The sequence below is a fragment of the Neopsephotus bourkii genome, unplaced genomic scaffold (assembly GCF_033783945.1).
Source record: "Neopsephotus bourkii isolate Nb327-2 ecotype Australia unplaced genomic scaffold, CSIRO-AGI_Nbou_v1 NB_936, whole genome shotgun sequence".
Lineage (NCBI taxonomy): Eukaryota > Metazoa > Chordata > Aves > Psittaciformes > Psittacidae > Neopsephotus > Neopsephotus bourkii.
Window position 1 is genome coordinate 487 of NW_026901430.1, and position 72,089 is coordinate 72,575.

Below are 72,089 nucleotides of genomic sequence, written 5' to 3' on the forward strand. Positions count from 1 at the left end.
GTGAATTAAAACAATTGTTACAAGTGCATTTGTATTGTGCATGATTCCCCATGAAATGCTGGTAGTATTTAATGATGCTTCCATATCTGAAGGGGGATTTTTACTCTTACTTTCTAAACAAAATGTGCATGGTAACTCTCAGAATATTCTAGTGCCCTTTTGGGGTTGGTTTGTTTTTTTGTTTGTTTGTTTGTTTGTTGACTGTTTTTTAGATGGCAGTCCTTGTCCAAGAAATCAAACTGTGTTTAGAATTCTGAATATGAGAGTTCAAAATTACAGGTTATTACACGCTCTCTGAGCAGAATATCCTTTACTGGTTTCATTTTACAGGTGGGAAAATTGAGCTAGAGAAAACTGGTGACTGTGCAAGTCCCAAAACACAGTAGCAGCAGTGTATTGCATGTCACTTGTGTCTGGAAACTTCCCTTCATTTTGAAGAAGTATCTGTAAAGATCTTCCTTTAAAGAGAAAGCACTTGCAATGATGACAAACATCAGATGAATATTCAAAGAAAAATTCCTGTCTCTGGAATTGTTGTGGGTTCTTTTCATTTGGCTGACTGGAATGCTTGAAAATTATAGTTGGACCTAGAAAGAGTAGAATTTGAGCTTAAGTATTTGATTTTTCAATGGCTTTCTTGCATTACTTGCATTTTGTTCTAAGTGTAGTAAAGCTGACAGCTTTCATTCTTCTGGCAATGCGTTCAAGAGTTTATGTTCTATTATTAAAACCTGTGAGGTCTTAAGTTCTGTGATCACGAATTTTCCTATTGCTGAATGAGAATTTCATCTTTTGTAGTTACTGCCTGGATGACAGAAATGTGTGCTTCCTATTGGCTTGTTCTGTGGCTTCTAGATTGGAGTATGATGTCTGTATGATCTGATTAATATGTTTTCCGCTGTTCCAAACTATGAATCAGTGTACTGAGGGTAGAGGCCTCCCAGGCCCATTTACAGGTACATGAGCTGCATATGGAATGCAAAGTAATATGCAAACATCTGTGTATCTCCATCGGAATTATGTCCTTAGCTAAGCATGCTGTTTTATGCAGAGTGAAAGGTGATGTGGTGAGATGCATTAAAAACTTAACATGTTTTTCTGATTTTTAATACTCACTTGTTTTCCCTATTCTGTGTGTTTTAGAATGTGTTATTTTCTGTGTTAAGCATATTTAATTTGGAGGATTTGTGGGGAGAGAAGTGCAATGAATAGTTTCTTTGGAGATACATAAAAAATACTGACAGATTTGAAATAAAGCATACAAGTTTCCTACTGAGGTTCATACTTACTACTGTGTGATCTGCAGAATTAGCTGTAGAAAATGTACATCAAAGAAATACAAAAAGACCTTCAGCAGGTTGTTTTATTGAACTCTTAATAGATATTAAGAAATGTAACACCAGCACTTCTGCCACATTGCTGTCATTAAATAATAAATCATTGGAGTAGCTGCCTAATGGGATATATAGCAGTGCTGATGGTGGCAGAGTCTAGATTTGAGCTGAAATGGATTAATTTAAAGCACAGAGCAAGACAGGAGATAGCAGTGCTCAGCAGAACGGTTTTGGGCTAGAACCTGGTGACTAACTACAAGAAAGAAGGTAATAGAAATTAGATATAAATAAAAATGATAGCGATGTCTTTCACAGCCCTTAGATATCCTCCAACACGTAATTATGAAACTGCCATATAAGCATTAATGACCATGTTTTCAACCCTCCTGTTTGTCTGAGGTGGCCTTTTGTAAGATACAGATGGAAGGGGGGGGGGAACTATAAGACAAGTGACTTTATCCCAGAAATGATGATGACCTACATGTGCCTTTTATACCAAAGGAAGAACCACCTTAGTCAGACTGCCTCAAGTGACCCACCCTTGTGATGCCATCAGTGGTTTGGCTTGTTGTATATACATCTCATTAAGCAGAGATGTGTAGCCATCTACCAATGTAATTGTGTGCAGCATTTGTAACATGAAATGCTTTGTCAAATTATTAAAGTGTATTGAATTGTTAAAATTACTTACCAAATTATTAGAACCAACCTGTTCAAAGACAGTAGACTGCTCTGGAAACAAGAAAAAGAGACTGTAAGAAGCCCAGTAGTGAAAAGTGAAGAAAACAGAAAGTGATTGATTGCTCTATGACTTTTGTTGTTTGCTCTATGTAGGAATCTGTTGAAATGTGCAAATGTTGAATTTGTGAAACTAATTAGCACATAAGAATCCAGCTGTAATAGTAATCAAAACTTTTTGGTTAAACAGACTATGTGGTTTCTTTAGTATTAACACATCTTGCACATATGGCCCCCAGTTGAGGATCTGGAGCTGCTCATACCAGCAAGTTAGTACCAGGGGATTTAGAAGCCAGTGTTTATTGGTGATAGTTGTGGAACCAACATGTGGTCTAACTGAGTGGTGCTTCCAATGCTTTGTCAGGGGGGAAAAAGGCAAAAGTGACTAGTACTGCTCTCATTAGTCTCATGCTGTATGAAAACAAGGTACACTGTTTGAATAGATTTATTGGCTGAGATTTCTGTTGAAGAGGCCTTCTGTTGATGAATTGTGGCCTTTCTAGAAACTGTAGCTGCAGCAACAAGGAAATATTGTCAGTTTTCTGCAAGTCCCTGTTGAGATTTACATGCTCACATTTGTTTAACTGTAGTATCTTGCTAGCATTTGCTTTACGTCCTTCCTTTGTAGCAGCATCCAAGAATGAAAATTGTTTTACTTCCTTTGGAAACATGAAATGACTTTGATGTTGGCTCCCTCACAAACTGAACCAGGCTATCTTGTAAAATGTACTTCAATGAAATAACTTTAAAACATCTCTGTGATTTGCAGATCACAAATCGGTAAGTCTTACCATATAAATTCAAAATGAGAAACTTAGATGTTTCAATGGAAAGAGAAGCAGAATCTATTTGGTATTATCTTAATAAATTACCTAAAGTAGTTACTGGATTACAAGTAGGCAAGTGCCTATAACTGACTAATAAGGCACCTTCAGTAGATCATTTATCTACCAGACACAACTTCTGGTAAGAGGTTTTCCTTAATGTGAAAATAGAGCGCTTTTGGCATGATGCAGCTACCTTCGATGTCTATAAATGACTAGCAGTAAATTCTGAATGTCGGAAGCTGACCAGTAGGACATCTTAGGGAAGGCAAATGGATGCGATGTTACCTTGCAAAACCTGCAGAGCGTTAACAGGGCTCATACTTTTGTGGGAATCTCTGCAAGGCACTTGATGGTACTTAGGCTACATCTTTGTAAAAATGCATATAGTAAAGCACTCTTCAAATATGGCAGTGAAATTAGTCCTTTCACAGTGAATAAAGCAACCTAGACTGAGTGGATAATATGCTGATGCTGTATTCCCTTCTCTTCCAGTTTCACTTCAAAGTGGTAAGAATGGATTTTCTTAGTACTTTCTAAGGCAGTTAAATTCTTTTAAGCATTTTTGTTATACTTGAGTGAAATAATTCAGAAATTTTTGCTATGTTTCATCAGATGAAGATTTTCAGATTCCTTGTTTTGATAATGACTTCACTTGTGATATTTAAAGCTAAGAGCACATATTTGTATTTGAAACTGCAATGTCCTCTGTTTCCAAGGTTAGTACTTGCAAACTATTTCATGAAATATGACAACCTTATTGCAAGAAAACTGCATACATGAACAAAAATATGTTTAGTAGTGTGAGATGGAAACTACTATAGTCTTGATTTCATAGTATTATGTATTCCACATATTGTTGGTATACTTTTCTTAATACGTTGTGTTCCACACCCTTTTTTTTACTAAGCTAAATTCAGGACTTCTCCTGAATTGAGGAGTTCTCTTGCAATCTGTAAACTGAAATTCTACAAGAAACTTATTTCATAAGAAATCCTACACCATTTTAATGAAGAGTATGTGGACGATGGAAGAAATCTTTCAGTTCTGGGAATTTTGTGTGTTGATATTGGTGATGTTATTTGATTAAACCACGTACAAAAGAATAGACAAAAAATGTGCTTATAAGGCTACTGTTTCTATTTACATTTTTTCATAAATCTAATTTTCAGAATAAAACATAAGGTATACAGTCAGAATCCAAATACATTTGATTTACAGCTATTCTGCATTTTCAGTGATAAAAAAATCTGTGTTTTACTACTATTATAACTGAATCTGTAAGCATGAAGTATAAAACTGACAAAGGAGATGCTGTATTTCTCAGGATTCTTCCTTCCCCACAGCATTTAATCAAAGCCACAATGCTTAAATTTAATCACCTTGCAACAAACTAATAATTGTTATGTTCTTTCCATTTGACAGTCCTTAGATGCTTAGAAATTTGAAATTTCATTGCAGAGCTAGGATAGCTTTGCTTTAGAATATTCTGTATCTATGGTATCAGTCTACAGGAGATACAGAATATGTTTACACATAATAAGACAAGTCTTCCTTGATTTATTCTTGCAAATAGTCTAGAGGAGTGAGCTCTACACTGTTTAGTCCAATGTTAGCTGAATTTATTTTGTATATCTCTATATCCATCATAATCAAATTGCTACAGTTACAGTGTGATAAAAATATAGAATACATATACATAATGGTGAAGAACTAGTAGAACAAATCTGTGTTCTGAATCACATTCCTTGTCTTTATGCATGTAGACACCAACATCCAGCTGTAGGTGCTGTACAGTCTGAAAGAAATATCTTCCCAAATTATGTGGCCCAAGTTTATACTGAAACTGTGACTTAGGCTGAGGCTGTGATCCATCAAACTGTTTAATAAAGTGCTTAAATATATGAATAATCCCTTTGAAGATCAGTGAAACTAGTCAAGGCTTAAGACCATTCACATGCAGTCGTGTTTTGCTAGGTTTTGGCAAAACTTTCTGCAAGGATGTGATGAAACACTATAATTTTAACATACGGTACATCTCAACAGTTGATCTGATGCTTTTATCTGGTAAAAATTCAAACATGTATTTCTCATCTGTGTTTTATAACAGTATTCTTGCACTAGATGCAACTGTTCATACTTTCAGGAGGGTGAGTTTCATCTGTCAGCAGCTGTAAATAATGAGCTCTTGGCTGACTTCTAACACATGGAAGAATCAAGGAAGGTGGAAAATTATTCTGGTTGTTAAGGATAAGAACAAAACCAAAACACCAAATACTGCAAGTTGCGACAAGGAACTTTCTTATTAAACTTTGGGGGAAGAAGGCGCGGGGTGGGGGGGAACAGGAGGGGAGGGATTGAGGGATGGGTGGGTTAAGAAGACTCCACAACAGGAAACTCCACACAACTGAACAGGTTGTCCAGAGAGGTTGTGGATTCTCTTCTCTTTCAAAGGTTCCCTGGACAGCTCCAAAGTAACCCATCTTAGGCCTGTTTGAAGCAAGGTTTTCAGACTAAATAACCTTGAGAGGTTCTTTCCAACTTCATGTGTTCTGCAGTTGTAGCACAGTTACTACTGCGCTAGGAGAGGTGAAGGTGCAGAAGGGAATGCATTTAGCAAGAGGGAGCAGTAGCAATCAGAAATAATTCTGCAATTATGTCAGCAGTAAGAGAAAGACTTGAGTTTGCTATTCAAGAGAAAATTAAAGCCATCCACAGCAGTCAGCAAAAAGCCTGTAGTTCTGATGGGGGGTAGGGGGACCTTACTCCTTGCATTCAACAGTTGGCCATGCAAATACTGTTAGCAACAGACGTGGTAAAATTTCAACTACTATAAGGATGTAAAGTCTAGAGGGGAAAGAGATGTGTTAGATATTTTCTAACTAGCTGCATTTCTTAGAAATGCTATTCTAAAACTGATAGTGATTTAAATGTTTGACTAAATGCCCATGTTTAGAGTACATACTTTGTGTAAATTTTGGCACCTGTGGTATCAGATTGATACCACTGAATACGGGGCCTCTGTCACATGGGTGGGGTGCAGCCTGGCCACATACCAGTCTAAGCTTAATAGTTGGAATTTCGTAACAGAATTCAGCTCAGTGACACGCTAATGCAATTCCAGATGCTATTTTTTTTAAGGAATACTTGTCTTATTTCCACCCAAGAGGCTCTAGTAGTGTTAAGATGGAAGTGGAAGAATTTGTGAAATAATCAGTGTATAAGAAGTGTAGAGGACACTGTGGTGTGCTCGGCTGCATTTGTTCTTCCAGATACATACTTTCAGATCACCCCTCCAAAGTTTATAGTTGTCTTCTTGCTAAATGCTTCTGTAACTTACACAGTCACTTTACCCTTTGTCTTTGATTCCTTATGTTGCAAAACTCGAACAGGAGAGCCACTGCAGAAAACAAATATGATAAATGTGTAGTTTTCAGTCTGAACCTTGGTCTTGCTATTTCTTTCGTACCTTTTAACATAACAGATTTCCATTTAACACAGTTGGGTTTGCGCTTTTTTGCCTTGCCTATGGCAAAATTGAAATGTCACCCTTCTAGTATATGATTTATGTTGTTCCTCACATTGAACTTCATAATTCTCCAAGTTCGCTGTTCTTTAACCTTCAAAATGCCTGCAGGTCAACTTAAGAATGTGTGAAAACTGCTAGGATTAAAACTAGTAGAAAAAAAGAAAATCTGTATAATTCATCCTTGGCATACATCACATGCTTCATCAATTTAAATATGTAATCTCTGTCTGCATTCTTAAAAGCAAATTCTTCCCTTAGGTAAACTGCATTCTTCTGTATCAGTAGGGATTGCCTGTATGTGCCGAAGTGTGATGTGCAGTCCTTACTGTAGTAAGTCACTATAATGTCTTTTTTAAAGTACTTCCCTGAAGATGTCAAATGTTGGGTTTCTTTTTACCTCAGTTACTTGCAAAAATAAGTCATTTAAAATATTCTTCCTAATTGTTCAGCTTTCAAATGATGCAAACCCCCAAATTGCTAAATAATTCTAGTTGTATTGATCAGGAGTTGTCTAACTATATAATTTATTGTCCATATTTCTTCAAACCAGAATTCTTTGTAGGCTGATAAGAGGCATTTTTGTCAAGAATGAGATTTCTGATTTAAATGAGAGGTACAACTCTTTGAAAATGCACCCTCAAAATGTAATTGGAGTAGGAAATCCACTAAGTTGAGGTGATGGACCGAATGGCATTATAAAAGGGAGTAATGTTTTCACCTTCAATAGCAACTAGTCAATATTTGTTTATTTACAGAACTGGAGAACATGTGCAAGAGGAGTTAGTTGCATAGGAGGAATGCAGAAACTCCAGGTTCATTCCTGTGACGCGACTCAAGTGTGTGCTGTGGCTGTGTTCTATTTACTCTGGCAGCAGATTTCCAAATTTCCGCTGCTTTAAATTATGTTGGTTTTATAAATTACAGATACAGCATTTGAATTAGGGGTTTGAATTTGTTTCTCACATCAAACAAATTTCCTCATCTGTTGCCGATCTATCACTAGGTACACTGCAAGGAGGCTGGCTTAATCTGTGATTTTGGAGGGAGGATGGAAATCATTATAAAGTGGGAAAATAAATGAAATCTTGACAATTTCTTGATTTTGCAATCTGATGGGATCCATCTGTGAGAGAAGGAATGTCAGAGGGATGAGGCCCTCTGTAGACAGATAGAGCAACCTCCTGTTCACAAGCTCTGGTCCTCATGGGGGACTTCAACCACACCAGTATCAGTTGGAGGGACAGCGCATCCTGACAACGAGGAAGTCAGGCAAAAATGCTGGGAGGCTTAAGAATCCTGCCACATTTATTTGTCTTTCCCAAACTGATGTTCAGGTAATGAGATAATGCAAGTAGAAGCTTTCAGAAAAGCCATGACTACACAAGTGCCATGTTTAGCTCAGGTATCTTGATAGCTGTTGGCAAACCGATTAGTTTTCTATATCTGCTCTAATAAGGTGAATGAGGCAAATGCAGTTACCTTGAAGTTGAAGGCAGCAGTATATATGATGCATATAGCCTGTATAATTCTACTCACTGGGGCAATATCTTAAAAACAATGTATCAAGTGGGTTTTGGAGAAAAAATGGAGGACATAATATAAAAGCAACTTTTTAAGCTTGGCATAATTCAGATTGACATAATCTGTATTATTTATGGCATCTGAAACCAATGGGTTAATTTGCATCCTCCCTAGAACAAAAGTACTATAAAGAACTAGACCATGTCTCCTGGATTAATTACAGCTTTCAGTGACTGCATGTCTGAGTAATTGAACATATATCATTTACCCCCAAAATATTAAAGGGCAGGTTGTAATTTCTGTCTCAACTTTGAATTAATAATTTACTCAGGTTTTACATTACCTGATTAATCTGTATACTTAGGTAGTTACTCTTTGAATGGTAAGGAGTTCTACAGACTTATAGCTTCCAGAAATAATTTTTAGCTGAAGTACTGTTTTAGCTATTTGTTATCAATAAATAATTTTATCCCAAATCCCAGATAAAAAAAGTATGCAATAATTCCTCTTTTTGCTGAATTGTTGTTGCCTTTTGACAGAAGTAGTGAAAAATCTCCTCCTCCTTCATTGTTCAGTGAGCGTTTACTTTTCCTTTGCTGTGACTGCATAATAAGTGCCTGCTGAGACAGTGTGTGTAATGCATACTTGTATGCATCAAAACCATGGGAACTCAGACTTTAATCATAGGTCTCTGTTTACATGGAGAAGAAGAAGTTATGTGGGTGTTCCACTTCTATTGTGGAATTCTCCTTGGGAGTTGTTATGCATTTCATATAATTTAAAAATAAGATGGTTTTTTAAACTTGATTTGAATGTGTGTTGGGATGTGACTCAAGATGAACCTCAGGAAACATCTGAAAATTAAGTATCTGATTTATTAATATGAAATTACAATCCATTATTGAGGAAATTACTCATTTTCTGTTTTCTAAAAAGCACTTGTTGATTATGCTCAAGTTATTTGTATTTGCTGTTTGTCTTTATTCCTAGAGCAGAAACAAAAACCTTGAATCTGCTTGATGTTGAGCAGTTCTTCACAGGCTGCGTATGCAAGTGTTCTTTCCAGATTCTGTCCAATTGCCCTGGACTTCCACGTTCTGTAGCTGTATTCAACTATAGGTTGAAAACAGAAGATTTCAAAATCCCATTCTACCATGAAGCCTCACTTTTGCTACAAGCAGGTGATAAAGCTATTAGGAGGTTTGGGGGCTTTTCCCAATCTAGTCAGGTGCCAGTATGTCTGAAGAAGTAGCTCTTCATTAATGTATTGTCTGATGCCTAATAGCAAGGACACTATCTATGGAGCTGTAGTTTCTCAAAAGTGAGGCAGGATATTTGAGAGGCAGTAGCTTAGATGAAAGTTCAACTTTCTCTTCTTACTGACATAAATGAAACCGACAGTGGTAAGTAAAGTTTTGTTGTCTTACAATCATAGAATCAACTAATTTGGAAATGACCTTTAAGGTCATCAAATCCAACCATTAACTCAGGACTGCCAAGACCTGAGGGCCTCATCTGCTTGGTGCATCTTCAATCCTGTGTTCTTAACCACACCCAATTAGACACAATTTAATCCTCTTTTTCTTTCTAGCAAGTTTTTTACCTTATCTTTACTTTAGGTGTCAACAATATCTTAAGCAAAATGCAGTTGACAAAATTAATTTTGTTTAAAATTATGTTTAGATTTAGTTCCTTGCCTATGGTTTGCATTATAAATATCAGTAAAGGTGGAATGAAGAATCATGTCACCCATGGAAGTTAGCTTTCTAGACCCTACTGATTTCTTTGATTAACAGGACCGAAGTTTAAAGAAATTAGCAAACACAATCCACAGAGTATCCGTTCTTAGCTGCATTTCATGCACCCAAAACCACGGGTTCTGCATTGTTTCAGAGATGTTGTGCTTCTGTGAGTTATTGCTGTTCAGGGGAAACACGCTTATTCTGGAGAGCTACCCCAGTGAACACTGTCTGAAAAGCTGAGTATCTGATAATATCTGCAGGAAAATAACTCCCAGAATCAGCAAGACTGTAACAAGACTTAATTTATTTTAGCTTTTGTAAAAGCTTTTGATTACACAGCAGCTGCCAAGATCTAAACTTCCCACATGCTTCCAGGCAGTTTTTCTAGTTAAACATTTGGCAGTGTTTGTAATTTTTGTCCATTCCCTCAGGCACAGTAAAAATCACAGACAAGGCTTGTAACCTTGTCAGGGATGAAAAGGGGGGAATAGTGATATTTGAGAGATACTTCTTATAGGACAGCCTTAAAGTACTGTATGTGCAGGTAAGACAATTCCCTTTCCTTTGCATACTGTGACAGGCAACTATTTTGACCTTAATGGTGCCACCTATTTGGGAGCTGACTGCCATATAAATAGAGCAGGTACAGGGAATGTTAATGTTTTCTGAAAGAGGTGAACTGTAGATCAAACAGACACAGGACAGTCTTACCTTGAATTTTGCTTTGGCTAGAATGGAATCTAAACTTTACCGTACTTCAGGGGCTGTAACTGCAAGTTATGAACACATTAATAATGCTTCCACAGTACATAAGTTTCTGTTTTTCTGTAACAAAGGGTGAGGCAGAGCCACGACATTTTCTCATCATATCAGGGTATTCACTCAAATGGAACTTAATCAAAACCATTTTGATGATCATGTTTCGTTGTTTAGATACAAGGTGGGCTGCAAAAGCATAAGTCTAGCTCAGAGTACGAATCTGGTGCCTACTGCTGTGTAGCATTACAGTTCAGACACACTGACACTAATTCAGTTAAACCAGTGGATGTGGGCATATTCAACACTTTGTTTTAAAAAAAAAACATTTTTAATCAGTATTTTTCTCATTAATATCACTTCATTATTTTACTATTTTACAATCCATCTCAATTTTCACACCTAGATAGTTATATACTATACGGGACAAAAGATATTTCTTACCGATAGTAATCAGTTTCTAGGTAAACTGTATGGTAGGAAATGGAAACAACTATTAGGGAATTTTATTCAGACACTGAATCTTTCCTACATTTTTCTGTTAGATTTATAGAGGCTTATATATTCCATGCTTTAAAGTTTCAGAAATCAATATTAATGTAGCTGTGACAGTCAAATACCATAACTCAGTTAACATACAATGCATTATGGTGCTACTTGAAATGTTAGTGTTATACCAAGAAAGTTATTATTGGACCCCAAGTGTGTAAACATTTGCAGTAGATAACTTCAAATGTTTATCTAGCACAGGAATGCCAGGCTCTCAGCCTGCCCCTTTCAGAGCAGTCAGGTTTCATTAGTCTGTTTGATCTCACCTGCTTTTGTGTAACTGAAGTTAGAACCAAACTACAAATGCCATTGTTTTCAAGACTGTAAAGCAGGCATCCTCTCACTTCTGTGCACAGTATAAAAGCATGTATGGTCAGAGATGCACTGCTTGTGACAGAAATGTAATCTCATAGCACTGCAGTATGGTTTAAAAAAAAAAAAGAAGTTATAGCTGTAGAACATTTTGCAGATGCATTTAGCTGTGCTGTGCATTAGGGATTAAGAGGACATCATTATAATTTGTGCACAGCTTTGTGTTTGCTGTGAAAAAGCTTGCTTCATAATTTATGCACTGTGATTTTGCAAGGGGCACCCAGTAGAGTTGCAAAGTGCAAATATGGTTTGATTACTTTTTAAGGAAAAAATCTTAAAATTAATGTGACAGGATTTATTTTTTAAGCTAACACGTAAATTAATCACCTTCTGAGATGATTCTTTGAAAATTTTATGCCATTTTAATACAAGGACCTTTTCTTACCACAATGGATGAATTAACTCATTGTCAAAACTGTGTTCAGTATAATATTACATCCATTTAATGTCTTTATCATCAAATTGAGATAAAATCCAAAAGGCTAATGAATACATTCAGTACTGAAGTATATTTTCCAGGGATGACATTTTCATTTCTATGAAAAAAAAGAGAACTGCACATTAGCACTGTGCCTCCCTCTATTTCTGAAATTCCCTTCAATAAGGAAGTTAACTTGTGGAATTTGGCAGATTTTCCCTTAACTATGAAATAAAGACCATACATAAACAGTAATATCCTGTTGTACTTGGTACCAAATGAGCTGACATTTATTGCCACTAAGTAGAAATGTGTAGTCTGGCTGCTTGCAGAGTTCATGCTTGAAATTCAGAAATAACAATATTGAAGTAGACCACTTCAGAGGTGGTTATTCATCATGAGAGAACTTTTTGACTGTTTGCTGATCTTCACAACCTTCTACGTTTATAACTTCTTTGAAATCACAAGAGAGACATATGCTTTGGGAAGAATGTAGTTTTTGCTTAAAGGGCAGTTGTGTTAAGTCATCATTTCATAGCTAAGTTATGGTTATCCTTGGGCAATATGGGTTACTTTGAAAGTGGAGGGGTGATAGCTTTTGGCATATAATGTGGAAGTATTATAGTAATATTTCATATCCTTGCTGATTGATCTATGTATCTATGTATAGATCTATGATCTACCATACAGTGCTTCTTAAGTAAATACTAACTTTCTCAGAATGATACATCTAGTGTCTGTACTATTATTGTTTAAGGATATTACTTGCCACTAAATTCTCAGGAATGTCTGTGAAATAAGTCTGTAAGTTGTTGTGGTTTAACCCCAGCTGACAACTGAACCCCACACAGCTGCTTGCTCCCCAGTGCTGGGATGGGGAGAGAATCGGATCGGAAGGGTAGAAGTGAGAAAACATGTGGGTTGAGATAAAGCTAGTTTAAAAAGCTGTGCATGCAGCAAAGCCAGACAACGAATTCATTCACTTCCCATTGTCAGGCAAATGTTCAGTCATCCCCAGGACAGCAGGTCTCTGTCACACATAACAGTGACTTGGGAAGACAAACACCATCACTGCCAACGTCTCCCCTTCTTCCTTCTCTCCCAGCTTCCCATGGAGAGCACGGTGCCACATGGTCTGGGATATCCCTGGGGTCAGCTGGGGTCCGCTGTCCCATTGTGTCACCTCCCAGCTCCTGATACACCCCCAGCTTCCTTGCTTGTGGGGTCAGGTGAGGAGCAGAAAAGGCCTTGACTCTATGTAAGCACTTCTCAACAGTAACGGAACATCCATGTGTTATCAGCACTGCTCTCAGCACAGATCCAAACCATCATCCTATGCCAGCTACTGTGGAGAAAATTAATTCTACCCCAGCCCAAACCAGCACATAAGTGCTGTTAGTTTTGTAGCAATGGAAATTGAAACACAGACACGCAAATGCTGTCTCTCCTTTGGCCTTTTTAGATCATGATTCTTTTCTGTTTCTCTTCTGGATTTTTTTAACACGAAGACCAGATGTTTCTAAATTAGATTTAATCCACTGTAGTTTAAAACCTAAGTGTTGGGTATTCCTACAGAAGGGCCTTAATTGTCAAAAGCTCATAGTAAATATTAGGAGGGAGAACAGTTAATCTTTCCATTTTAAGACTTGTCTATCACTATTTCTTTATAATACTTTGCTCATGCCCTACTTGGTTAGTCTTAAGATAAACAGACACTGCCACTACAGTTTATCTGTCCTTAACTTTTTTTTAGCCTGTGGTGAGCAGCCATTCTTAATTCTGTTTGCTTTTAAAGCCTCTGTTCTCAGGACTTGAGCTTTTATAGATTTTGGTTATTAACGTGAGTTTTATTTTGCCATCTATGAATTAACTTGCATGGAAGGGCTTGTGCACCTCTGTGATACTCAGTATGAAGAATGTGAAACAGGCAAATTGTACTTTTTTTTTTTGCTGTGCATTTCAGAATGGATTCCTTATTCAGAGACCATATCTTTCTCTTTTTGAAGCATATAATAAATCTGTGCACTTCATTTGGTCTTTGAAAGCAAAGTGGTATCCTCTAGATGTGAGTAGGTTTCATAATATAGGATATGAAGGAGTCTGTATAGATGCTGGTTTTAAACTCTGTTATTTTAATGTCTCTTTAGCTTCTGTGTCCCTTTCCTCACCTGATGATGCCTTGCACTCTCCTGGGTGTTAGTAGAAATCCATGTACTTTGTTTCCAACACACCAAAATGCAAGCAAGTAATTAAAAGGTTTCTAAGAGAAAATATTCATGTTGGAGGCCTATGTACTCAAATGGTATATTCTGTTAATATCAGTGTACCTCGTTATCCCATCCTTGATCTGAGGTATTGTTGGAAAGAAAAATGAAATTGAGAAAACACAATTAAAATTGATTGTAACAAAGAACAAAATATTTTTATTTATATGAATTTATACACATATATATGTAGAACATTTAAGCAGAAAATACCTGGTTTGACAGTGAAATTGTTTACTACAAGTTTGTTCTGGAACAGTATTTTCTCACAATTTCTCTCTGCTAAAGACAGATGAGATGTGAGTGTATTTTCCTCTATCCATTAAAACTTATCTTGGTTCAATTATTCCTTAATTATTTTCTGTTTAAGTTTATTGATTTGAATAATACAGTGATAACCTGTGAAGAGTCAGATGAGGGATCTTTGTGGTTCACAATTCGGTTTTGTTTGTCCTTCATTAAGTATCTATTTGTAAGCTTATTATGAACATATATTTGTGTTAAAATACTGTCATTTTCTCCATTACTGTCCAGCTGCCACAGGCAAGTTACTGGAGACCTGATTTAGTTTCTGATATTTCTTACATATAGAGCAATAAAGGAAAAAAAAAACAAACCCACAACTAAAAATATCTGTCATGACAAAACCTAATCTTTTCATGCCTTTTATAATAACAACCACAAAAGTTGCAAGTTAGTGTTTAAAAGCCCTTTGCAACTTACAGTTAATTTATAAAAAAGCTTCCTGAATTGTCACTGTTCTCTGGAGCTTGCTGGGCAATGAACTTACCTGTTCCCCTGGTGTACTGTACCCTGCACCTTTGCCTGGGTTCCCTCCTGCTCATTCACTGCTTTATCCACCCTCAGATACCCGAAGGGCTGGAAAGATGTAAGCATCTGCTTAAGATATGTGCTACCTCTGTTTCTTTTGTTGTATGTAAAATTAGACCTAAACATAGAGAGCAGTTCTGGTTTTGTTTGCTTCTGGGTTGTACTGATAGCAGGTTCTTTGTTCTTTTCTGTGAATGACTAATCCATGAAAAATGTCCATGCTGCCATGACTCAGGCAAGCTTCAGTTGAACACTGGCAGCTGAACAAGGAAGCACCTTTTGCCAGGCCTACCTCTCTACCAGGGGACTCTGACAGGAGCACCTTGTGCCTTGTGCCTGACAGGAGCACCTTGTGCCTGACACCTGTGCACCTCGTGCCTGACAGGAGCACCTTGTGCACCCTTGTGTCTTCCCCTTAGTCTTCTCCTCTTCTTAGCTAAGCACTAATTAAGCAGGGCTTTTCCTTTTTTGTTCCTCCTTTGAAGTCTGTTGTTGGCCTCTGGGAGAAGCTGATTAGGTACCCAACAGCCCATTAGTTTCTTCCAGACTCATCTAATGGGCTGTACAAACCCTGTATTATGCCACTGCAAAATCACTGGGAGCAGAAGGACAAAAAGATTGTGGCAAATAGAGTAATAATCTCCTACCCCTTTCCAGTATTGCATATATATAGCCATCCATACACAGTCTGTCAGGCATCTACGTAATCACCCCAGCACGAGCAGAGCAGAACCTTTTCCTAGTGTTTATTAGAGCTGCTGATCACAGAAAAAAAACCCTACTGAAGTATAATTCAGAGAAGAATCTGCAGGTGAGAAATTTTGCATAAGTTTTCATTAATTTTAAGAACTGTTTAAAGTGCCATAAGTAACTTTTCATTATATCTCAGTTAATGGTATGGCCTTCTTTATGCTTCTCTCCCCTGCTTTATCTACCCCATTCAGCTTTGCTGATAACGCCAGAGCAGAATTAGTGGGAAATTTAGAGGTGAAGAAGTGTAGAATCATCTTAAACAGACACCATTGTAACATATCTAAGTAACATATATATATCGCATGGAGGATTATATATATCGCATGGAGGATTAACTCTTCTCCATACATTCCTGAGTGATTAAAATACGGGATGACAGAGCAGCCTATTCAAGGAGTCTCTGGGCTACTCAACAAAAATGGATTACCATCTTGTGTGCAGATTATTACACTGTCTTTAGGATCCTGCTAAGAACTGTGGAAAATAAACTACAGCAACTCTGTTTTGTTCAGTGCCTTGCATGCCATAGGACACTACCGAAAAAAGGTCTAGAAGTATGATCTTCCCAGCATTTATACTCAGGTTTTTTTCCCTCTTATAAAATGTCTTTTTTCAGTTAACAGCTGATTTAATGATAAATACATATGTCAGCCATTATCCCAAAATATTTTTTTTCAGTAATAAGACTTTAGGCTAAAACTTTATACACTTTTCCTACGTATGCAATGTAAAACTGCTCTAAAACTATTTAATTCCATTTACAAGCTCAGGAGTATTGCATCCCAACTAGAAGGAAGTGCAGCAGGAGGGCCAGGAGACCTCCTTGTATGGATAAGGAGCTGCTGAGGAAAATTCAAATGAAAAAAGAGTCTATAGAAAGTAGAAGCAAGGACAGGTGGCCTGGGAAGAGTACAGGGATGTTGTCCGGGAAGCTAGGGACCACGTTGGGAAAGCTAAGGCCCAGTTAGAATTAAACTTGGCTAGGGATATTAAGGATAACAGGAAGGGATTCTACAGGTACATAGCAAATAAAAAACAGAATAGGAAGAACGTATGCCCTCTCAGGAAGCTCTTGGGAGAAACAGCTACACAGGATTTGGAGAAGGCTGAGGTTCTGAATGACTTCTTTGCCTTGGTCTTCACTGGCAAAGGCTCTGACTGCACCACCCAAGTCTTGGAAGGCAGATGCAGGGACTGTGAGAATGAAGACCTTGGGCCCACCGTAGGAGAGGAACGGGTTCGAGACTGTCTTAAAAATCTGTATGTGCACAAGTCCATGGGTCCTGATGAAATCCATCCGCGGGTCCTGAAGGAGCTGGTGAATGAAGTTGCTAAGCCACTGGCCATCATATTTGAAAAATCATGCTGTCAGGTGAAGTTCCCAACAACTGGAAAAAGGGAAATATAACCCCCATTTTCAAGAAGGGGAAAATGGATGACCCGGGGAATTACAGACCAGTCAGTCTCACCTCTGTGCCTGGCAAAATCTTGGAACAGATTCTCCTGGAAGGCATGCTAAGGCACATGAAAAACAACAAGGCAGTTGGTGACAGCCAGCATGGTTTCACTAAGGGGAAATCCTGCCTGACCAATTTGGTGGCCTTCTATGATGGGGCTACAGAACTGATGGAGAGGGGTAGAGCAGTTGATGTCATCTACCTGGACTTGTGTAAATCGTTCAACACTGTCCCACAGGACATCCTTGTGTCTAAATTGGAGAGACATCAATTTGATGGATGGACCACTGGGTGGATAAAGAACTGGCTGGATGGCCGCATACAAAGAGTTGTGGTCAATGGCTCAATGTCCAGCTGAAGACTGGTAACAAGTATTGTCCCTCAGGGGTCGGTGTTGGACCGATCCTGTTCAACATCTTCGTCACTGACATGGACAGTGGGATTGAGTGCACCCTCAGTAAGTTTGCCGATGACACCAAGCTGTGTGGTCCGGTTGATACGCTGGAGGGAAGGAATGCCATCCAGAGGGACCTTGGCACGCTTGTGAGGTGGGCTGATGCCAACCTCATGAAGTTTAACCATGCCAAGTGCAAGGTCCTACACCTGGGTTGGAGCAATCCCAGGCACAGCTACAGGCTGGGCAGAGAAGAGATTCAGAGGAGCCCTGCGGAGAAAGACCTGGGGGTGCTGATCGATGAGAAAATGAACATGAGCCAGCAGTGTGCGCTTGCAGCCCAGAAAGCCAACAGTATCCTGGGCTGTATCAAAAGGAGCGTGACCAGCAGGTCGAAGGAGGTGATCCTGCCCCTTTACTCTGCTCTTGTGAGACCTCACCTGGAGTATTGTGAGCAGTTCTGGTGTCCTCAACACAAAAAGGACATGGATCTGTTGGAACAAGTCCAGAGAAGGGGACTGGAGCACCTCCCATATGAAGACAGGCTGAGAAAGCTGAGGCTGTTCAGCCTGGAGAAGAGAAGGCTGTGTGGAGACCTCATAGCAGCCTTCCAGTATCTGTAGGGGGCCTATAGGGATGCTGCAGAGGGACTCTTCATTAGGGACTGTAGTGATAGGACAAGGGGTAATGAGTTAAAACTTAAACAGGGGAAGTTTAGATTGGATATAAGGAGGAAATTCTTTCCTGTTAGGGTGGTGAGGCACTGGAATGGGTTGCCCAGGGAGGTTGTGAATGCTCCATCCCTGGCAGTGTTCAAGGCCAGGTTGGACGAGGCCTTGGGTGATATGGTTTAGTGTGAGGTGTCCCTGCCAATGGCAGGGGGGTTGGAACTTGATGATGTTAAGGTCCTTTCCAACCCTAACTATTCTATGATTCTAATAATTTCCTTGAATGCTATATAAACTGTGTGAAAATTAGACACTAGAAATGAGTCTTAAGAACCTGAAGTTGATAAGCAGTGAATACACTTAGTGCCTTATTTTGTATTTTATTCATAGGCAGCTGAGCTTTGGTAGTTTCTGCAAGTCTTTGAGCTTTATTATACTCACTGTAGTATTAACCTATGTTGATTCCACTTAAATTAGCCTAGTCCAAGTCAAAGCAGACATACTGAAGAGATAGTGCTTGAGCTGTGAAGACTTACTGTAAAGCATGGTTGTGCTAGCATCTGACTATCTGTTTACTCTTCAAGGCCATTCAGCTGGATTATATACTCCAGGTAGGAGTTTGGGATGTGTGGGGGCCTCTGACTATCTGAAGCAGTTGAACTAAAACACAGTACTGCTGTAAAGAGATTGATAACTGAAAATGCTTGACTGGTTCATATAACTTAAACCTGGCATATAATTTATACTTACAGTTCAGCATCAGTTCCAAAGCATTCATCTATATTTGATGCTAACTGGTACAGTCGTGTTTGTTGAAGTGTAGTGTCAGAACCTTAATCTTATTCTCATTCTTTGTTTCCTGGAAAGGAAAATTCAGATAAAAGGTTTTCAGTTAGTAGTGCATGCATAGTCTGAACTGATCTTTAGTCTATCCGTCTCAGGATAAATCATCACAGTGGGGAAATACAGAGGATCTTACATGAAGTACTTAGACTGAATTGCTTTTTATAATGTTAAGATGTTCAGTCTGTACAATAGAGAGATAAATGGCGTAGCCAAATGCAAGCTGGAGAGTATATTGAATATAGGGGGATAGAATTACTTGTAGCATCATTGTCATGAGACCAGTAAGAAAAAAGTGATCTCTGGAGAGCTTTGCGGGGGGTGAGCACATAGAAAAAAGAGAAGTCAGTCAAGGTGACACAGAAGTACTCTAGAGAAAGCATTACAGTATAAGCATTGGGGTTACTGTAGTGCTAAATAGAGAAAGGGAGAAACAACAGATAATGGCTGTTGAGAAGCTGTTGTTCTCTCTGTGTAGATGTGATGTGTTTTCTCTTCTAGGAGGACTATTACTTCTGCACAGAAAGGCATCTTTTTGTATGAAAGAGGAAGAAAGTGTTTTTCCTTGTTTAAGCAATCAAATGATTCATTTTAAAGCCACAAGGTAATATATGTATTTATAAAATACAAAAAGCCAAAAAATTCAAAGGGAAATAGACACTTCGTTAGAGGAACTTGCTGGGAGGAAATGCGTGGAAGTACTCTGCTGGGGGGGGGGGGAATGGTTCGGAAATGGTTCAAGTAACAAATTCTGACTGAAATTTGGTTCTAAGAAGGGTTGTGAGTCACTGTAGTTACCTGGGGCAGTCAGCAGCAGAGGATGTACATGCCAGCAGTACCATATTGTAGAGTTTCTGAGTTGTGCTACACAAGCCACTAACTGTACAGCAGGACCTTTAAAGCAATCTGCTGTACAAAGGGTTTTGCAGAGACTAGTTTGAAGTGTTGCTGCTACTGCTGCACTCATTACTCTTGAGTATAGTATGGTCAAGCAGGAAGTGCTGGCGGTAGGTTGTCTTTTCATGCCTGATTGTTGACCCGTCTCCTCAGTCTTTCATGCTTATAAGCATCTGATAAATCCAGGAGGCTGTATGGATCTGGAGGAGATATATTGGTTTCAAGGTAAGCTGTCAAGCTAGGAGTAAATGGTTTTAGGAGGGCTGAAAGAAATAGAGCTGGGTAGTAGCAAACCTGTGTCCTTTGAACAAGGTGTTCTCTCTCTACACAGATATATGCAGTCCTCATAGCTCCTAGAACCTCATGAGGATGCTACGGTATTGATGGTTAGACGAGCATCACACACTTCAATGACGCATAGAGAATCCCCTCTTCTGACTTGCCAAAACAACTGTCTTAAATCTGTGACAAGAGGAAGAACAAAGTGTTTCCACATCTCTGCCTTATTCCACAGCATGGCTCAGTGGCACCAGAGGAAACTAAATCTGGAAAGTCCAAAGTTTCAAGGAGCTCCATGAAAAAAATCCGTCTTCCTGAGTGAGGAGTGCTAACCAGGCTTCATTAAAAGGTACTATGGTTTTTATGCTACTAAAGTGAAACTAGCTCCTGAGAGAAGCAGTTTTTCTGCTTATGTGTCTGCCCACAAAGATTATTGTTGTTGTTGTTAAATAAAACAAAATATTTTTCACTTAGCTACTGGCTTTGAACTAAGCAATATTTTCCACCCGTTAAGTCCCAGAATATGCTTGTTGGAAACAAAGGCTCTGTCTTTGGTTGTGTGGGTATTGCTAGGCTTGTGAAGAACAAACTGTTTTTGTCATTCTCATGAATGGTGAACTGGGACAGTGTGCAAGCTGAATCAGGTATCAAAAAGCTGGTTTGAAAGTAAAAAACCTCAAATTGTGTACTTCAAATACACCTCTAAACTGTGATTTCCTTTCAATGAAAACAGCAATTTGAATTTTTCTGTCTTTCTACTTAACACTTCAAAAGGATGTGACATTTTTTAAAGAACTGGGAAGAGCAGACATTATAATTGAAAAAGTGGAGTGGGTAGTATTTACATAACCAGTTTATTCAACCCCTGGATGAAGATTGTCCAGTAAGATGAGCCTAATTTTTACAGAAAGGAATGTGTGCTATTTGTTGAAGGGTCTATTCTTTGCTATCAAGCTTGATGGATTAAATAAAGGAAAAGGAAGAATTTCATTAAAGGCACATTTCAAAGTTGGCATAAGGGATGCATCTCTACAAGGATTTCCACTGAACAGGAGGCAATCTGTATACCACTGAGTTGGGATCTGAATTCTATCTGTACAAAGATGCTGATTCTTTTTCCCTTGTTTTAATGCTACCATTGCCAAATGCTATTACATCCTCTCATTCAAAAAATAAACATTTATTCACTTACTCTTATTACTGGGTACAGTAATCCTAAACATTCTGAAAGCATGTTTATCATTAGCCTTGCTTTTCTTGCATGACTTTAGTAGAACTGTGTCCTTCCTTCTAATACAAAGAATTACTACTCAAGCATTTTTGTTAGGGGCTGATAGGTGGTTTACTATCATTTTTCTTTAAGATGAATGAAGATAGCTGAAATTCTTTTGTGACTGCAACCTTTCACCCACTACTGTTTCTATGCTGTTCCTCTATTGTGCCCTATATTTGCAATCTGCATTCCATCCCACTCTTTCTCAGCCATACACGATGACAGAAATAAAAGCTGTCAATCATCAGTGATATGTAGTACAGAGAAGGAAATTCAGATCTGGAAGAATGCAAACAGAGGCTGTGTTGGTAGTCTCACAGGTTTTATTCCATATTTCTACCATAACACCTTTTTGTAGCTTCAGGATATCTCTGTAATGTAACTGTGTAGTAATAACACCTTCAGTTGCTTAGTTTCCTTTTCTTTAGCAACCACCTATCAGGTTGTTAAATAGCACCATTTTTTTTACCATGTTATGTACCTGGGATTTGGGAAGGGAAAGGTATGTAAAGGCTAAACATACTGATATCAGACAGAAGAGAAGAGAAGAAGTTGAGACAGTTTTTCTCTTGCAAACTTGAATTGAAAAGAATCTAGGAGCATGTACAGAACATTTTAAGAAGAGACAGCTAAAAAACGGAGCTACACCTCTTTTTTTTCTTGTAGATATTAATGTTCCTATTCTCAGAAGGACTAAAAGGCAGCTTCTCAGTGACAAGCACAATACGCTTTTTCACACAGTTTTAGTAATGTGCCTGATCTGTGACCTGTAGCAGCTCTGTCCTGCTGAAGTGTTGAACCACCTACAGTCTTCTACCAGGAAGCTGTGCATGACCTGCAGCACTGTGGTGTTCTGTGCAGACAGAAGCTGAAAAAGCAGGCTGCAGTAAGTGACCACAATGCTGTTGTTTTTACAGAGGGGAAAAAAAGACTGCGTTTCTTTACACAGTTGAATAACATAATTAATTTCTCCAAAAATCTTACTACGGTGTACTCCTAGTCTTATATTCCTTTGTTTCAATGTGGTCCTTAAACTGCTGCTCTTTATTCTTTTTGATGTTCTTCAGTCTGAATTGCCAATTTATGTTTCTTCAACTGTCTTTTCACTTCTCCAATATAATCCATGTGTTAGTCTTTCGTTGTAAGTTTATACAACCAATGGGAAGTGCATCACTCTGCTTACTTGGTAAAGTAGCTTACCTCAAGTGCAGGGGGCTTTTCAGCTGGAAAGAACTTGTCAATGCCTCAGGCTGTTGTTTCTGTTTCTGGCTTTTTACAACTATCCTTGTAAACAAGAACTACATCTACTTGTAGAGTTACATTTTGTCAGAGGGTTTTGTCTTCCAATTACAAGAAGAGGTAGTTGGTACGTACCTCTAAATGTAGTATATAAATGCAAAGTTATAATATATGGTTCTGTGATGGAGCATTTAATTATTTTGTTTGGGATTTTTTCATAGAGATATTTTAGTACTATTTAGTACACTAAATTTCTTTTTTCTATTTTATGTTCAAATAATGTATCTACTTTTACAGTCAGTAACAGTGTATTTCAGGCTCTCTCTTTTGATAGATTATTTTCTGTGCAGGTTGTGGTATTTACTACCCTGGTGTACAAGTGACTGTGATCACAACTCTTCAGAGTGTTATAAAGGAACAACAGTGGCTCCCTGTTCACATCTCAGTTTTCTGTGAGTTGAACAAATGCATTGCTGCATCCCTGAAAAACAGGCCTCAAAACCATCTTCAGAATCCAGCTTTGCAAGAGGGAATAGAAATGCATTATCACAGTGCTTTAGGCTTTGCCAAAGCTTATGTATTCATGCACATCTGCTGCTTACAACATGATTCAGAATCAGCTGCTCTTGTGAACAGATTCATGCTGTAATCATAAAAGGACAACCAAATTATAGCTGAGTCAGCAGACACTTTTGTATTAGTGATATGAATAGGCTTCAAGCCAGCAGTGGTCATAAAAAACCCTGAATATTTGCCCATGAGTGGAACATGTGTGAGTCTGTATGGTGAAAAACATAGCAAGGAGGTCTCCTGAATGTGTATCTCTAAACAATAAAAAAGAGAAGGTTTGGGGTATGTGCAATGATAGGGTCCATTTTCTAACACTTGATATTGTACTTCATTCTTTTCATAAAAGTTCTCTGATTTTTAGAACTTTTGTAAAATATATTTTCATTGTGTGATTATAGTTGAATTACTGTATAGATCTGCCTTTAATTTTTTTCTGTTTATTCATTTGGCAGCTTCTGCAGATGAAAATATCTGTGTAGTAAGGATTATACCAGCTGTGACCAAATTCCACTGTAGTGACTTGAAGCATTTTCACTATGTTTACTTTGTCTCTGGACCCATTGAGTTAGTTCCAGATTTAGTATTAAGTCTTCCCAGTAGCTCACTCCCTGGCTAGCCTCAGATATTATCCTAAATATTTACAAGAGAGGGAACTTTCCTAAATATTGGGAGATTTGAAGGATAAGCACAAGATTTGGACATAAACACAAAATTTGGAGATAAACACAGTGTAATTCTGTGTTAAAATTTTGGGGTTTGTTTCAAAAGCAGCAACAAACATTTGAGGGAACCACAGAACTTCAGCATGTCTGAGGTGGGCCAGCACCCCTGGAGTACACAGCCCAGCCCGAGGGTAGCTACAGCAGGATGCCCAGCGCAGTGCCTTTTTGGGTTTTCAACCTCTCCAAGAGTGGTGACTACGCAGCCTCAGGCAACCTATTCCTGTGTTCAACCTCCTTTTTCTTAGCTTTAAACTTGCATTGTAATTGTGTTGGATGGAATTGTTGGAATGGTAAAATTATGGAACCTCTAACTTTTAAATCTCTTACATATAACTTGGGTTTTGTTAACATCTAAATGGGAATTGTGTTCTTAAACTACACTTAATATTCAAATTAATATGTCTGTTTATGTTGTGGCTGTTCTGTGCATAAATGCTGGCCGTTGTATCTCTTACTGAGAAATTTCTACAATGGTAATTCTTCTAATGAAAATGCACCAATTCTTAATATACTTTAAAGATTAATAAATCTTTGGCATCCTTACAAGGAATTTTAATATTAGCATTTACATACTTGTAATAAAACAATTTTTGTGCAGGCAAACTAGTGATTTCATAGCATGGTGCAGTAAGTCACCAACAGATGGGAATGCAATCCAAGAGTCTTGATCATCTCTTCCCTACCTCTAACTTGGTAATAAAATCAAAACAGAAGTTGCCAATGAACTGTACAAAGTTGTCAGATTTAGCATATGTTTCGAAGAAATGTAACGTTTGCCATCCAGAATAACAGAAAATCAAGGCATACTTTTTCTTGGCAAAAATCATCCCAAAGTAGGTTCTCAGCTCTGAAAATACAGTATTCTGTTACTCATGTGTGTAGACAACACTGCACTGTTTGTATACCTGAAAGTTTTTTATGTTGAAGTACTTACCTTGGCACTACAACATTCATCCATGCTTTGAAAGCAGGTTGCAGCTGCTACTGCTGTGTTAAGTTACCAGTACAGGTTTATATTTGGAACTTACTTGATTTCCTCTCTTCTATCTGCTATGGTATGTAATGAGGCAGGTGAGCAAAAGAATTCTGTGAGGGCAGTTTGTACTGCCACCGCTTAATGCTATTTAAAGTTCTTGCAGTTAAAGCCAAAGCCATTAGATGGTGCCATGCTGTAACCAGAATTTCCTCATCTGCTTAAAACGAGCTGTATGTTCTATCTGGAACGATTTTAAATGACTAAACCTATTCTTCCGGTGTATTAAATTGTACTGGTCACCCTTAGTCATTACGCGCAAAACCCAGACAATAAATTAAATCTGTAGAATTTTCTTATTTGTTTCAATGCGAAGACTGCACCATCCAGAAAATTCAACAAAAGAGAAAGCAATGGCAGGCCAGATTTACTGCCCCTTTTTCAGTTGAAAGCAGTGTGCAATCTAAATGATTTACTTGTTTGCTAGCCCTGCATGGTGCTGTCTCCTGGGTTATCATTCACCTAAATGGCCAATGTAGTACAATGAAAATGATAGTGCGGTTACAAATGCACAGCAATTTACTGGTTAGAATCTGAAACTGGTAAATTATTTAATTTCCATTTTTTTTACTTAGTGCTCAAGGTTGAAAACTTAGGCATAGAATGCTAAAAAACAGAACAGAATTTAGCAGGATGACCAGTTTGTAAAACTATGGTGGCAAAATGGTGGGTTTATTGTGTCTGTAGATGTAATATTCTTAGGCTTTTGTACAGCATTTGACTTACTACTGTGGGACATGTTTATTCTGATAAAAAAATAACACTATAATATCAACAAGGCCCATCTTAAATGAATTAAGTGCTACTTAACTGGCAGATTTCAAAAAGTAGTTGTTATTTGGGGAAATCATCATTTAGGTTTTAACCCTGTTTGTATGGGAGAGGTACGAGGCCTGATTCCCTGCATTTTCACATGTGAATGATGAATATAAAATCATTGCTAGTATCTAAGGATGATGTAAAAATTGTTAGGGTCATGACCTGGTCAGGGCACCCATGAAGAGGAGTTTGATTTGCTCTGTGACCTCAGCTCGTGCAAACAAAACTACCTATTCATTTTAGCTAGTACAGACAAGTGTGGGGTTATAAAGCTGGGTAGTTAGGAACAAGCAGTGCAATCTATATGAAAATGACAGCTGTATTGTGAGAAGTAAAAATGGAAAATAATCTATAGGTGAATTTTAATGATGATGCCAATGTAAATCCTTGTTTTTGAAGGAAGATTCTCCCCTGCCATTTCCGTTGGTGCACGGCCATGTGGTCACCCAAGTAAGGGCTAAGTATTTTCTTTGGTAGGTCAGTGTTAAGCTGGATCGGTTCCCTTATCTGGCTGAATATGTGGCCTCAGAAGCTCTTGTGCTTGGCATGGTTGGGAGCTGGGGAATAATTGGATTGCTTTTTTCAGTGGAATTCATAATTGGTTATGAAAGCAAACCTTGTTACCACACAATTCAGCAGCAGCTCCCATTAAGAAGCCTTGGATAACACTGCAGGATAATGTGAAGAACCTAGGGAAAGGATTTTATATATCTATACATTTGTAATTTTACAAGAATTTTGTGTCAAGAGTGATTCAATGATTGGAGAAAACCTTTGGAGGGGAAAGGCTTCAACATCAGTACCTGAAGGATATCAAAGAAGGACTTTTTTACAATGTATAGGGCAGCCCAACCAGTAACAAAGTTAATCACTGTCTGGTATGACTACCCTGAATCACGATAACATTTAGCAGTATGCTGACTACATGTCCACCAGGGCATAAATAATGAAAGCCCAGCTGCAGCAGTATGTATTCATAGCATCTGGTCACTGGGCAGGTACCTTCTGTAGGTATCTGATCAAAATCCAGGTCTTGTCAATCAGAAACTCCTATGGATGTCAGAACATTTGCATCAAGGTCAGACTTAAGCTTTCTTTGCGTTTTCTTTAGACTTGCATTGACACAGTATGATAGACATTTAGCCTTTTCTATATTGATATTCCGTATCCTAGGAAGAAGCGAATAAATTCAAGGTATCTGTTTTAGGAAATGAGGAGAAAATAAATTCAAGATGCTTTTTGTTAGGCTTTATTTCCTTTAAAATTCTAAGATAGAAAGACTTTGAGAGACCCATCTCAATTACTTTTTTTTCTGTTTGGGTACTGAACATTTTATAAACTAGAATTCCTCAGATAAATGAGCATAAATAACTCTTAAGAGAAGCAAAAGGAAGAAAAGAATAGGTCAAGTCTTGGAATGAGTATATTAATTCATAATGTTCTACTTCTGGAGACCATGCTTCAGAAGCAGTTCAGGACAAGTGAAATGAGCTTGGTCCACTCAAGACAACATTTTTCCAAGTAACAAAACCAAGCCAGAGCCTGGCCCACTTTTCCATAACTGACTGGTTCTGCTCAGGGGATGTTCAGTAGCTGGTCAGAGGGGTTTGGGGATACGGGAGGTCAGGACTAAGCTGCATCAGAAGCACTCCAGGGCGGGATTCACTGAGTTACAGATGAAGCCGGCATGTTGGCCTCTTCCGTTGTCTCAGCCAAAGCTGCTGAAAAGTGCTGAGAGTTGTGACAGCTTTTTCAAAAAGTTTGACTTTTATTTTGTTATGTATCCACAAAATAGTGGTGATAAACTGAATCCCACTATCGAAAATACTCTCTTTTAAGCTTTGAAACTAAAGGTACTTGAATAAATAGGAGTCTTTATAAATTTGAGGGGCCTGTTTCCATATGTGTTTCAACTGCTCTAATTGCATTTCATTATAGAATCATTATTCAAATGTATCTTGATTTTTTCACTCCATAGCTCTAACAGATTACATTACCTATGTAAAAGCAAAAGAGGAGGATTATATCACAAAGTTCTTGTACTCCTTATAGTTCACAACATCTTAGAAATGCAGAATGAGGAAGTGCATTGAATACTCACATTACATGATTATTCTAACAAACATTTGTTTGTGAGGTGCTTGTCTTTACTGCTTGGATTCCGCTTGCTTGAAACAATAGCCAAGCATCTGCTAGTCACTGCAAAATCCTATAAAATAAAGACTAAAATTTTACCTCAACTGACACCAATCAGTGAAGCAGATGCTGCAGAAGCACTGAAGAGAATTTTAACATCGCTTTAATTGCATGTTGAAAGTTAAATAGTGTTCATCTCAGTGGGGCAGTGAGTTAAAGGCAAGGGGAAAGAAAGGATTTTTTTGGTCAGTTATTTTTTTTTATTATTTCTCAAATTGTTCAAGTGTTTTCTGTATTGCAGACTCTGTTAGTTTGTTTGGTATTATTTCAGGTGATTTGAGAATTCACTTTAATGCTGACAGACTGTTGTGACCAATGTGAGCACAGCAGCTTTTCAGTCTGAAGTACAATTACTTAGTATAAACATTTACTTTTTTGGATTTGAAAGTTTGTTAAACAATGTTACAGTTGCTGCAGACTTTTTCTAAATGGGATTATTATATATATGTATATATATAAAAATATATAAATGGCATATATATATTTTATATATATATACATATATATATATATAGTGGTTGTATTTTAGAACTGGTATCAGTGTTGTTCTCAGGCTAAAATAGAAAACACAGCACTGCACCAGCTACTAAGAAGGAGAAAAATGACTGCTACTGCCGAACCCAGGACACCCAGTAACTGAAATTCTAAAGCTGGCTTTAATACTTAAGGAGACTTAAATTTTAAGGTGAGTTTTGTATCAGAGCAAGTAATTTTTGTGCATGTGATGTTTATGTGAGATGTGAACTCTGATAAGTATTATGAACTCCTGAAGCTGAAACTGATGAAACCACCAAATATTGACTGTGGCAATGATACAGATTGATAGAGATACAATTAGAGGAAACAGAAAAATACATTACTGAAGTGAAAACAGCAGTTTTCTATATTCCACTCCAGCCACTTCCTCTTTTTGGTGATCTCTCCAGCTGAACACAGTAGCTACTTAAAAGGAATCCACATGGTTTTCAGATGAATAATGCTTACATCATCAGGAACATCACACTTATTCTGCTCCTTCAGATGCTGGATTTTCCCAGATAGTTTGTCAAGATGTTTCTGCTGTGGCCAGAAAAGAAAGAAAAAAGCAGAGTTTCTTAATAACCAGTAAGAGTTCTGTTACTACATTCACTTAGTCTTTAGGGTGAGACCATATTCGTTGTTTCCAGTGCTTACAGTTTCTGTGTCAGTGTGGCACTTCCAATGAGGTTGTCTTTACTGCTGCAGTTGTGTACTTAGAATCACAGAATCATAGAATAGTTAGTGTTGGAAAGAACCTTAAGATCACCTAGTTCCAACCCCCCTGCCATGGTCAGGGACACCACATACTACACCATGTCACCCAAGACTCCGTCCAGCCTGGTGTTGAACACTGTCAGGAATGGAGCATTCACGTGTAAACCCATTTACAAGAAGTTTATTCATTTGCTTTTCACCGAGGAATTTACTGGCAGGTACCCAACACAGACTCAAGCCTGTGGGTCAAAGCCCAAGCATCACAATTCCATAATGTTTACTGTAGAATGTATTTCACATGAGCAATGTGTATTGGGAAATCCCTGAAGCCAAAAAAGATATGGTGCACTTTTCATAAACTTTTTGCAATTATGCGCTCTATTACAAGATGTATGCAGGAGAAGACCCATGTTCTTACCAAGCCTCTTCTGACTCTCTGAATAGAGTGCATGATCTGATTCATTTCCATCTACAATTCAGGTGTCTTTCAGTGGCAATTCGCAATGCTCATTTATAAAACCACATTTGGGTTATTTTACCACCAGAATACATGGTGCCAGAAAAGTAAACAGAAGCATTTGCAGAATCTGCTTAAAATAGTACAACCTAATGGAAACTTCTCTGCGGTTTTCCCCAAGGGTAATAATGTTGTGAAGAATGAACTTTTTCTCAGTACAGAAGGAATTTGGACAAAGGCAGTTGGTGTAAACATCATCAGTGTTTCTGGATCATGGAAATACTTAAGTGCTATATGCGTAAAAAACGCAGGTGGTTTGGAACCATTCTATACATGCTGAAGACAAAAACATAATACAAAAATCTTGAGTATTTATGTGGTACAGCTGATTATTCACAATGAGTTGGGAACATGTAAGCTGCAGCATCTGTCCCATTGTTGTTCTTGAGAACACATCAGCCATTACCCTATGCCTTTAATTCATGAATGTTTATTGCTTGATAATGGAAAAAGTTAGCATGTTGGCTGACTAAAGGACTTTCTGCACGTGTTTGTGTAGAACCCATTCTCCAGGTGGAAACACAGAACACCCCTACAAGAGAATCGCTGCCAACCCCAAACAGTGTACATAGACACTGCTCCAATTGATAGTGATCCTCGCTGGCAGGATTTCAGTCTGAACAGAAGACTCCTTTGAAAGATATTCCTCTTCTACGGAATACTGCAAATGCCCTGTACATAAAATCCCATGAGCCCTGTTTTTATTTTGGACAGCAGTAAAAAAGAGAGGATTTTGAGGGTTGTGGGTTTGGTTTTTTTTTTGTTTTTTTTTTTGGGGGGGGAGGGGGTGGTTTTTTTATTTTTCCCCAGAAAGTGTAGATCTCTTATCTAGGAGGCAGATGGCCACAGTGGTCATACTCCCTGCTCTGTAACTGGCACTTGGTTTTGGCGTGATAATGATTTCTTGTTCCCAAAAATAGCTTTAGAGACAGGGTCAATTATATTTTTGGATTGTACAGCGTGTGGAGCAATTAGTTGCACAAGGCAGTTGGTTTATAATGCAGTGCACTACTTTATAATTGGCACCTTTTGGAGGTCCCATTTATAACAAAGGGGTCTATCTTTTCCAATAGTTCCTTGTATTAGCATGCAAATACACTGTCTCCCCCCAGATAGTTTTACACACAGAGTCAATTATATTTTTGCATTGCAGGATGTGTGGACTAATTAGCTATAGAGAAATGGGGCACTTGGTCTTCAGATTTCAAGATCTTACTGCAGTAAGTGATTTTGAGACACTTTCAAGGGCAGACTGGTAAATAAAATAGTAGAAGGAGATTGCACTGGCTCATCTCTCAGTCTTTGAATACAAAATGAAACATTTTATAGTTCTCTTGTTTCATTATCCTTCACTGTCTAGATCACTGTGGTCAGGTGCCACACACAGTACTCTGCAGATCTGGCTGAAAAGTATGCACATGGGTTGGCCAGGTGGGAAACATCCTAGAACCAGTGTGGTTAATAGTGTACTTTAGATTCAGGTAGTAGCACAGATTTTAATATGCATGGTATTAGTAACTGCTCATGATTCATCAACTGTTTTGATATCAACAACCACATCACTTGATACAGGTTAAAGCTTTCATTTTGAATATAAAAATATCTGGACTACTCCCTCAGGAGAGCAGATAAATGAGGCAGGAAAAGTTTTCATACATGGTATTTAAGACAAGAGTTGTCCTTAAAGTATGCAAATCAAGCTGTAGCTCTGCTAAAAAAGTGGTGCTAAATCTAGAGATTAATTTAGGCTGATGTTTTATACAATTATTCTTCTTGCATGTAACAAGACTACAAATGAAGAAACAGGGAAAATAGTGAATTTGCTTTCTGTCTGTAGTTGTTATGAGGAAATGGTCATTTATAAAACATTGGTCAGAGGTACAGTATAGTTACTACAAATACTTCTCATTCGTAGTATGCTGAAAAACCCTGTTGTATTGGCCGTTAGCAAGTGGTTGCCAAAATACTGGGGGCTATGATGTTTAATTTTGGGGTTTAGTTAATATGTTTTTAAAGGGAGTAATGTTCCATTCATCTGTCTATTTATGTATTTTCTTTTTGTTACGGGGGGAGCAGAGAAGAGATAAGAAATAACAATGCCAGCAGGGAATGAATGAAAATGATAGATTTGAAGCTACCCCAACAGAAAGGTTCCAACTGTAGCCTGTATTATAGGTGTGGAGACTAAGTGATTGTATGTTCTTTTCACACCAAGGAAGAAAATCACACTTGTTCTTAATACCTAATAATGATACCACACAGTATGCACAGTCTGAAATCAAGCAGAGAAAAAAGATAGGTTTCCTGCTGCCTGAGGGAACTGATGGGATTTATACACATTTCTGAAGGATCTTCAAGAACAGATTCAAATGCTGGAATAATTTTAGAATACAGCAGAAGCTCCTGTAGATGTTTCCTTAGCATCAGCCAGTACTGACACTGCGATATGGCAGTTCTTGCTGAAAGTATGGTTACTTGTAAACTACAGCCCCAAGTGTTTGCGGAATTTTATGTTATTAAGAAAGTGACGTAACAGCCTGTGACGAGGAGACGAATTTTAATAGAAATGGTTTTAAGAAAAGCTTTTATTTCTTTTTATCCCTTTTATTTCTTGATAACATATATGTACTACATGCTAAACTTTTATGCAATATATACATTCTATATATACATAGGTATTATATGAGTTACTGCTCCTATGTGAGAGAAAAAGGACTGGTGACAAATAGCATGTTATCATGTGCTTGGCCAGGAAAATAAATTCTCCTGTGGACTACTCCCTTGGTTAAAGTGGGGAAAAAAGATGAGTAAAAAAATCTGGTGTGCTCTTTTTCACTCAGGTAAAATTCTCTCAGCAGTGCAGGTGTTTGGCAGATACCTAACTAAGCTAGTTCAATAGTTTGCAGATAAATTTTTTTACCTAATGTCTTTGCAGGCCCCTGTTTTGTAAAGTTAAAAGTTTAAAAGTTAAATGTTTACAAAACACTATAAAATTGAATTTATTGCATGTCAGAATTGTCAGAATATGAATATATTTTTTCTAAACTTCAGTGAAATATGTAATTAGCTTGTTAGTTTTAACAAAACCCTGACAAACTAGAAATAATGTTTTATGCCATTCTGGGTTTTGCTGGAATGTTCCTAAAACCAACACTGGAGTTAAAAACTTACACAGGAGTGGTTTTCTTAGACCAATGAATTTTTTCATGACTTTGCATGAGAAAAATAACAAGAGATCATCTGAAAACTAGAAGTTTTATGTTGTTTCAAATCATATTTGGAAATGTTTTTTGTTCTGTTAAAAGCAATGCCTTGTGCTTTAGTCAAGAGAAAAGGTTAGCCTAGGATATAGCTTGTTCCTGAGTTTGTCAGAAATACATTTTCTCCCCCATACCTCTCAACATGTGGCATAAGTGTTCCTCTGAAGAGAGGCTGCTGCTTCGGATGTCACATAAGATCACTGTAACTTCTTACCTCAAGATGTGCATCTTATCTTTATCTTTCGTGAGCATCACTCACTCTTAAGAAATTTCTACTCTGTGAATATAGACCTTTAATAGAATAAGAAAACAGATGACCACGTATATTATGCCATATGATGTTTCCACTGTAGTCAAAATTAAGTGCTATAATCATTAAAGTTATTTCAAATTAACAAACTTTTACTCTTTCACTGATCATAATCTTAAGCCAGTTCCAAACAATGGCATCCACATCCTGGGGAATTATTGGGAGTGATTACTATTTAATTAGTATTTATATAAGATTCTCACAGTCATACATGCTGGTCTTACATATTGGTGAGCAACTGTGAATAGAAACTGGATTCAGATTGACTAATTTTGGTGGAATTCAATTAACTCAGGGTTTTGGTTGAAAATGTATCTCTGCTTTTTAATTGCATTACATCCTTTAAAATATTCCTGGTAGGACTGAACTAACAGCACAACAAGCTAATGATAAACATATCAAATGCATTGACTCCAAAGTTACTTGCAATTTGGAGGAGATGACATTCCTAATTTATTAAAGGAATAGGTGCACACTACTTTTGTCTCAAATTCTGGTATCTCAGCTGCTTTCTTTTCCATGTGACATTAAATTGATATGAATGTATCATACACAAGATTCGTTAGAAAAGCACCAGTCTCATGTAGGTGTAGGATGGCAGATGGTCATGTCTTTGTATCAATAGTACAAATGAATGTGCTGTTCATTTTTAGTGATGTAAATTCAAAAAAGCATAACCAGCTTCTCAAAATATAAACCTGAAGGGTACTGGGAAATCCATTTTTATTAAATCTGTTTATTTTTTAGAGGTCTTGTGATAAGTTATTTCTGAATAAAATCCATGAGATTAATATTATTCTGGAGCATCAATATGATTCTGGAGCCAAATATAAAATACTCTGTTATACATCCCACAGCAGAAAGCCAACACTTCCATGAATGAGCACATAACTCTCTGCTTTTCACGTTAATTACATATATATATATATATGCATTAACCTATAGTGGTAGCTGTATCAATGCCTGATGCAAAGCAGCTATCTGTCAAGGGTTAGTCCTACAGAAGGGCAATAGATTCTTGAGGCTTGGGCTATTACAAATTAAAACCAACTCTGGAGCTTTATTGCTTACTGAAGTTTATGATGCTATTTTATTCCCTGGTGCCTAACATACTCATTAATTCTCTCTGTTCAATGTTTCCCCCTGTTGTGAAAAGCAGTGTGCTCTTTATGTACCCCAGCACCTGCCCGTTTCTCCAGAAATTAGTATCCACGTTGCCCATTTTCAGCTCCCCAAAGCATAAAGCTCTCAGATTAACTCACTTTTCTTTCTTTGGAAAGATCCCCCCCCCACACACACACTATTTAGTACACTACTTCTGCTACTGTATGTTCTTAAGACATTGCATTACACATGATGAGCATTCTGGATACGAATGATTGCTCTCAACTCTAAAGATCTGTCCTCCAAAAGCTGAACACTGAATCATACCATGCTGTAACAGTGTGCGATACAAATATTAACACATAGTAAGAAACAGAGTCATTCAGCTGTGAATCAAACTTGATTTTGACTCCCTGACTAGAAAATGTGAGGACGTATGTTAATTTGTGTTCAGATAAGCAGATATCACAGTGCTGCAGCTACAAAGGAGAGCTTCAGATATTTTTTTTCTGCTTGCTTTTATACTATGCCTATGCATAGCATAAAAGTTACTGTACTTTCTTATTAAAATGTCATTAAAATTGGGTTAATAAAAGCCAAATATTAATGTAGGAGCAAAGCATGTTCTTTGTTTGCATCACTATGATTTGCAGCAGAATTTTACCCATCATGTTATATTCAGCTAAATGAAAAACATATGGCAGGCTGCACTTAAAGAAAAATCAATACAAACAAAAGCAAGGATATTAGCAGTGGCTCAGCTGAAGGATCACAAAGACAGATCTAGTATAATTACACAGCACCACACTACAGCCAGATTCTTTTAAAGTATGTATCTACTTCTCAGGCTCCAAATACAATTAATTATTATGAGCAATAACTTCCACAGGAGTGGAAGGAAAAAAATTGGAAACAGTTGGGTGTAAACTTGAGAGAAAGGTCACAGGTTAATAGAGTTCGTAAATACAACAGCAAGGGAATCTCGACTTTAATTACTATAATGTAAATTACTTTAGAGAGCCCAAATTAGTGATCACTTAGCCTAGCCATTCCTCCTTCCCAGTAGGTTCTGCTCACTTTAGGAGTTTAACCCAAATTCCCTAAATTCCATCCCAACTGCTGAGATCATGAACAGTTTGCATAGTTGCAGCTTCTTCTTCAAGAATTTCGGGATGCTTTTTGCCTTCCAAATCCCTTTCTGCTTGTTTAGTGCAACTGTTTATACAGATAGATTGCTGAAGTATCATTATTTGCTAACTTCTGTCTTACCATGCATAAAGAAGATGATAAAATCAACTATATTAACTTATTAAAGGGAGAAATGCTGACATACAGATAAGAAGAATATCTGGGCTGGGTGGTATGGCATTGCAGTTCACATTCCCAAGCAGTAATTGTTTTGTGGATTTTGTTTACTTTTAATGATACGCTCAAATACATTAAAATTTACAAATAAATGTATTTAACAATTTGTATATTAAAAAAGAATTTCAACACATTCCAGATTTTCAGTTCAATGATAAAGTGGAAGTTGGAACATCCATTTTCAATGATCACTTTGAATAGCAACATAAAAATTTCGTGTTCACACCATCATGGCTGTGAATAGTCTGGCTGAATAAACACAGTATGGGAAAAGCTGGGATATAAAGGAAGAAGCTTTATGGTTGTATTTATTTTTCTACTTATGATTTTAATAATTGCCTGAGTTTCAAACATGGTAAGCCCTTTTGCCAGGATTTGGCATTACAGAGGAGGAATGTGGCCTCTTTCTTTTTATCACTATTTTCTGTGTAGATTAATCTTCTGTAGGAGGTAACTGTGAAGTGATTTACAATTTATGGTTAATCACGTTGGGTGGCAAACAACAATAACTATGTTTGTAATCAAGATGTCTTCAGAGGTTTGGTGACCTGGCTATATAATACTGATTCCTAGTCTGAGTTGTCCTATAAGACCTGCAAAAGGATGCTGCAGAGAAACATTCCAACAATGTCTCTCTTTAGAAGGTAAAAAGGAAGAATGAAATTGAGAGTAAGTGTAGATGTTTTAACTTTGCAAAATGTACTGATTAATGTAAAATCATGGTTAATTGCAAGTTCAATTGAAAAGCATCCCAACTACAGACTTAGAATGTAGTAGAAGTAGGGAAGATTTTGAAAAGGGAAGCATTTTAAAATAAATAAAAAATGAAAGTTTAAAAAGCTTAAATACATTTATAAAAGTAATTTCCCTGGGTTTAAAATATTAGAGCAGCGCTTTGAAGATGTGGATTTGACTCCTGACATTTTCTGTAAGACTTCCTGTAAGACCACTCTGTGTATGTCCTACATTAATATAAATAAATAAAAGATTTATACAGATGACAAGGTTTCCAGGACAAGGGACTTAGAATGTATTTTCCCAGCACAGTGTGGTTTAAATTGAAATTGGATATTGTAAGTTTTACTGAAAATTTATTTAATAATAATTTCAATAGTAGTAGTACAATTAGTAAAGTAAAACAAAAAATAGACCCTTAATAAGGCACATTGTGAGTAAATATGTCATCTTTTAATTCTAGCCTCTCTGGCGTAGAAACGGATTCTTAATTAGCTTGGTTCTGTTAATAAAACGTCTAAAACAAAATTTTTTGTATGAGACTCCCAAGATAAAAAATGCCCTCTCCCAAGCGGCCGTGTGCAATCTTCTTTCTTGACCAGAGAGAGCATCCTTCCAGGAGAGGGGGCTGCCGAGCCTGTGACTCTAGCAGCGCCTGCTCCAATTTTATCTTGCTTCGGGGATGTGAATTGCAACGTGTTCTAAACTTACCCATGCATAGCAAACCTGCCGCTAGTGGCGTGGCGAGCTAGTTTAGGGATATGTCATTGTACTGCAGCCCCTAAGGAGAAGAGATACCACAGGATATCCTAAATACAGGTCATGAAACAGGCCAGCCTGTGTTTGTTATGAGTGTAAAGCAATGCAGGGAAAACATAGTCTAGTACTGTCTGGCAAGGATCCCTGATACTCCTATGTATATTACTTCCATGGGACATACCAGTGTGAGACCTGTGAGCATAAATAGGAATTAGCAGAGTCAGTGAGAAGTCAGTCAGGAGATGCCATGGAGATCTCCAGAATGCTACCAGTAATTTCTTTAATAGATTTTTTTTTAAATTTTCTATAGTAAAAGTATGTTTATAGAAGTAGAAAAACCATAGTTGATTTCTTTTAAGCAAAGGAAGAACAAGCTCTGAGTTATGCAATGTGTTTGCTGTGTATTATTGTACTTCCAGAGTGTGGTCTCCCATAGTGAAGAAATAGCGTCTTTGAATGGACCAGGAAAAGAACGTATAATATTCAGTTGTACTATGCTGATATGGTCTGCTTCCAAACTAGAAAACACAACATGAGGTGTTACAGTAGTTTCACTTAGCAGTGCCCTCAAATGTTATGTGCTTTGTCCTTACTGTGGCCATGCTGGTGCTGTGTTCTCTTAAATTGGAATGTTATTTTTCAGTTTCCAAGGCAGAATGTGAGCATCTTACCTGATTCTTTGAAACTCCTCTGTGGAGTAATATTCCCCCTCAGGAGGAATGTGCTGTTGGTCCTCCTGAATCTGACATATGGGGTTGCCATTCTTGTTCTTAGCTAGCATTGATCTTTTCAGCATTGTTAATGGGGACTGTGTATGTCTACTCACAGTCCTGTCTTTGCTCTGTAACCAAAACTGTGAAATCCATATCTGGTACAAATACAAGGGTAGTGTATTTTTCATCATCAAAATCAAGAAAACCTTGTTACTGCACTTTGCATGGACAAGTTCTGTTACTCTGCGCTGCTTGCTCAGATCAAATGTAAAGATATGTTTGCTGTTGACCTCATTTAAAAGCCCTCTAGAGGAAAAGTCTGAAAAAGTTGATCCAGTTTGGCATGGTTATTCATTATGCATGGGAAGTGCATTGCTTCATTTTCATTAATTTTACATAGAAATGAGACACAGAACAACATGCTTTTCTCATTTTTGGGAGCTTCACAAAGCTTATGTTATGCTCTCTATGCAGAACCACTTATAGACAGGCAAAACCAAAACCACTTATAGACAGGCAAAACCAAAAGCATTCTGTATTCCCCAGATCATTAATCCATGTTTAATTAAAGAAGATGGGATTGTCCTTGCCTTAAATGCTGGCATTCTGTTAATTCTCCTGGCATAATGCTATTTCTGAAGACTGAATGACTGGCACCGATGTAAAACATTCAGGTGTGCTAAAAATATAAAATACTTCTTTGGCATATCATTGAAAATGGTAACTAATCATCATGATGTGAATGTATAGACTATCAAAATACAAGAGCAAAGGTACAGAAGTGTAGCTTTACATGTACTGGATTAATGGTATTGTTCACAAAAAAAAAAAAACTGATTGTAGCTAAAATACAGCCTGATTGTTAAGTTTCACTTAATGGGGTTGAGGATTCCTTTTTCATTAAATAACATAAGATTTCTTTCTGTCTATTTTTTTCTGTCTGAAGGAGATGTAGTTGAAAGGTCAGCATGTCAAATTCAGGATGATTTTTAGTGATTAAAGAGTGGGATATAATTTAATATGGACATGTATACTGCTTTTTTAAGAGCATACAGCTAAAGCTCAGAAAAATATTGTGGAACTCTTCACACAAATGTGGTGATTTACATACTGGTGAGAACAGAAATATAAGTATTTTCTAACCCCTTATAGAATCCTTTATAGAATAATACAAAATATAGCATAATCTCATGAAGATAATCAATATTAAAGGTATTTTATATGCTTGCATTCAAGCTCAGACCTATTCGCGATGACTTTAGTCACAAAGCTGCATCTGTTCCATGGACCCAAAAGACTGCTATGGTTTACAAATGATGAGCAGTTAATTTTTCTCTTAGGCTTCCTACCCCTCTCTGCAGCATCCATCCTCTCGTACTCAAACTCTCTTGTTCTGAACCTTGCAAATGTCATTGTGGATCAAATCCTGCCATTTTTAAACTTCCAGGGTGACTGTTTTTTCTTTGTAGCATAAATTACATTAGTTACAATCCGAGCAATCATAATTTTTTTCTGGTCCTAAAATCTTAGTTAAGGTCAAGTGGTGTCACCACAAAATTCAGAACCAGAAACTTCCTTGTAATTCTGTAGCCATAGACACTTGTTTCAACCAAAATAAGCAAATCCTCAAAGCTGCTTGAGTGTCAGTTCTTTATATGTAGTTGAGTGATAATTCCTCTTGCCTGTTAGAATTGTAATAGCAATTATTTAAAATCCATGATCCTGAATGACCTAGAAGTACTAAATATTGTCATCTAAGTATAACTAGTCCTGATTATGGATTTTGCATTGTGTGTAAAATGGTAAATATCTGGTTGTTTATGGTATTCTGTTTGGTGGGTAAAGCATGCAGTAAAAATAAATTGCATGTAGTTAATCAGTTCTCTGTTTTAGTTACTAAAGATACACATTCAGCCCTCACTTACCCCTCTGCAGTCATATTGACTCTTTCGTGATTTACTTATAGTTTAGAGTTGGACCCAAAACGTTCACTTGTGATGTAATTTAGGTTTTGACATCAATAGAGATTTTGTTCATTACCTTCTGCCTTGCTATACCTCATATGTCCACGGAAGTTGTAAATGCTCCATCCCTGGTGGTGTTCAAGGCCAGGTTGGACAGAGCCTTGGGTGACATGATTTAGTGGGAGGTGTCCCTGCCTATGGCAGGGGGGTTGGAACTAGATGATTTTAAGGTCCTTTACAACCCTAACTATTCTATGATTCTATGATTCTGTATGAATTCCATTCAGGGACTCAGAAAACCTAATGTTTTAAGAGGAATGTCTGGAGTACATTTTGCACAGCAGTTATTCCCAGTATTGCATAACCAAAGTTACAGCAGAAGGAGAGAAACAATTAGACACTTCATGTAGTTAGTTAAGTAGGGGGGTCGGTAAGAGTAATGTTACTTAAATGTATCTATATTAAAAAGCTTAAGTAAAGGTGTTCCTCAGCTGAAGACACTGGGTCCTTTATTTCCTATCATATCCAGTCAGAATACAGTTTCCCATGCAGGCATTGCAGCAAAAGAAAAAGAGAATGCAGAAACAAGCCTTTCTCTATTCCAGCCACTCATGCATCCTGAGTCCAAAGTGGTGATGGAAGCTGTTCTTTTTCCTTCCCACTTAATCCAACCCTGAGCTGGATTAGCAATGGCGCGTTTCTTTGTCAAAGTGCAAGCTTAGACTGGATAACCATGTGGATATTGCCAGCTGGGAATCCTGCTTTAAGTACCCTCACTTGACACACATACACAGTCTCTTGGCCGTCTAAGACCCCTGCCCATCTGTTTGAATGGCACTGTGCCCACTTCCCCAGATCACTGGCCATTTTCAGTGAGGTATTACTGCCAAATGAGGATTGGTTCGGGTGAAGAACTGACATAGCATTACTGCCTGCTCTTCTGCTTGCAACTTTTTGTTTCTGATACTATAGAAGCCTGAGTTATAGGTGTATATGGTCATGGTCTATTTAGAGCTGCATAGGAAAAATCCTAATCTGATTGAAGCTGTGGCAGTGTTAACAATGATCTGACTGGGAACAGATACAAAATATGTCTTCTTTGCACTGGAGGGAAGACATATTAAAAAAATGAGTCTGCCAAACGTTACTGAGTCCAACACTTCGCTGTGCAAGTCCTTTATAGATGACAGAGATGCCTGGACATAAACGGCAGTTCTTGGCAATTGATGAAGCAAGGAAGTGCTCCGTGTCACTGTGGTGATTCCAGGGGAGTCCAAGACATGCTTTACTTAATGGTTGGTTGTTTTTTTTTGTTTGTTTGTTTGTTTCTGCACAGTATTTAAGTCTTACTTTGATCCTTCTCCCTAGAAGTAAAACTATCTGACTTCTTGACCAGCTCACATCCAGTATATGATTTATGGTTTATGTCTTTGTGAAGATCTCACATCCCAACCTGTGTATGTTCATCCATCCTGACAGAGGATTCCTCTGCATTTTGAGGCACTCACAGTGTGAGAGTTTTTGTGAAAGAAACATGATGGAATACTCTCACAAATGAAAATCCCAATAAAAAATAATTCCAGTAAAAACAATTATATGCCATTTTTACCCTTTTATATTTTTACCTGACAGAATAACATATGGAGAAAATTGAGCCCTGTCTCTTGCAGTGTAAAGGCACAGTGGGAAGGAAAATGGGCTGAAAGTCAATCAGGGCTCTTTTATTGCCTCTGCTGTTGAGCTACTTTATAACCCTTATCAAGTCTCTGAACTTCTCTGTGACTTGGTTTTCTTTTGTTACTAATTAACTAAACTGTAAATGATTCAGAAACAAGACTTCTACCCTCATCTTGGCTTGGGGTTCAGGTGCCATTAGATCAAAAGTAACCATGCTGAAAACTTCGTAACTGATCTTTCATTTAGCCAAATATATTCTTACTGATTTGGGAAAGTACTGACTGACTTACATAAAAATAGGGTTCTGTAACAAGTGAACATCACGACACATATCCTGTGTTGTCACTCATTTGTTTATCCTTCTATTCCATATTCAAATAGAAGTGAAATATTTTAGATCCTTTAAAACAAAGAACGTAGCAAAAAAAAAGCAAAAGGGATTTGTTCTACCCATGATAGATTTCACAACTTTCCTCATGCCTAAAATGAAAACCAGCTCTTTTAGCTAGTATATGTGGCTGTAGCTCTATATGTGTGTTATAATGCACATACAAATACAGTGTATTAAAAAGAAAGGTTTCATATATGCTTGTAGTTAGATAATAACTTCTCATGGTGTCATTGTTATGTACATGACTGTTCTGGATATAACTAGTGTCATATGTAAGCCTAAAAACAGATATCCCCTTCAGTAAGACAAGCAAATGGCAGCTTCAATTCTTTCTGTAAATGTAGGTCAATTCCTGCAGAAGGAAATTTGTGCTTCCAGCTGCAGTACACCATGTGTCCAGTCCTGGGTCCCACAGACTCTAGGTGTTGCCAGCACAACAGCTTCTTAGGCTTATTGTTAGCTAATTGTGTATCCTTTTCCTTAGCTCCATGATGTATTTGAGTTGCATGTAGAATATCTTTCTCCATTCTTAGTTTAGGTGCTTGGCAAAGGCATTTCTGCTTTTGGAAATTTAGGATTTTGCAAGTTAAAACAGATGTATTGTATTGTTGTTTTCTCCCCTCTATCCCTGTACCATGAATGTCTTCCTAGTATCCTTCTAAAAATAGCATATATGTTTTGAAGCTCTCTGAAGTTAATACTAATAGAGAATGAGCTATAAGGACAGTACAAAAGCTTCTCATATCACTGCTCAGATATGAGAAGTTTTAAGAGTGAACATGGTAATATTTATGTGACTTCCTTGCAGCTTGCTTGAAGAGGGGTGGGTAGCTTGTACAGAGGTTTAGATAAACCAGCTTTTGCTTTAACATCAGGAACTTAACTGACACATTTTATATTATTTCACTTATTATTTCTTCTTTGGCTGTTGTAAGGTTGCTTATTCATTGACCCCTGATCCCAATTCAAACACTACAATTTCCTATTTACTCTTAGTCGTCTGTCCTTTTGAATTTTATTGAGAAACTTCTAAAGGTTTTTTATCCAATTAGTGCAGGAGGTGTTTACCCTGTCCATCCTCCTCCCACGTGTGACCACAGTTTGAAAACAGCCTTGAGAATTTTTGTCTCTGAAAGGAAAAGGCCTAGTTGAGAATACGGTGAGACAGATATTTTGTTTTCTGCTCCCTTTGTGGCCATCCAAGAAGCAGGTGATTATGCTGTCAGAATGTTTGTGTTTGTGCATATGTACGTGTTTATGCACACTCTTTTAAAAAACACATGTGTGTATATTTGTATATAGAAATGTTACCCTTGAGGGGTGCTTCCTTTAAATATGAACGGTTAAAAAAGAAATGTTCCCTGGTAGCAACAGACCTTCCACTTTACATCACAGCTAAATCCATGCAGTCTACACACATTCTAAATATACTCCATGTGTGTGTAAAAACCCACCACCTTACACTTTTGGAAAGGAAGCCAGCTTCTTTAGAGTGTAATTGGAGAAATATTGTAGCATTCTCTGACTTCCACACTGGAGGGAGAATCAAATTAACCATTTACATGAAATTACAATGTACACACAAATTAGAGAGCTTCAAAATCTATTGTTATGCAATTTGTGGAACTGCTCCAGTATCCCAAATGCTGCTGCTGCCTCTGAAATACACTCATGTGCAGTTTAAAACAGTCTCATAACCTCCAGTGAAGCAGGACAATTGTTGAAGAGACAGGATGACTGACAGCGTGGCTCTGAGGTTTATAATTTAGAGAGAGGTCTCTGTCAGAATCAACACCACCATACTGATGACATTAATCTCAGGTAATATCTGATAAAGAAGATCTGCTGTGATAATGTATTTACTAAAGATGTTTTACTGATAAACAGTATTATCAGAGTATATGTGTGCATAAAAATGTTTGTTGTTACGGAGTTACAACTTTTATATGATGCTAACATGGCAAAACTACAACACATGGAACACTGTGTAGCTATGAGCACTTGGTTTAGATCTTGCTAGCTTTTGGGAACTTAAAGATACAGGCAATTTATGGAAGTGCTAGGGAGATGTTTCGGCAAACTAAATAAGGTGATCAATCCCTTTTGATGGGCCCCCTTTTAAAAGGTTATACAAAAGAACTATTTTGTTTGAGCAAATTGCCTTCTACTTCGTGAAAATCTTATATAAATGAGTCCCAGATCAATACTCTTGAGGCTGGAAGAAGAAAAAAGAAAAACAACACAAAAGATAGATCAGAAGCTATATTTTAGCAAAAATGTCTCTTAAGTGCTGTTGTCTGACACTGTGAACTCCAATCAATGTGTCAGTATTTGGGAATTTGAAAGGAAATCGGAATCAGACCTGACAATCCAGAGCTGAAATTTGATGCTCTGTTTTTTTTTTTTGATAAACTGACAGGCAGTGGAAATTGCACACGTCTGCAGGGAATTGGGAGAAAAGGAGAGACAGTTTCGTAGAAACCCTGCTTACGATTCACAAAAGCATGCATTTTATCAAAATGGATTGCTTGTGCAGTGTGTGGGAGGTTGCCTTGCTTTTTGAATGGAAGCTTTTGCAGCCTGTAAACTGGTGGGTTTTGAACACATCTACAATATAGTATGACTTCTGTCAGCTTACAGTTTCATTTCAGTTGCTGTCCCATTCTTGCAAATGAAGCAAATGTGATAAAAACAGGCAAGCAAAAAGGAATTAGAAACTTTACTCCAAAAGCTTTTTTTTCTAGATATATGTTCAAATTTGACAAAATAGGTTTAAAAAACTGGTTTTGTCAGTAGTTTAAAACAAGTGGATTCTTCATCTTGCATCTTCCGAAGCATCAAAGCCTTTAGATTTGTGTAATGTGAGACTCTCAAACCATGCTGCAAATGGTCCATCTTAAAATATCTTATTCACAGAGACAAATATTATTATACCCATATTGCAGGCCATAAGCAGAAAGATTGGATGACCTGCTCCAGATCATAGCCAGGAGTCCAACATGGGAACAGAACTTAGGACTTCTGACCCTCAATATGCCATTCAATGTAAACACGTAAACATGTAAACACAGTTTAAAAATACCAGAACCAAATCCTGAATCTTGCATAAAAATGCCCTTAATGTGCTTTGTGTAAGAGACCAAAGAAGTTTTGGATCTTCTGAGTTCAGCGCACTCTCTCTGGAAGCTGGTAGTAATTCCAAATGCTTCACCCACGCTGTGGTGTTGTTTTATAGTTAGTTCATTCCTGGATTTTATCTTAGTCCTCTGAATATGGGATTAAATCCCTTATTGAAATTATTCTCCTTCTCCTCCCCCATCTCTCCTACCACCTCTCCCCCCATTATTAACTTTTGTAATTCAGTTTTGTTTTCAGACATACAAACGTGTTTTGTGCATGCAGTGGAAGTGGAATCCCTTTGTATTGCTAGAATCTTTCAGCTTTGTAACACTACTCTTTATAGTTTGTTTGAAATTTTAAAAGATCCCTGGCTCTGTTGCTTTTACAGCCTTTACAAACGTCACAAGAATTACAACTTGTAAACTGCTTTATGTCATTTTAGCTTTAGTGTATAGTCTTATAAGAGCGTAAATACCACTATTATTCTTCATTAGAACAGTGTTCTTAAATGCCTTGATATGTAAAGGAAGTTTTCTGAATTTAATCACTTCTTTCCCTGTGCTCCTGGAGACATTAGTAATAACAAAGAGAAATGTCAACTCCGAAAACCAGCATTCATAAGACTTGATGAGATGGCTAAACATGCTGGAAAGTTTGGCTTTCTGTTATCGACCATATCTGAAATTAGAGTGCCATGTCGTTTAGAGAGGATTGTACAGCTGTAGGGACAGAAAGCAGAACAGCAGAGGGGTGTTGAAAGGAACTGGTATAGCAGAATATGGAGAGGACGGGGTGCTCAAAGGGCTACAGGTTGTCAGAACTCATCCCAAATCTGGTTCAGTATAATTAAAACTGAAGTTGTAGTTTTGATTTGTGTATTGTAAAGTATGAAAGACCCTTGTGATCTCTTTATCACTGAGAAAAGGCCTTACTGAGAAAAGATATTCCATGCCTTTGGTAGAGAGGGAAAAATAACCACCTTCTCTTAAATTAAGTAATGATACTGTAGCATACTGCGCAAAAGCATCCAGTCCCAGGGTGCTGCTGTTTTACCATCTGTTACCTTGGTTTCACATAGCAGCAGCAGTAGATAAGGTGACTCTGACCATCTCAGCTTCAAGATTAGCTTTGAATTAATGGATCCTCTACATAAATCAAGTGCAGTTGTGTCTGAAACAATTCTCTGCCAAGGCTAACAGAGCCGTTTCGCTCTTGTATCAGGCAGTAAGTAAGGTGTAGTTATTTATGCAGCTGGGAAACTTATGCTTACTGAGTTCACTCAGTCTCAAGCATTGTGGAGCATAATCTAACCAGCATGTTATGTTCTGTACAGGCAACTTATGTGGAAGAATCAATCACAAAAAAATAAGTATTGTGTTCTCAAACAGGGAGGAGTGTCATTTGGTTTCTTTTAGCACTTTTAAATTGCATACTGCTACTTCATTGGGGATAAAAATCACCTGCATTCATTGCAAGAAAGGGAAAACCACTTCTACTACTATTTCTTAAAATAAGTGAAAAGTTGTTTGGCCAGGTGTCTTTGCCTCTTAACATGTATTTTCATCTTGGAAAATGGCTGCCAGTTCTGATTTATACAGGAAAAAAATATAACCCAGAATATATTCAATGAGGTAGATCCTATTCAAACTGGCAGCACGTGTACATTTTTATCTGTTTATTGGAGGATAAAGTATTAGCCACTTCCAATTTTCTTTTTACAGACAGATTTGTTTAAAAAGTGATACGTTGTTATGTGGCTCTTGATTTTTCCAATATGCTGTCGCTCTGCCCATCCTGTGCCTTGTTCTATTTCTTTTTTATAACACCCTTAATGGATATGGAGAAATTTTGTTGCTTGTTGTCTGAGTCTGAATATTTTTAATTAAATAACTTTCACACGTGTTTGTTGCACCCGGTTTTGATGACGATTTGACCCACAGAATCTGCATTAGTTGACTGTCATACTAATAGGCTTTTGCTTCAATTTTGGCCAGTCTGACAAGTGAAAAATAGATGTCTGTCATGTGACAAGCTTCTGAATATAAATCCTGTTAGCATTTGCTCCTGAGAGAAAAAGGAAAGGTGGGAGTTGGGGAGGGGGTGGATTAAAAATAGGTAGTTGGAAGAGGCTGGAGAAAGAAGAAAGGAAGCTTGTTAGCTACTCATAAAAACATCAAGTCAAGAAGAGGTACCTGACCAGGTTAGTAAGTGATTAGCATAAGCTAAAACGCCAGTCAGCTCTCTCCAGCTGTAGGTGTTCTAGAAACACCTAATATATGCACTGCAATTTAATAGTTAAGTAAATAAATGCAGTGAAGAGGCACATTTGTGGTGTTGTATTCAGGTATATTATCAAGTCAGCCTGATTCCTGAACTGACTGCACAAATGTACTGATAGTTTGCAGAAGATGATTATAGACAGATTTTCATCTAAAAAGGCCAGCTAACTTGCATGTGATCACAGACTTCAGAGGCCTGCAGCACATTCTGTTTGTTTTCTGCAGTAAAGACAGTATCAGGTTTTTTATTCATGTAACTGAGAGACATGGCCTTCATTTAATTCTGCTGCCTTATTTTGGGAGGGAGATGGTTTAGACATACAGAGAATTGACCTCGCCAGTGTTTGAGAACCTTTGCCTAAGCAGAGAAGGTTCTACTTCTGCCTGGTGGGAGACAAAAGACATTTTTCAAACCTCTATATGCCTCAACAGTTTATTACCCTTTTCAAAAGTGAGTGGTTTAAGCTGCTACCAACTTATTAGCTCTGAATTAACAAAGGTCCCCACAAAATTGGATCTATATAGTTAAAGATATGTTTGTCGAATTACTGTACAAGCATGAAGACCTATTTATTTGATAACAGACAAACAGAAAAGATCTTTTGACTGTTTCTATCCAAAGAAGCTTGTTAAAGGTCATTTCCCTGTCAGAATTCAACATAACAGTACAGAGGGTGAGGATAATACGAGAGGCTGCACTTCAAGGCTGTCTCTGTGATTGCCAGCATCTGCTGTGTTTTTCAGACTTGTCCAATGTGATTTGCTAATACAGTTGTGTGTTTCATGCCAAGCTACTGAATGCAAATGTGTGGACCATGTTACATCCAATATAGCTCACCCTGAGGGATAGTCTTTATGCCACACTTCCCTTTATACATCCCAAGATGTATTGTGAAGATAACATCGATATAGAGATGAAGTTGAACCAAACTTGAATACTGTATTTATATCAGCAAAAATGGACTTCAACTGCAGCATAGTTGGATTCAGATTTCAGGTTTACAGTAGCAAAGAAAAGTTTAGCAACGATTTAGAGAATGTTGTCCTTGTTTGCCCACTTTCTGAATTTCTGACCATTTTTAGGTGGAATGTTCTGTAGGGTATGCCTTCAAGTACTCTATATCTGAAGGTCAAAATGATGATTGGTAGCATTTAGAAACTGGAATTGGAGTTGTTTGGGGGGTTTTTTGTTGTTGTTGTATACACTAATAAGTGATGCAGGGAAGTTAACTGGAGGAATAGATTCTAGCTTTGTGACTCATGCTTTTACTATCAGCTCAAGGGATACATGGATTTGAACTAAGCTAGTTAACAGCATTACCATCAGGATGGAAAAATCAAAATTAAAGTGTATTATTCCATTTGTAACCTGTGGTGGTTTCTAAGAATTCATATTCTAGATAAGACTACGTGCCATCATAAATTTCTTGAAGGGAAAGTAAATACCTGATTATCATCCCCTGACCAGCCAAATTCATATTCTCAGATAGAATCATAGAATCATAGAATAGTTAGGGTTGGAAAGGACCTTAAGATCATCAAGTTCCAACCCCCCTGCCATGGGCAGGGACACCTCGCTCTAAACCATATCACCCCAGGTCTCGTCCAACCTGGCCTTGAACACTGCCAGGGATGGAGCATTCACAACCTCCCTGGGCAACCCATTCCAGTGCCTCACCAGATACTATAATGATAGATGTGGTATGAAAATACAGAGGGAGAAATTCTCTCTACTGTTACCATCACTTTTGAACTGTTCTAGCTCTTTTGCTTTTTTTTTTGTTAAATCAAGGCTTGTTCTAAGGAGTTGAAAGTAGAGATTGGCAGGAACCATATATATATGCAGAGGGATCTAAATTTTAAGCAAGTCCTGTGTGTTAATTTGTTATCAAAATGCCTCACCAACAGCTCTCTGTAGAGATCATAACGTATGTTGTGACCATAGCATATTTTCATATTATAGTTTGGTTTGTGTAAAATATACATCTCTTGTAATGTGTTAAAATCTTCTTTTAGTAACTGAGGTACTGTCAACTTCTCTAACAGGCAGAGTTTGGTTGAGTTATATATGGGACAGAAATAATCTTTTACTGTGCTGGCACCTTGAGAAAAACTTCTTAGTGTAAGATGTGTTACTGACTAACAGGAAAACTTCATTGGTTCCCAGTACTTCTGTAAGTCAGGCAACATATCTGCAACCAAGCGTCTACTTATTTCTTTTCCTGAGCCCTGTGCAACCCTGCTTCCTGTGTGCCTTGTTCCTGCCCTGAAAGCAAGCAGGGCACCTGGGACTTGACCTCCTCACCAGTGCTCTTACCCTTTCTATTCACCTCACTGGCCTCCCATAGAAGGCTCTCTAAATAAATCTTTACTCGAGCACATGCAGCAGATGACTTTCTTTGAGAGCCGTTGAGCAGCTGACCGAAGTTCTGATAACCACGAATCTGCTGATCCTCCTAAATTGCGTTAAATGCAAAAGGTGGACAAACTGGTGAAATGAAGGCTCCTTGCCCCTTCCCCTCTAGACTGTTCACCTACAAAAGAGCAAAGTAAAATCCTATGTACAGTCACTAGCTGCAGTGCTAACTCATCCAAATCTGAATTTTTATTAAAACAGTAGGAGGTGAAAATGACTGAGCTAAATGCAGGTGAGGCAGGCCCCTGGGGACCAGTGGGGAAGGGAAGGCAAGTAAATCAATATGTGCCATGGGATAACATCATGTGTGAAATGGCATGATAATGGCAGCAGCTGAAGCTTGCATCGATGCAGCAGGAAATGCCTTTTGCTCCACTGATGACTGTTGTTCAGTTTCAGCAAATACAGAAAGTTCTGTTTCATGATTAAAAATCAGCCGGAAGGTGTCTGTGTATGAGGTACAAATGTTTACAGATTGTTAGAACAGTCATTTATGTTACAGAACACTACTCCTACTGTACATGCACAGGAAGGTCAGCAAGTTATTTTACAATTGTGTTTTACTGGCAAAGGAAAATGAGGAAACAATGATCTAACCCATTCAGTCTTCAGAGTGAAATTTACAATGTAAGAAATGGTTTAGCCTATTTGAATAATGGCTGTGATTATGGCACATTAATACAGTGTGTTCCATACTACAGAACATGTTATGAATAGCATGCTGAGTGATTTTTTTAGTATATGTAAATTACAGAGAAGCACAAAAGATGCATCTCTGAACTGTTTTTGTAGAGCTGATTATAGGAGGAGGCTGCTATAGGAGGAGGCTGAAAGAGCTTTGTTGAGAGGCATTGATTGATTAGTAAAGAGTGCAACAGCAACAGACATAACATTGCAGTTATAGATTTTCCATACTTTATCTTCAGGGCTTGTAAAGATACAGTGGTGATCAGATGATGAGGTTTTCTTTCACCTTGCAGTAACACACAACAAATTATAGAATTCTGCAATGCCACAAACAGCTTTTTTTTGCAGAACACTGAGTAAAAGAAAACTCCTTCACAGTCACGACTTTATAGTTAGATATTGTCCTTATTCCTTCTATTCTCTTTTAGTGAGAGATGCTTCCAACAATAATTTAATGTCCCAAATTTAGAAACAAAGTGAGAACTGCACATTCAAACGTTTAAGTATTCTATTCTTACTAAATTGAAGGTGAGTGGAAAGTCACATGTGAAGCATGTGTGCATTTTATTCCTGCTGATAGATATATAAGATTTGCTGAAGAAACTTGTATTTAGATTCAGAGTTAACCAGTACAATGGCCTATTGTTAAAAATTGTATTTATTAGAAGACAGTAGCTTTGTGTACTTGGTTAGCAAAGAGAAGATATCAGACCCAGATCAGCAAGTGACTAGGATATGTCAGAGTTGTTATTTTTATGTGCAAGTCAAATCCTGGCTGGGCAAACACCCCATTTCAGCTATAGGAGGACCCATCAGATGGACACTGCTGGAAATAATGTGGATTGTTATTCATTAGCTGTAATTTTGCTGCACCCCAGTAATAACTGTATAAATAGCAAGAGAGAAAAGAACTGCCACAACAAAAAATGCTCTCTTTACCACAGAACTTCTTTTTAGAGATGTGTCTGTTCAAATAGGTTCTTGGAATATTTTTGCATTATTACATATATTTCCAATAAATCTGCACTTACCTAAGCAGGGCCTAAGTTACTGGAAGTTTAGTTTAATAGGAGTTTAACAGTAAGTTGTTTAAAGGCTGCTGCTAAGTCTACTGATCTTTCTGTGGTTTTAAACCCGTTTTTAGTAACATGTTGGTTTTCCCTTGGTAACATGAAAAATCTGTAGAAATGGGATATTCGACATACTCAAATTTAGAGAGTCATAATTGGAATAAGTAGGTAAAATATAAGATGGATAAGAAGCACTAGAAATTTTTCATACAGTAGCCTGTTCTCTAAATTGACAATAGCCCTTTTGTGTTTGTTATTTGTTCTGAATTTAATTCATAACACACCCTGTTTTTTTCCATTTGCAATATAAATGAAGAATCAGAACAGAGCACATGAAGTTCTTATTAAACAGTCTTTTTGTATTTGAAGGTACATATATTTTAGAGACTATTATAGAACAAAATTATTTTTGAGAAAGAAACTGCTTTCAGAGGACACGTCTCCTCCAGGATAATTACCTTTTGCCAAGCTGCAATTTAAATTAGTTGTAGTATTCCTCAGTTCCTAAAACCCTGGTGAAATTTTACTCTGAAACATCCATATTGTTTTGTTCAGTTTCAGGGATGATTTTAGTTTAGTCTTGTGTGAAGTAATCCTGATACATGTATCTGTAAATGTAATACAAATACATACACCCACATATACATGTGCTTGAGCCCCTAAGTGCTTCCTCAGGATAAATACTGTCATAAAAAACCCATGAGGTGAACACCTCTCTTTGATAATGTTTCTCTGGTGTGCGAGTAGAACACTGAGTAGCAGTTTTGGATTTCTGTATGGGACTTATGGTTAAAAAAAGCTCTGTATTCGACATTAGTCCAGATCACTTCCCTCTGTAGAAGTTGTCATTGAAAAATGCCTCGTGCTCAGAACGTCATCACTGATGATAGTTTCCATTTTCAGCATGTATTAAAGAAAACCCTTTTCTTCCACATAGAGCCCACATAATGACACATAATTTAGTGATACCAATGTTGAAATGTTGAGTGAATTTTCATTAGAAATCTTAAAATGTGTCCAGTCCTTCAGCTGGTGTATATTATGTATATACTGGTGTATATTATGTATATACTGGTGTATATTATATATTATGTATGTACTGGTGTATGCATTGTTTTGCTGGAGCAAGTGGAGGGACAACAGTTAAAACACTAGAGGGTTTTAGTCTAGGCTTTTAGTTTTTATAATAACTTGGGGTATGATACAAAGCAAGACTTGCCATATTCCATACGTGAAATGAGTTGAGATGGACAGTTTCCTGCTGTTCCGGTACCTATATTAACAAGCAGGTACTCATGTTGAATCTGTTCTGTGTATAAAAACGACCAACTTGATTTTGGAATCTCACAGGCATCAGGCAGCATTAAAGTCATGCAGTTATAAACAAATAAACAATGCTGTGTAATTAGCTATCCTTGTGATATAAAAAAATATCAGCACATACAGGCATAATGTGTTCCAGATTTTGCATAGGATTTAGCAGCAGTTTGTTTCAAATAGCAGCAGAGAAAATCCTTTTCTATTGACCCAACAAGAAAACAGTGTGAATTCTAAGATGAATTGCTTGCCAACATGTTCCAGCTCTTTTTCCAAGATAAATATGTGTATATTTGTATTTTAAACTATTAAATTACTTTCATCTGATGATCTTAAATAGATTTCCAAACTTTGATGAATATGTAGCATACAGTATTTCTGGGATCTGCAGGGATCAGACTCTTCCACTCTTAAAATGAAACCAAGTTTGTGATGAAAGCAACTATTGTAAAGTGCACTTCAAAACAGCTTGAAATGGGAAATGAAAAACTGTAGTGGAGACTTTAGGTGAATTCATTAACTACATTGTTACTGCCAGGAATATGATCAGAATAAATATTGAAAGTTTTCATATGCTGCAGCAGTGCCTGTTAATATCATCCTGAGACATTGTTTTAGTACTGAATCTGAAAAGAGGGAGACTCATGCTATCAACATTATGTCCTGAGAAGGAATAAAAAGCAAGTTCCTCATGGTAAATACTGAACATTACAGGCTTGCCAAGTCCTCTGTGGCACTGGACTCTTAACATGGAAAGCAAATAAACCAGGAACTGTTTTGTAAGTAGATCCATTCAGATTGCCTCAGCACTTTGGTATATTAGCAGAGAGCTCCAAAAGGGATGGAGGAGAATGCTTGTTTGTTTTGGCTTCATTAAATGTATTTACACAAGCAGAAAAAAAAGAAAAGAAAGGAAAAAAAAGGAAAAATTAAGAAAACCAGAGCCACGTCTCTAACAGAGCCTGTTTGTATGTCAACAGTGTTCAGGAAACCTCAAAAATAACCAAGCTTGGCTAAAATGCCACCCCTGTGGTGGTGCCAACATCAGTTGTGTTCTCTATAACTGTTTGCCAGCATCTGCTGAAGGGGTGAGGTGAATTTATACTTTACTGATCAACTTTATTTCCTTATCCATGTCTTCTGCTCCTTTCTCTCCTCCCTTTGCTCTGCACCTGTATGCCTGTCCTTCCCTAGCAGTCTTAAAACTGCTAATGACTGTTCAGATTCACTGTGCCCCGTCAGATTTTGATTTGAAGTCACTCCCTGGAGCTTTTACTTTCATACAAACAAGAGCATACAAATAGAGCACTTTGTATTTATTTCTCCTAATGGCATGCAAACCTGCCTGGCAGGGGTGATAGCTGTTGGCATTCAAACTATCTGTGCTACTTTCTCCATTTTGCTCTCGCATTTGCCTACTGATAACATTTTATTGGGGATGATGCAGAGCAGGTGAACTAGAATAGGCTCATTGGACTGAATAGGTGCTAAAGGAGAAAGTGGCAATAAAATACTTAACCTCTGCCTGCGATGCCTCAATTCCTTCAGGAGACCTCCTCAGAATAGAAAAGATTTTATTATAATGATAGCAAAGAAAAAAAGTGGTGTGCTTCAGTGAGAAATGCATTTTCTGCTCATGATCTTTCGCCTGCTGAAGACTGCCTCAGGTCACTTCTCACTGTTCAAGCTCTTACAGGAACAATATCTTATTCCTTATGTCAATTGTAATTTGGGGAGCAACCAGAACAGAAGAGGAGCTGTCTTTGGAGGTTCTTGGCACTTTGGCATGTGCTTGTCATACAGACTTGGTGCTGCAGCAACAAAGAATTATTAGCTTGATACTCAAAACTACCATTTGTAAGTGGTATCAATCTCCGTTTTGCGGCATCAGTCTCTGTTTTGTTTGTAGGGGTAACCTGAGGTGTTGATTTTTAACGAGCAGGGGTTTAATGCTCTGAATTGAGCCTCCACTACAATCACTGAAATCACCTGGGACTCTGAACTTCCTGTATTAGTTCTTAATTGTGGAATTTGCTGCTTTGCTGCTCCACTGGAGTTCAAGATTGCTGACCTTTGGGGCTTACTGTGAGGCCTATCTCTTCTCTTGGGCAAAAAAGCATTACCTCTGGACAGGGGCTTATTAGAAGCAGGTGAGAGATTTTTATTTATTTTTTAACATGAAATTATGTCATTTTTGGCACATTATACCAATAATGGATGAGGATTATATATGTTGTTTGTGCAATTGCAGTGCCAAACCACACATGATAATCCAAAAGCTGAATAATTTTGAAGTATCCGTTGAATTTTACTTCAGTTGCATGCTAGTCTGTTGCATGCTGGTGCATGAGGAGACAGTGCTGTGGACACAGGCTGTGGTTGAGCATTTGGTCTAAAAGAGGGACCACAGAGAATGATTTTCCTGTGCAAACTTTAATGATGATAAGGAGAAAGCAGTGCATAATTCAGCCATGTACAGCAGCCAACAGGGATTTGCTTTTCACTGCATCTATATGATTTTGAGTCCCTACGTCTTTAATCATTTACATCTCTGAAAGGCTTTTTAGAACTGCACATGCGGATGTTTTTCTATTGGAGCACCACCAAAAAGTCTGTGTAAGCACAATATGCAAGGAAAAACATGTCTTGAAAATACTATTCTGTGGGGAAAAACAAAACAAACCAAAAAGCCAGTATAGTGCAGAGGGGTTTTGTCCTTTCCTGGAGTCATGACCCTTTGTTAATATCAGGGCTATGCAGACTGATTCATTATCTATCTATCTATCTATCTATCTATTTACAGAACAAGATCAACCTAGAAGCAAAATGGAAGACTGAAGAACTAAAATACCCTACAAAATGCATAGGTAACATTTCTTCTCTCTTTTCCATTCATACTTCCTCAGTTATCTCCTTGTGGTGCTTTATAGTTAGCACTGGAACTCCCATTTTTATATATGGTTATTTTTTTTGTTCCAATAAAAGCAAAACATTTTGACTCAAGAAGGTTGTATTATGCTGCGCCATGAGATTTGTGCTTCTCCCCCACCTTTCGTGTTAGCTAAAGCTGCTTTGTAATACATTAAATGATACAACACAAAAGATCTAATAGAATCTGAAATAGCTTAGGTTCTTAGAAACATGTAAAAGTCTGCATAAAATGAATATTGCTAAAGCTCTGTCCGATTTCCATATTCTTTCCATGTTGTATTTGTGTGTAATAGGCTTCCAGGAATGTTCATGACCTTACAGCTGCCCCTTTAGCTTACAGTCCAGTGCTCTGTCCTTGAGATATGTTGCACACAGAATGAAGACAGAATCATGGCTTCGGGCCTCCATCTCCCTCCTCTGGAAAAGATAAATACAGCCTAGATAGGAGACATCCTGCAGTGAGTACTATTGCAGATCCATGTGAGTAAATAACACTCACTGGGAAACAGTTATAGAGGGTAAAAGAAATTAAGATCAAACAGGACTATAACTTTTTCTCAGAAACCCTCAGGAAAAAGCATGTTAATTTATTATTATTTTTTAATTATCAAACCCTCTGAATTTTTTTTCAGTAAAAAAATAAAAATGGACATACGCATTTCCTAACAGTTTGACTTGCTATTTTAAAAGATCCTTTTCTTTTTGAAGAGACTGTATCCTGCTCACATACACAAGCAGCCAGTTTCTGATTTGCTGTCAGGGTTAGCAAACAATCAACACACATTTACAACACTACTTCAGTAGCATAATAGTGATGGTGATGTTTGGCTTATTTTTGCAGCCATGCAAATTTTCATTCTTTCTGAGTAAATGTATTTTTCTGCAGATATTCTGCTTTCTGGCAGGTGCTCAAAACTTCCTTGTTCAAATGTGTTTGCAGATGGCATAGTCATGGGTTCTGTGTCGTGTCTGAGTAGACAGTGCACAGCCTGGGACAGAATTACAGTCGCTAATTATTTTAGAACGAAGGACGTATGTGAGATTTCAGTATCAAAGATCTCAATACCAGCAGTGCTTAGCACAAGCATTACCTAGTATAACCCTGTTTATGAAGTTTTGGGGCTGAATTTGAATAAGTTTGCTACTGAAGGGTATGATAGGGAGTATCCAGAACAGCCCGGCTTTTGGCTTAGAGCTTCAGCCCCGAGCAACACAGTGCTGTGAAGGTAGAGGAGCTGTGCAGTAATGCTGGGAAGTGCAATGGCTTCTTGATGTTAGATTAGTATCCAAAACATTGATATTTTCACTCAGTTTTCTTCCTGAACTTTTATCAATATTGTTAAACAAATGGGATGGATGCCTAATGATTAGGTATTATGAAATAATTGTAAGGCTTCCAGTGTAAACTCAGTTAATTTAGATTACAGTTTAAACTTTCTAAAATATTCCCACATATTTGTGAATGTTCTGTACTTTTCTGTGGTTGTTGAACTTCATGAATGATTTGTAATTTCAGGAAGGTGGAGCTGCTCAAGTTAATCAGGTCTTTTTGGAGACATGAAGCAGCTATTTCAAAGTACTATTCCATGTCTGGACAGTAGTTTTCTGTGTACACATACAAGCAGCACTACTGGTGAGGACTGTTGCACAGGTAACCGTTGCACAGGTAACATTCCTGAAGTTCAGCGTTTACTAGGTTGTAACTGGAGCTACAGACATACTGACTGCATGCTTTCAAACTCCAAAACCACTGGCCAGGCCCCAGACACAATCTTTAGCATACTTCCTGGCACAGATATTCCATCGGACACCATTACTTAAAAGGAGGATCTTTCGGCTCCCCTTCCCTTAATTTCCAGGACGAGTATGACCATGCCAGGGCACTTCAGTACGCTTTTTCCTGCCATTCATCTGGTAGACTAGTCAGATGTACAGTCACAAACAAACACAGACAATGAAATCAACCCATTCTGCAGAGGGATTGTGAGTGCAAACCCTCTTTGCATTCGCACAAAAAAGAGCCATCTTCAGATACGAGTCATCCCTTCCCTGACATTTTCTCTGTGTGTGTCTCAGTGCTCACAGTTATTTTTTAGGATTTGGGTATTTGTCCTGCCAGGATTTGAGAGCTCTTTCTCTTCAAATACCTCTTTAGTTAAGGCCCGCTCCTTCCCATGCAGAATGTCTCTTTGACCTTTTCAGTCAGCTTCTTTCAACATCAGGAATTTTACAGATTAGAAAATACTTTTCTCCTCATAGAAAAATTGTGCTTTTCAGTGTTTTTCTTGCTCCCACCTCATCTTCAGGTAGAGTTCAAAAACAGGATGTTATCTGATTCCCAAAATTATCAGAACTCTTCCTATTATTTGTTAGGTAAATAAGCAGGTGCATATGACATTAAAATGAGCAAAAATACACTCCTTTGCCAAAACAATGTAAATGTACTAAAAAAAATCACAGTAGGATAGAAAACCACAAGCAAAAATGTCACTAGGACAGAATATAAAGTCATGTCATTCGTAGTTCAGCTGTATCATGTTATCTAATTTTTATTGCTTATCAGTTTTAATAATGACATGTGTGAGTTTTATTTGCTGAAAGGTGATTTAATGAATTGGTGTCTCATGAGGTTCTTGGGGAGAGTACCAAGTCTTGTCAAGTGTTCTGGTTAACAATGCTATCTCGATTTTTTCATCTTTCTCCTAATTCATATAATGGTGCTGTTTTTTATTGCTTGTCTCACTCATGTGAGGGTAGGGCATTTAATTTTACATACCACACTGAAAGTAATAGTGAAAAGGCACATGAACTGTAAAGAAATCTCCCCTGAAGTATTAAAAGCAAGCTCTGGGAAATTTTAGGGTTCATGTCAAGACAGATACATATACTGTATGTGCATGGGGGGGATTTAGTGTCACATGCGCCTACAGAGCTTTAGCACAATGCTTCATGAAGCCAGAGCAGGTTCTGGCAGTCTGTGTTGTAGCAGCTGATACATTACTGCTAAAGCTAAAGAAAAACATGGAAGGGAATTAAAAATCAAATAGAAAACCATCTTGGGCAAAAGAGTAATGATAAAGATCCATATTATTCTTGCTTTCCAGTGACTCTGCCAAGATGTGGTATAAGGGACTAGAAAGTTCTGAATTCATAAGTTTCAGAGAAAAGTTGTTGAGAAAAGGATTCTGCTTCTGCAGGATGTGCAGTGTCTGGAAGTCCAATTCCTTCTGCCACTAAAGTCAGTCAGTATCGGAATGAGATCTTGTTACATGGCCCCAGAATGTACTTTGAAATACCCTAATGCATGGAAATGTAATCTAAAGTAGATCAAGATGCTGCTTTCACGAGAGTGCTGTTTGTCAGCAGTTTAGCAGTCCCACGATAAATGAGTGGTGTTCCTTCTGGAGAACACAAAGGACCAGGACAATTTACATCCTGTTCATGGTTTCCAGTATTCTACTAGAGAAGGTGCAAAGAGATACTAGGTCTGACTTACAAAAGATCTTTGTAAAATATGTGTCTATATTTCTAAGAAGTACAAGTATCTATCCTTTTCCTGCTGGTCTGAGCACCTTTTATTTTCATTATGAATTTATTAGTAGTGCAGGATGTTCAGCAGTACAAAAGAATGTGCTTTTTATCAAACAGACTCTGGTAAGTTCTTGTAAGTCACTCTGTATTGAGGGAAACTAAAGTTCTTCTGTTTTGGAATACCACTAAATGAGAAATATTGAAAGTCAGGCATCCATGAGATATACCACCTTCACAGGTAAAAGCTGGGGGTAGTCCAGAGCACATCTTTAGAGACTCTTGTCATTCCAAAAGAGCAGGAACCCATCACATTTGCAGTGGGGTTTAGCAGCATCCTCAGACTAACAGGCTCAAGAGAGCAGGTATCAGGATGGACCCTTCTGTCTGGGGGTTAGTTTGAGGCTGAGATGAAACTTGAGTTTTTCCTTCCAAGAACATCTGGCTGAGGAAGGCATATATTGCCTCCTATTTTCCCTTCTCAGGGTGTTTTGCTACAACGTACCCCTAGAAGAGGTGAATTATGTAGTTGTGTTCACATTGGCACTTTGCCTTTTTACTCCTCAAAAGTAGTTCAAATAAGCTACAAAATTTATGTGTCCCTGAATTCAGCATGTCAGTAAGGAACTGCAAAAGCTTGGTGAACTCTAGAACTCAAATTACACACAAACCTGTGTATATGTTTCTGTCAGATGAGACAATGGAAACTAGAAAACAGCAGCATTTCTGTGGCCAGCATTTAAGATGCTTAAGATGTTCAAAAGAAAAAAAATGGAAGCACTTGTCATAAGCTGGAAAATAGATTTAGTGCATATAACATGACTAAGGTAAACAAACAAGATCAAACAAAAGCTGAGCAGGCTTCTGTGTAACCAAATGCCACATGAAGTGTTAACTGCTGAGTGGATTCTCTGAGAGGGGAAATGAAACTGAGCAGACAGGACAGGCAACAGCATAGTCTAAGTTCAGCGTTTCTGGTGACACTGGAGATTGCACTCATTTTGGCAGCTGATTTGGTGTTTTCCCCAGTTGAAAATGAGCTGGGAAAGTGCAGTGCGTGCATCCCTTGAGCCTTTGGTGACAGGGTCTGCAGATTCTAGATTAAACGTGTTCTTGGCAAAAAGCTAATATCTAGCTCTTTGTGTGTAGTGACTCATCAGGATGGAAGTTAGGAATATCTAAGATTTGGGTTGTCTGGATTTTTATGTAAAATGTCTTAGGGTTGATATTTGGTATTTGCTATCTTTCCTTTGTGACTGCTTACTTATTTGTGTTTTCTTTTATTCTTCTGTTTGTGGCCTAGGGTTTTTCTGTATGATGATCTCTATGATATATTAGGCTACAAATGTAGACAGCACTAGCTGAATAGAATTATCATCACATCCTGATACTCTCATGAGTAATAAACATAAGGGGAGGTTACTTTGCAGTATAGAGAGTACATGCACATACTGCAAAGTTGCTAATGCACTGTAATATGGCCTTCTATTTTTATTGTAGGTTAATTGTCTCATCTAAAAAAGCCCTTATTCAACTTATACACAGAGATACAGGTTACTACCCTGCCAGGGAAATGCAGTCAGAGGCATCGCTGACGTACACATATTTTGGAAGGAAGTGGCAGGCACAGAAACTCTCTTGGTTTTCAGTAATTTCTTTTCTGTAATACACCCTTTAACCATCCCCAGGCATACTCTCTGAGATGGTCATAGTTCAGGCACTCAAGCTTTCTGTCATTTTTTGGACCCTGGAAGCTTGATACCACTTTATCAGTTTAAATTAAGGTTTTTTAAGGTTAAATAATCAATGTATCAATTTAATTTAAAGGTTGAAAATTATCCTTACAAGGAATATAAGATTTTCTTTTACATTTATATTCAGTTAAGTGGGAAAATTGATTACAGCAAAGTCTAAGACCTGCAAGGTCAGCTTGCAATACAAAGGTAGGGAACTATCAGGAAATCCTGCGGGCTTCTTTCTGTTTTATCATGTATAGTCTAGGGAGAATGAGGATGGTATTTATAATGTTCTCAGGATGTGTCTTAATGCTTTTATAACCTGTAATTTTTTAAGGTGATAAGCCAGAATACCTGCAAAACATACTAGAAATACAGTTGCAAAGTTTGTTCTTTACTGTCCTTTGAGTAATAAGGTAATGACACAAGTCATCATGGTGTCTTTACGTCGGTCAGTTTGTATTTGTTGAAAGCTAAAAGTATTTTTCCAGACCTTATCTGTAAAGTTGTAATCAGGAGATGCTATTTTTGCAGAAGATAGGGCTGTTGATCAGGTTTAAATATCATGACAAAAAGCAGTCAAAACAAAGCCTTTTGGAAACTGCCTTCAGGAACCACAGTAGGTAAAACCAGTGACACAAATCCCTCTTCTGTTGTGCTAGATTTGCAGCTTTGTAGAATATATTCACTTGTACTTTGCTCAGCAGCACAGTCCTGTGTCCTGACAGCTGAGTAATGTTCTTCTCACATATTCCCTTGTAAAATGAAAAAAGTAGATAATTTAATATAGATGTGACATGTGCAAGATAGATTTCTACCCAGCACAGTTCACTGCTGAAAGTATTAGGTTGAAAACCTTCTTTAAAGATAACCAGATCTTCAAGTTCTCCCCATCACCACCCACCTTCCCCACAATTAAACGCAATACAGAGAAAACTTTAAACTAAAAATTGAATTTATTCTTTGGTAATTTCTGCATGAAAAAAATCTGTCATGTCTATTGTTCCAGAAAATAAACCAATGCCTCTTATTTTTGGCTAAGAGCAGGTTTTTTGCAGGACATGCTAGGTACAATTTTTGTATGTTTCCAGTGCAAACTTATTGGTCTATCACTGGTTTTCTTTTCTGTAGTTTTCACTCTCCCTGAATCATGGAATCAGTTTACTGCTACTTCTTGTGGCCATTGTGGTGGGGAACTAAGTTTATTGCTTTCTCAGGCAAAGCATGACTAATTCTGTCAATTCCTGAGTATGGCAGGGTATGCAGTTTGATTTCACTGATGGCTTGAAAGAAACACATTGAATGATTCTCATACCTACATGTGCATTAGTAATGGGTGACGTGCTGACTATACAGCATTAGTGTGTTGTCCTGATGCTGCACTATTACTTTTGTATCCCCTTCTCTGGTATTCGACCAGTTTATATCCCGCCTGTACCAGTACTGCTACTTGCTGCTACGCCCTTTGTGCTCCAGCCATGGGGTGACCAGGTGCTTGAAGCAAGCTGTGCTGCTGCGCTGTTTCTCTCAGCCAGAGAGGCACCTCATCTCTAAGACAACTAGGAAGTGAAGCAGAGCTGTGCCTGGTGTGGGAAGTCTATGAGTCTTTGAGGGATGACATTGTGTTGAGGTGAGGAGTTTCAGAAGGGATCCAGCACCACTGCAGAAGTTGCATCCTTGGTAACAGCAAAATCAGGTTGACTCAGGAAAGGTAGAAGTGAGTATGGAATTCATCTCCCCTAAATCCCACTGAGCTTTTCCAAAATCTCTAATAGTATCATGGATTTATTGGTATCATTATCCTTTCTCTTAAAATCAGTGTTGTAAAAGATCCAAATGGTTGTGGGTCATCACTAAATTAATCTTATACTACTCATTGCTGTCTAAGGTTATCCAGTAGAAGAATTTGAAACTTTAGGACAGTGTTTCAAAAGTATTGAGAATAGCCTATTTCTTTCTTTTTTAAATTATGTTAAAAGCAGACTTCTCATTGATTTCAGTGGGTGAAATGTCAGCCTACTGCCAAATACTAAAAACCTTCACATTTGCTGCCTCTAGGCATTGACCAGAGTGTATCTTTCAACCTGGAGTTTTTAATGCACAATTATCTATGTCAAAGGAGTAACTTTTTCTGTGCAGTTGATGTGGTACATAGATGCTGCATCTATCAGTTCCCTCTAGTATGGTCAAATCTCTCTATACAGAGGAAGGAGTACAGATGAAAAGGCTGAATGAAAATGATCCCTCTTAATGTTTTCACAAATATCCTGCTTACAAATGATTCAGGCTCACTAGTTAAGGAGAGAACTGATCTCTTTAAACTAAAAGGAATATTTCAATGTAAGAACACTTTAACAACATTACTAAAAAAATTCATAACCATTGACTGTTTGGCTAAACTTGTAGCGCTGCACTATTGACTTTATGTTCAGCCCTACGCAGATGGCAACTCCCATTCACTTTGATGGGAGATTTGCCTGGGGTAAGACTGCAGAACTGATGCCTGGGAAGTTAATTGAACTTAGCTGGCCAAAATGGTTGAGTCATAAGAACAGATCCTCCTGGCTTACCTAGGAATACTTCTTAGTATATAATTAAACAAAAAAAACTGACATCAAAGTAACAATAAGGCCCTGCACACAGCTGAGGAAATTCTTGCCTGTGATCATCTGATTGGGCCAAGCCAGTATAAAAGCTATGGTTCTGGATATTCCTTTTCTCAAGCACTGGTGGAGGTGAAGCAGTTAAAATGGATGGAACTGGCTAGCATGGATGAACTGGTTGGGAGGTAATAATTTTTGTTGTGCATACCTACAGAATCCCTCCACAATTACATGATGGGAACATGGACATTTAGTTAAAAGGAGATTTTTCCAGGGAGTGAAGGAATAAACTCAGAGACAGCATACCTCTATAACTTCTTGATCTCCATACTTCATACCACTCCAAACTCAGTGAATTTCTCTATCAGGTGAAGTGATGATGCCCCATGGGTGTGAAACTACTCAGGGAGTGCTCTTTGAAGGCATGAGGGTGCTAGAAGCTTAGGAAGAGTGTTTCTACCCTGTATCTCTCAAAGCTATAGATCTGAACTTTAGAGATGCTCTTAAACATTCTTGTTTCACATAAAATTGTCTTAAGGAAGCTGGAAAAACAAGATCTAGAAAAAGATCTACTATGGAATACTAGCAAAATGAGCTGGAAAACCCACATCAAAGAATAGCTGCTGATGGTTTACTGTAAATAGGGAAGGATATATAAAATGTGGTTCCACAGGGATCTGTCCTGAGCCAGATACCATTAAATATTTTCATTAGTGACTTCAGTGATAGGCTAAAGAATGTTCTTACTAAATATGCAGATACCACAAAGCTGTGATGGCTCCCCGGTATGGAGGAAAGCATGATTAGAATTCCAACACACCTTGAAAAATTAGAAAGATAGTTTGAAAAAAATGGGAAGAAATTGAAGGCAAGTCCAGTTTCTGTGCTTGGACAAGAAGAAGCATTTATAGGATCAACTAAGTGGGGAAAAAACTGATCTACAGGCTTATAGAAAAGGAACTAAGGTTTGTAGCTGACTACAGCTTGAACATGAGTGGACACTGCCACGCTATTGTCAAAAAAATGAAGAGGAGAAAGTAATTTTGAGTTGCACAAACAGGAGCATGGTTTATAAAATGCATAAAGTATTTCTTCTGGTTTACAAGCATGGAAAGGTCTTAAGGTAAGTTCAGGTTTAAGTCTCATTTGAACCAGTACAGAGCAATATAGTGACTGATGAGAAAAACGGGGTTTGGGGTTGTCAAAAGACTGAGAAGCAGCATGATAGCAGTTTTCAGATACATAAAAATCTAATGCAAAGCCAAAGGGAATAATAAGCTCGTGGACAGAACTGAGAGCAAGTGATACAAGTATAACACAGAAAGTTTGGCTAAGTTTAGGCAAAAGGTTTTTCTGACAATAAAGATGGTTAAACACAGATTACAGTAGAATCTTTACCTTTTTTTTTTTTTAATTGTTGTTGTTGTGGGCCTGTCCAGAATGAGAAGATATCTTGTGGTAGGCAGAAGATTTCTTCTTGAAGTTCCTTTCTATCTTGTTTTGCAGTATTCTCTCATGTGTAACTAGAGGCTTTAGGAATCTCTCCAGTAGACTGTTTCCTCAGATCCTAATAGCTATTTCCTGGGATCCTAACAAGTTGCTTGATCAAAGAGATGGGTAGTCCCAAAATAACATTTTAGTTCTCTCCTTCCAATAAAAACAAACCAAAACTCAGTCTGTGGATGGAGATATTCAAATTCAGGGGGTGTCTTAATGAAAAAGTTTTTAATAAAGTCTTTTCTAAAACCTCTTCCAAGTTTGGGGGCTTGTGAGGTCTAAAATCTGTCATGAGGCTTGGACAGCTTTAGAAAAAGGACTATTGAAACAAGGAAAATACATGGTACGTGAATAAGGGGAGGCAACTGAAAGCCAAGTAACCTCTCTGATGATATTAGAAATTAACTGTAGATTAACTGTAGTCTCCCATTGTCCTGACTTAAATGATGGCCTTGAAGCCTTTGTGAGCAAGTGTCTAGTGAGACTGTGTGTCTTAAAAGGATTTATTTATTACACTGAGTATCTGACCAGTCTAATGTTCTCTTGGCTGCTGGGTTTTCCTGTGTGCAGGCACCAGCCACATGTTTTCAGTGAGATTGACCTCCATTCCAAATCAACAGCAACAAGCACGAGTGTGTTTGTCCTCAACATCAGTCTTCAACAAATTAAGTAAAAATGACTTCCTGCTCTCACATACCTTTAAAGGTACAGCACCCATTAAATAACAGGTTAAGTGTAAGCTATGTAAGGTCATAGAAAAACAGTAAACACCAGAAAACTGAAATGGATGGTTCATATCATTGGACAATATCCCAAGCATGGGACACATTAGCTGGATGCAGACAGATAATTTTACTTCTGTAGGCTGTATCTGATATTAAAATAATACTACAATTCACTTTCAGACAGCAGGAGGCAGTGAAAAGTGTTCCAGTGCCTCTGTGTGCAACCTGCTTGAAGTACTTAAATAAAGACATTCTTCTCTAGAAGAAATTATTTTCCTTCTGAGAAAGTCTCTCATGCTAATGAGAAAAACAAGGGGAAACAGATTGCAAGATCTTAATAGGCTTTTTTTTTTTTTCAGTGGGTTCCATGCCAAACTCTATCCTTCCATGAGTTCTTGAAACCTCTCTGGTTTCACAGGGACCTTGTGGCTGTAAAAGAAGATTTTTTTGGTCTTAAGATCTCAAAAAGCTTCATTCTGTATAAAGTGCTTTACACATGGAATGGCTGCTGAAGCAAATTGACTAGAATGCTAGTCAGTTTTACACTGCTGCCTTCCCACCTGAAAAGCACTTTCAGTGCCCTACAGAGAAAAGAAATGAAACAGGAGGGGAAGAAACATGCTCATGCACACACATACAAAGAGATCTTGAGTAAAAGGAAGAGAAAATGAAATAACACTGTATGCTGTCTGTCCTACATCGTTGTCATTTTGGATGGGAAGAGGTGTTTTTACAGGATGGAGCATATCCGGTGACTGCACATTGAGCTAAATTCAGTTCTTATCTGCACTAGGACATTAGCTTCAGATAGCTTTGCTTAAGGGCCAGAATATTCCCAGGTTGCATCTAGGGAAAATGAAGATTTCTGGTTCAAATCAGTTAAAAGATGCATATCTACTTAGTATATTGCAATACTGTAGTGTTTAGGGACACATTTTGTACTAATGTTAATCCATCATATTTCTGATGACTATGTTGCATACCAATTTTGCATCAGCTAAATTTCCAGCCTCATATCATCAAACCAGTCTGTAAGTTTTAATAAATATTGACCAGATTCTTTAGATAAAAGTAGAATTATGTCTTTTGGAAAAGAAGGAGCCTGCCAGCTCTGGCCAGCAGGATTCATGAAGCTCAGACTGTAAAAGTCTATTCTAGAAAATAATCTCCAGCATATTTGGTAAAACAGAAGTGCTTCTAATGCAGCAGTTACGTTGGCAATGTGAGAACGAGAGCAATAGGAGGACATGCCAGGAAAATATGCTGCTTATGCAAGGTCTGTATCTTTTGCGGTAAGAATGGTGTAGTGCTATGACATAAGATTGAACATCTGTTCCTCTGAACATTTGAGAGTGATTGGAATATATTTTAAGGATGTCTTCTGTGTCCAAAAAGCAGCCTGTTTGGTGCTGTTCTTGAATACTCTGGGTTTATTTTCAGGAATATAACAAACAGGTTACACACAATACAATATGACAACTCCAATTCTTATTCTGTTTAGGTCCAGCCTGGGGTGCTCACTATGTACATATATACTTTCATCATTTTCATCCTTGCGGCTAAATTGAGGAAGTGTGGTCTGGATGATCGGGTAGTGAGGTGGACTGTGAACTGGCTGAAGGAGAGAAGCCAGAGAGTTGTAGTCTATGGGGCGGAGTCTAGTTGGAGGCCTGTATCTAGTGGAGTGCCTCAAGGGTCGGTACTGGGACCAGTATTATTTAATATATTCATCAACGATTTAGATGAGGGAATTGAGTGTACTATCAGCAAGTTTGCTGATGACACTAAGCTGGGAGGGGTGGCCGACACGCCAGAAGGCTGTGCTGCCATCCAGAGGGACCTGGACAGGCTGGAGAGCTGGGCGGGGAATAACTTGATGAAATATAATAAGGGAAAGTGTAGAGTCCTGCATCTGGGCAGGAACAACCCCAGGTTCCAGTATAGGCTGGGGAACGACCTGTTAGAGAACAGTGTAGGGGAGAGGGACCTGGGGGTCCTGGTGGAAGACAGGGTGACCATGAGCCAACACTGTGCCCTTGTGGCCAAGAAGGCCAATGGCATCCTGGGGTGTATTAGAAGGGGGGTGGTTAGTAGGTCGAGAGAGGTCCTCCTTCCCCTCTACTCTGCCCTGGTGAGACCTCATCTGGAATATTGTGTCCAGTTCTGGGCCCCTCAGTTTAAGAAGGACAGGGACCTGCTGGAGAGAGTCCAGCGCAGGGCAACTAAGATGATTAAGGGAGTGGAGCATCTCCCTTATGAGGAAAGACTGAGGGAGCTGGGTCTCTATAGTTTGGAGAAGAGGAGATTAAGGGGTGACCTTATTAGTGTATATAAATATATAAAGGGGGAGTGTCACGAGGATGGAGCCAGGCTCTTCTCAGTGGCAAACAATGAAAGGACAAGGGGTAATGGGTACAAATTGGAGCACAAGAGGTTCCACTTAAACCTGAGAAGAAACTTCTTCTCAGTGAGGGTGACGGAACACTGGAACAGGCTGCCCAGGGAGGTTGTGGAATCTCCTTCTTTGGAGACATTCAAAACCCGCCTGGACACGTTCCTGTGTAACCTTATCTGGGTGTTCCTGCTCTGGCAGGGGGATTGGACTAGATGATCTTTTGAGGTCCCTTCCAATCTCTAACATACTGTGATACTGTGATACTGTGATTTTCTGTTCTGCTGCTTCCACTGATAAAAGTAGGCACTATAGCAAAAGTACAGCAAGGAACATAATACTTTTCAGAGATGTGTATCAAGTTTTCTCATTTTTGCCATTCCAGATCAATTGGGATGACAGAAATTTTGTAAACTGATTTGCCCTTTTCTAAGTTTGGAATTTGGCCATTGCTAGGTGCAAAAGTTATCACTGATAATGTTAGGAATAAAGTACCTCAGTCTTCTCCCCCATGTTCAAAAAAGCCTTTAGTAAGGTTTAAAACCACTGAAATAATGCTTTTTCAATCATATCCATAATACTTCAGGTCCTTTTGCTGAATAAGCAACATGCTCCAATACGTTGTCTGTTAAAGCCAAAATGCTGGAAAAGTTAACATCACAGCCTGGCTTTCCATCACCACACAGGTCACCAAGAAAGAGACAGTTTTGTAATGCGTTTTGTATAAAATGCCTTTAAAAATATTGATAGCCTTGAAGTCTGTTTTCAAGGATTTTATCTGATTTCTGAGCTCTAGAAAAAATTCAGAACCCCTTCTCAGATTCTCACATCATTATGGAAAGCCTTTATAAAAGTACTTATTTTCAGATATATTTTCTTCTTTTATATGTAGCGAGCTGTTTGAGTACCAGTTATGGTGGCAAGCTGTGCAGTGTTGTCATTTGCTTTCATTTTCCATCTGCAAAAGATTTTGTTTGATAGTAGTTCTAAGGAAGCATTACTCTTTACACAAGTGTTGATTCTGGCCTCCTCATTGGTTGAAGATGAGGAATAGATTCTCAGACATTGTAAGCTGTTACAGCTCCATCAACTCTTATGCTGATTTAGACAATCTGACTTAATAATTGTAATCATATACATTTTTTTCTAATCAGTAATGCTCTTACATTAAAAATAATGTGAGATTTCTATCATCAAAGCCTGAAGTTATACATTATCTTTGAGGAACAAGGATTTGTATGTTTATTTTCATTCGTAAGGAAATGTATAATCAAGTCTTTCTACCGAGTTCATTTTAATTAGCTAAATGTCTGGATCTTTATTAATTATTACTAAATCTTTAATTTTATTGGGTAGATATGATCTAAACACTACAGGATCTTGCTTATTGGAACATCTCTTTAATGAAACTTCTTGTTATTCAAAACTCGGACTGTGTGTCCCATTGTGTGTCATTTGTACTGAGAATTCATTATTCATGAGTAGCATATCCCCTCTCAAACATTTTATAGGAGTTTAAAGTATTTTACACACTAAATATTCCATTCTTTCTTAATTCTATCCTCAGGACAGTATTCCTTAGTTTTCAATCAGTAATGAAACTGTGTAGGTTCAGTCATATTTTTTATTTTTCATTTGATCTCTCTTCTACTCTGTCACCTTGCCATCAAGCAAATTAAATAGAGAATTTCAAGAACAGTGGTACTTGCATCACTTGCAACTGTTAATGCATGAGATTTGTTTCCATCCATGTGGATCATACCAAAGAAACTCAGACATGAGAAAGGGGTCACATTATACTTTTGAGTTCATTTGCTATTTCTGTTTTGTATTCTTTCTACCCTTGGTCAACAGTTTTACAGAAAGTGATATGTGTATGATTTAAGAAGTTACACAGCTCATTAACTGCACTATAGCTGACAACCTGATTTCAAAGATTTGTTTCTTAAGTTAGCAGATTTTACACAGTTTAAGATACTTCAGGCCCCAGATGTGTGAAGGAATAAAAAAATTAGAGCAATCCTGCCTGCTCCTATTCCTGGGGCTCCCCAAGGAGCAGCAGTTATCCTTGAAAGCTTCTGTGCTAATGCAACCGCTAGTATGAGGAGGAGCCTACTCAATTGCCCCTAGGCACAGCTCAACAGAGAAGGGCTTTTAGAAACGTAGGGAGTTAAAGCAAAGGGAAGGTGCTGGCAGTGATCTTCACCTTAAATTTCAGATTTCATAAACTCATAAATGCCACAACCTGAGTGGATGCTGTAGCTAATGGATACTTTTCAAAATCTATGTAAACCAAAACCCCTGGGTTTGATGCAGCTCTAACAAGGATTCACTGAAGCCAAAAGATGAAGTCACTTCAAAAAGCAAATGAATTTAAGTGGACTTGTGCCTGCTGAAAGAGGGGAGGCAACTGTGAGAGAGGAATTTCCGATCTACAGCTGAATTAACCAGGAGCATGAAGTTTACCAATTCTGGGCTTTCCTGAACCCAGGCATGTCACTGTGGTGAAGAGGCTCTTTTTTGAAGGATGAGCACCAGCAGAGTTGAGGGAAGATGGTTTTTGTGGCTGGCCACACGAGGGTTTGCTGAGATACCAGTTCAGGCACAAAAGCCTGACCTATGACTTTTTCTGTGAGTGTTTTTCAGGCAGACATGCATATTTTGTGATGAATGGAATCTGAAATGAAGCAGCACAGCATTGCTACTAGCAGTGGAGTGCCTTCCTATAAATAGTGTATTCCAGTCAATTTTAATACCTAGAAGCAGCTTTTATCTCATGACAGCCCCTTTTCTTCTTTTGTCTTCTTCTCTAAACTGCTTCCTCAAAGAACAATTAAAAAAGATATACAAACACATTAACTTATTAAGTAATAATTATGGTAATGTAAACAACACAACAAATGGTAAAACATGTTGAGAAATACATATATACTCATAAAATGCTGAGATTTGTTATAACCTGCTCTGACTGTACTTTTGCTGCAGTCTCACCTGTTTTACCTGTTGCCTTTTTATTGCCGTAACGTGATAACCTACAATTATGCTTTGGTCTTCAGCCATAACATATTACATCACAAAATACTGAGAAGCCATGGTGCATGAGAAGAGCCTAGTTATTCCAAATATTTACACGTCTAACTTTAAATACGTAAGCTTGCCTACCATCAGTATTGTGCTGACTTGAAGCTTACCTTCTGAGAAGGTATCTTAACCTTTTGACTTGACTGTACTCTGGGCTTATGAAATACATGCATCCTGGTGAGAAAAGAAACTGGCAGCTTGGGTGACATTTGCACATCCATCCCGCAAGTATGGCTTGTACCGACAAAGCTGCTTGTGCCATTGGATCTCCTGTCTTGATCTGTGCGTCCTTTTAGGTACCCTAGCTGAGAAGCACCTTTGAAATTTTGAGTTATCAACCTCAAAACTACATAAATTGCATGTCTTGTCACCTAATACCTCTTGCTTTAATGACAATAAAGCCTGCTGACACATGTGGTCATGGCAAGAAGGCTTTCTGCAGTATGAATGGAGCAGCTGCTGCTGATCAAGGAGGGAAATCAATGACTCAGCATTCATCAAAAGCTTCCTCCTGCTGGTCACCATTGCCAAGTGCTGAGTCATCGATTTTCCTCTCTGCTAGGCATAGACTGCTCTATTTTCTTTACAGCAAGCTTTAAAATGTTTCCAGTGCACTGTATGCAGCTGTCAGCTCCAGTGGGAAGGTCTCAGTGGGAGC

General features: G+C 38.0%; 1 long non-coding RNA gene across 1 annotated transcript; it reads right to left on the reverse strand.

Moving 5' to 3' along the window:
* Window positions 1–18,791: 18,791 nt before the first annotated feature.
* On the reverse strand, window positions 18,792–29,075 carry LOC133214828 (uncharacterized). The gene is made up of 3 exons (XR_009726241.1): window positions 28,882–29,075; window positions 27,927–28,034; window positions 18,792–19,009 (listed from the first exon to the last, which is right to left on the reverse strand). It is a non-coding gene; the product is annotated as an uncharacterized LOC133214828 (long non-coding RNA).
* Window positions 29,076–72,089: the final 43,014 nt, after the last annotated feature.